The 62,252-nt window shown below is 36.1% G+C and overlaps 2 protein-coding genes across 9 annotated transcripts; one reads left to right on the top strand and one right to left on the bottom strand.

Moving 5' to 3' along the window:
* Window positions 1–3,168: 3,168 nt before the first annotated feature.
* LOC120103659 lies at window positions 3,169–25,883 on the bottom strand. 5 transcript variants are annotated; one of them, XM_026800955.2, is made up of 15 exons: window positions 25,614–25,876; window positions 25,313–25,477; window positions 25,036–25,165; window positions 22,911–22,958; window positions 22,753–22,801; window positions 22,555–22,603; window positions 20,536–20,606; window positions 19,997–20,055; window positions 19,341–19,439; window positions 9,277–9,337; window positions 8,302–8,438; window positions 8,154–8,210; window positions 5,594–5,691; window positions 3,930–4,129; window positions 3,169–3,824 (listed from the first exon to the last, which is right to left on the bottom strand). In XM_026800955.2, the coding sequence occupies exons 3-15, from the start codon at window positions 25,126–25,128 to the stop codon at window positions 3,754–3,756; spliced, it is 1,092 nt and encodes a 363-aa protein (XP_026656756.1). In that variant the 5' UTR covers window positions 25,129–25,165; window positions 25,313–25,477; window positions 25,614–25,876; the 3' UTR covers window positions 3,169–3,753. The 5 variants fall into 5 exon arrangements, with proteins under 5 accessions (XP_026656756.1, XP_038976954.1, XP_038976956.1 ...); XM_039121026.1 differs by lacking the exon at window positions 25,313–25,477 and having other exon boundaries at window positions 25,614–25,883; XM_039121028.1 differs by having other exon boundaries at window positions 22,911–22,955; window positions 25,313–25,877.
* Window positions 11,642–16,533, top strand: LOC120107659 (protein ALP1-like). 4 transcript variants are annotated; one of them, XM_039121025.1, is made up of 3 exons: window positions 11,642–12,446; window positions 15,008–15,772; window positions 15,910–16,533. In XM_039121025.1, exons 2-3 carry the CDS (start codon window positions 15,010–15,012, stop codon window positions 16,371–16,373), a joined length of 1,227 nt encoding a protein of 408 aa, XP_038976953.1. In that variant the 5' UTR covers window positions 11,642–12,446; window positions 15,008–15,009; the 3' UTR covers window positions 16,374–16,533. The 4 variants fall into 4 exon arrangements, with proteins under 4 accessions (XP_038976953.1, XP_038976952.1, XP_038976951.1 ...); XM_039121024.1 differs by having other exon boundaries at window positions 11,649–12,446; window positions 13,680–15,772; XM_039121023.1 differs by having other exon boundaries at window positions 11,649–12,446; window positions 13,677–15,772.
* Window positions 25,884–62,252: the final 36,369 nt, after the last annotated feature.

The raw sequence follows: 62,252 nt of genomic DNA, 5'->3' as shown, positions 1-62,252 counted from the left end.
ATTGGAAACATTTGAATGATATAGGGGGAGACTTCACTCTCATATTTGAAAAGCTGAAATTCAGCAACTTGAGCCCTTTTAAAACTGATTTTAAGATAAGTATCAATAGGCTCATACTCTATATTTTGTAATCATCAAAAAGGGGGAGATTGAGAATGATAGTGTTATTTTGATGATTAACAAGCAATAATCAAGAGTATGTTACAAGTTAATTCGATACTTCATTTATAAGTCTGTTACTCTCAGTATATTTGTATAAATGCATTTCATTGTTTATTTGGATGAATCTAACCTTGAGTTGCAGCAAAGTGTGGATTGAGTCGACCCCAAGGTTGATTGGGTCGACCCCGGCACATCAAGAAAGCATTTGGCACACTTCTGCAAAAATGGCACGGATGAACAGTAGTTGGGTCGACCCAAGGAAAGCATGAGTCGACCCAAACCTCAAGCCTCTCAAAGACTCAGGAAAATGGTTCTCTGGAAATACTGAGAGGGTCGACCCAAGATGAAGTTGAGTCGACCCAAGCTTGAGTCGACCCAAACAGTGAGAGGGTCGACCCAAAGACAATGACAGAATACATGACAGAAAAGGTTCTCTGGAAACCCTGAGAGGGTCGACCCAAGTAAAAGTTGAGTCAACCCAACTGAACCTTGAGTCGACCCAAAGAAATGTTGAGTCGACCCAAGTGAAGGAAGGCTGAAATGCAAGGTTCTGTGGTTCTGAGAGGGTCGACCAAAGAAGAAGTTGAGTCGACCCAACTGAACCTTGAGTCGACCCAAAGAAATGTTGGGTCGACCCAAGTGAAGGAAGGCTGAATTGCAAGTTTCTGTGATTCTGAGAGGGTCGACCCAAGGAAAGGTTGAGTTGACCCAAGTGAAAGTTGGGTCGACCCAAGGACAGGTTGAGCCGACCCAAGCACGGGCAGAAGCATAACGGCTAGTTGTGCAGAAGTGCTTTTTGGACTCCCAACGACTATAAACGGCTAGTTTCTTCAAACCAACGGTCAGAAAGGTCTATTTGGAGGTTGGAGAAGTATTTAAGAGGGGGTATTCATCAGAGGAAGTAAGCTTGGGAAAATACATCAAGTGCATTCAAGAGAAAACCCTAGCAAGGCAAGCTTCATCCAAGTGCTTCATTCAAGAGTAAAAAGAAAGTGGTTGAGCAGATTCCAAGAGTCATTAAGAGCTCCTTCCACCCTTGAAGAGTGAAGCATCCTTGACAAAGAAGAGAGAAGTCACATCAAGCGATAACTATTCTCTAAACTCTTCTTTGTAGATTATATTGTTATATTTGCTCATCTAGGAGCTTAAATCTTCTTACTTTGTTTATTAAACTTCTTGTTGTAAAGTTTGTTGGTAAGCCCGTAAAACCAACATTGAAGGTTTGTTGGTAAGCCCGTAAAACCAATATTGAAGGTTTGTTGGTAAACCCGGAAAACCAATTGTTTAGGTTCGTTGGTGAACCCGGAAAACCAATTGTTTAGGTTCGTTGGTGAGCCCGTAAAACCAACATAGGTTTTTGGTGAACCCGGAAAACCAAAGTGTAAAGGTTTTTGGATTGTGAGCCCGGAAAACAATCCAACTGTAATCCGCGGGATTATAGTGAATTCCCAAAGAGTCGCTTGGGGAGTGGACGTAGGTGATAAGGAGAGCACCGAACCACTATACTTTTTGTTGTTTGTATTGTGATTTGTTTAATTCCACTAACTCATCATTTAACATAAGTAAGATAGTTAAAATTGAGAGAAACCAATTCACCCCCCCTCTTGGCTTGTCACCTTGGGCAACAGGTGTGGCCCGACCCGGCCCACTTCCAGCCCTACTCTTGTTTTGTGTTCTCGTTTTCCAAAATAAACAAGCCCGGCCCACTTCCAGCCCTACTTTTGTTTTGTGTTCTCGTTTTCCAAAATAAACAAAAAAATCAATTAAATAAATAATATGTTTGATGAAATCCCTTATTCTTTTTTAACATGGTAGTAGATTTTTTTTTTTGTTGGAATATTTAGAAGAGCAACCATTTTATGATTTCATTAAAAAAAAAAAAAAAAAAGCAAAGGAGCACCAGGGTTCCATGCAAGTGCTATCACCAAATCAATCTTCTTCTATTTCATAATTTGTATGGAAAACAAGAATTAAAAAAAAAAAACAAACATGCTGTTAATAATTGATTTTCTCGTCAAGTTTCCCCTCTTAGAATGACTAGTTCACGTACTTCTATGGTGAGTTTCAACTAATCCGGGACGTGACCTGCCAAGCCTATTACATTTCTTTTAAAAATCTCTCACCACGAATTTCATTTAGTCCAGAGCTTCGCAATGTAATTATGATTATAACAGAGATTAGGGACTATTTAGTTGGGAAGACATCACCTCACGGTTGGCTTTACTTATCCCTTACAACTAGGGATTGGGGAATCCTAAAGTCGCCTCAATCCTGGAAATTCTGTGCGTTTGCCGCTAAGCTGAGGAGACAGAAAGCACTGTAGACAGATTATACACAATCTTGTGATTCCACCATCCACCCAGGCACTAAACAGTTCTTTCGAACAAGTCTTAAACAAGGTTGCAGATCTGCAATCCTCAAAGGTAAAACTACAGTTCAAATATGGAAAAAGTTGCTCTTAGAGATGCTACACGTAACTTTTCACCCATACGACAAAAAAAGTGTAGACAAACCTGGTGAAATGATGGCAGTGAAAGATCAATCATACCTGGATATCAGACTCAAAATACAGAAATATCCTCTCTATACCTAGGGATAAGGTAGCATACATATGATCCTTCAGAGACCCCGCAATCCCCGAAGGCTGATGCACTGAGGCACCCTCGTTGTAGCTTCCACCCTTCAACCATCCACAGTCCAATTTCCAACTTACAAAAATCAGCAAGATAAAATAATTAAAAGAACATCCAACATGCATTTTGATGTAGGACACACATTTGCCCAAAGCATAAAATGCATTCATCAAGAACATATTTTGGTCGTGAGTTCAACATGATATCATGGGAAAAAATCAGCTCTCAAGGGCCTACATTGCTTCAAATAAAATGTCAAGTGAAGACAACATACAAGAAACTCCTGTATACTTGCCCAGACTAATTCCATAAGTTAGTTTAGTTTGGATTATGTACAATCAAACGTTCAGTGCCAATGAAAACATAGAGGAAATTCCTGCACACTTGCAAACAAATTCAATTAGCTAGGTTCAAAAATTACACATAATCAAACTTTCTAAAATCCTTGATGATATTAGTCATCGGAACTATGCGATGGAAATACAATCAAAGCTGGATGGCAAAACTGCTGTCATTCTCTATCACAACACAACAAAAACAAGAAACTAGATTATCACCTACATGCATATCCTTAATGAAGGGAGCATCTCTGAAGGAGAAAATCATCAACACGGAACAACCAGAATGAGTTATGGGATCACCAAAATGTTCATTAATTTTGGATCAACAAGATTTTTATTAGAACTTTGAAGTATATTGCCATCAGCAATATCTTGACTTCTTGGCAAGTACATGTGCGAGTCAGTGACCAAAAAATGAAGCCAAGGAAAAACATCTTTCCAGTCTCCATGATCAGCACATTCAAGTTCCAGTGCAATGGGCTAATGCATGTTCTCTGACAATGCCTCAAATTATATCAATGATATTGGCCATCAAGAATAAGAACCATATCTCAGCAAAGATCGGCAAGCTTGAAGCTTTGTTTCAGTGGTCATTTTTGGAATGTGCTTGAATGACCCTATGCACCTCCCAGCTGCGGGAACATTTGTTGCAGAACTCGAGGCATGTTCAACACAATCTCAGCATATGCTGCAAGAGAGAAGGCCGAAAAGGAGAAGACTGGACAAAGGTTAGGAGGACAAGAAAAATGTCTTATGCTTGTTGAAAAAGATAAAGAATTGAAATACAACAAACCTTCTGGCAGGCTCATAGTTCTTAATGCATCCTCGGCATATGAAAGACGAGATGGAATAGATTGAGCTAATGCTGCCCCACTGCCTTTTCTATCTCCCACAAGAATTTTTTTTAAGGGATGGACAGGCCATGCCAGAACCCTTATTCGGCTTGGCAATACTGAAACAAGATCTGCATATCTTAGACTGACAGTCACCTTGCTACACAAGATAAAATGGAGTGATATTAATGAGGTGCCATTAGACAGCATATCATAAACTTCTTGTAAAAGAAGAAAAAGTAGCCTTGTAGCTGATAGGTTTCCATTTTATCAGCAGAATCAAAACAAGCACTCTAAAGTCTAGAGGATGCAAAATAAAACCCAGTTGAGCACCGGCCTTCCAACGGAGAGAACTCTATTTCAAACCCTGGCTTAAACAGTTTATGTTAGAAAATACTTTTACATCTATGCCCATACCAATATTCAGCATCTGTACCAACACTGACAACCACCATAATTCTTCGTTTCTGACTTATTGTGTGAAGAAGAATGATTCATTTCGAATGCATGGTAGAAGAAGATTTGATTTGGGTTCCACCCTATAATCTGTTATGAAATCAACTAGAGATTTGGTCTCACTATTTGCAAGCGAGATAATAAATTGCCACATTGTGGATCTGGTTTGTTGTCTGTATGGCTTGTTTTCCTTTGGTGGCAGATTATCATCACTGATACAGGACTTTTTCTTTTTTGTATTGAACAATTTACAGTTGTCATTCTACCTTTCGTGATCATCTACCTAGCTATTCCTCATCAACAATACATAAAAAATGACAGGATCCGTAGACCTTCCATGTCTAGACAAGGCGGTGGAAGAAGACTCCATAGATTCCATCACTTCGGATTGATGATGGGAGTCCATATTCGACATGATTGGAGCTTGATTAAGGTGTCTTGCAATTGTAATAAGCAGACACATGGCAACATTTTAGCTACTTTATGGAATAGTGCAATAACAATCAAGATTTGATCTCATCTAATGGCCAAGATCATTTTTTTTGAAAGGTAAGAAAGGTGAATAACTTAGTTGAGGAAGGGGGAAAAAATATTTTCCAGAATATGATCTGCAATATTTTCTCAAAGATCTCATCAAGATGCAAAAGAATCTTCAAGATCTTGGAATTTAGTAACATAGATCTCCAACACCCCTCGCCCCCCACCCCCCCCTCCCGCCCCGACCCTCCGCAAAACCCCCCGGCGCACTCTGTGTACATACACATATGTTGTGCACGGGACATGCATGGGTTCCTATTCCTTGCCTTTTCCAATCAAAGATATCTATGGTCATAAGACAAGCAACATACATAAGAGAAGTGAGTGCCCTGGGCTTGGCCGCTTGGAACATGTATCGGATAGGCAACAAATACAAATATGAACTTAAATGCTACATTAGCTGTAGGATCCGAACAAAATACTTCAGTACAAAACAACAAAACAGTTTTTTCCACAAAATGACTCCGTATAAGAATTATAGTGCTGACGACTATTAAATTATGATTGTTGAGGCTCCAACATGAAATCAACTATATTTATATTTAAAAACTTAAATTCATAAAGCTAATTGTACAAGTGGATCATAAAAGTAAACATGAATTCAGATTACACCATACAAATAGGCACTTACCAATCAAAGTCTTCCAATACAAATTCGATCCAATTGTAAGCAAGACTATGGAATAGCTCCCCAATTTGGTTTCCATACAGTTCCTTGATAAGGCGTACCTAAATGAACCCAAAAACAAGTAAAATTGTGCAAGAGCATTTCTTGAATGAAAGGAAGTTTGCAACAGATATGCAGGAAAAGAAAAAAAAATCATGCAGCCAAATTTGAAGACAAATTTAGCTGGAAAAAAATAATAGAAAAAAAAAGAAAAGGTACCATGAGCAGAATAAAAAGTCGCATTTGCATAGCTATAAGAAAACATGAAAAGGATCATAAACAATTAGTATAACATGATCTCCTCAACCTCCTTATTTGTTATTATCTTCCCAAGGAGTCAGTACAATTGCATATCATGCCAGCAAGCTAGCAAAAGAAATCGAATGTTATATTTTGATATACGTACAAGGAATGTGCATGTAATCATTTCATGTGTAACATAATTTAGTATGTAAATTCAAGTGATGAAATTCATCGTTCTTAAGACGCTAATCTCCAGTGAAGATATTGTAAAAACAAAAGGTGGAATAAAAAAGCATATATTACCTGCTTAATTTGCAGTAACAAGTGAACAAGAGAATCAGGATGGAATTCCACAAGCCTTCAAATAAAGATTGTAGTGCATAATTACAGTACAGATACATGAGCAGGCTTAATTAATCAACATCATAAGGAGATTTTGTCCCTCTTCTAGCTAGAGCTGATATAAATCATGTTATGTGCCTTTGTATTACATTCAGGCCGGCAACTCAGCTGGGTATTAAGGCTTTCTTGAAAACATAAATCACGTCAGATCCCGCTTATACACATAAACACGAACAAATTAACTAATTAAGGAAAACTAAGAAAACTCCCTCTTTCCAGATTCACTCCACCTAAATGTCTATATTTTTTTAATTTAACATGAACCTAAAGATTAACGTTAAGTACTTTGCTGACACATGTCCAATAAGACCAACAACTATGTCATGTAAAACCTTGTACAACCAAAAATTTGCAAAATAAATGCCTAGCAGTGAGCTATATGGAATAAACTTACAGGTGTAGTGGCCAGTTCATATGCATATTCAACATAATAACACCATATTTTCTGTCTGTCATACTTTAAGGCAAGCATTGAAAATGTCAAATGCATGAGGCAAGTGGCCAATGGCTGGCACTGCAGGTACTGTGCCTCCCCATGCTGAAAAGAAAAGATATATAGAAAAAAATAGAAAATCTTTTCTGAATTATAAAAGAATAAAAAGAAAAGATGCAAGAGGTGTCATGTATCGATGTGAGCCTGGTGGCTGCAGTAATAGCCTGGCATGCTATGTCCCAGCGGGCAACAACTGAGGGCTCCTTTCAGCACAAGAAAGAGAGATGTACTCTCGGATATGGTTATCCCTCTCATTTGGCAAGAGAGAGTCTCCTTCTTCTGAAAGTCAATTCTCTGTTCTTTCTCTGATTAAGTCTTCCAGTGAGGTAATTAAAAGCAAGTCCTCCTGGGAAGGAGGTTGCTCATGTTCGATCCCTGAAAAGCCCCATATGTCAGGCATTTTGCGCTCAAAAAAAGTTGTCAATTCGTCAGAGGGTGGTAAGAACATGAGGAAGAATTGGAGACATAGGAAAGAAATGAATAGATAGATGGTGTGAAAATGGGTCGTATTTTTATATGGGATTGGATTTTCATAAAAAGGACGTTCAAATCGAAACCAAAAATGACACAAAAAAAAAAAAAAAATAGTTGCAAGTAAAAGCAAAGAATATAGTTTCCTAAGGAAAATGGAAAACGCCGAAGTAAGCTGCGGCTTATAAATAGGAAAAATAATACGGGACTTACTGACTCTGACATCATCTGTGGACTCACAGTACCATATTTTCTGTCTGTCATACTTTAAGGCAAGCATTGAAATGTCAAATGCATGAGGCATGCGGCCAATGGCTGGCACTGCAGGTACTGTGCATCCCCATGCTGAAAAGAAAAGATATATAGAAAGAACATAGAAAATCTTTTCAGAATTATAAAAGAATAAAAAGAAAAGATGCAAGAGGTGTCATGTATCGATGTGAGCCAGGTGGCTGCCGTAATAGCCTGGCATGCTGTGTCCCAGCGGGCAACAACTAGCAAGGCGCCGACATTTAAAACCATTCTCTATGGCTAAAATCCAATTTCTTTCCTGCAAGTTCATGGGTTTGTAAACAAATTATTTTTTTTGCCGCTGCAGCTTCCGGGTCCTGATTTGAATTATTATATTTGACAATTGAGAGCTAGAACGAATAAAGACAACAAATACAGGATTTTGGAAGCAACAACAAATAAAATTTGCAAACTTGAAGCTAAGCAATATGTAGCCTCACTAAATCACCTCTTCACTGATATCCAATGCAGATAAACAACCTAAGCAAAATAGTGCCATCCTCGTAAAGCATCAATATAGACATGACAGCCAAAAAAGAAAGAAAGAAGAATAGATGAAGATATAAGACATAAACATCACATTCTTCAGGCCAGAGCGGAGGATGACAGTTACAAGCATGATACCTGCTCTCTCCTGTCCACATAAGATTGCAAAAGTTCTCCAACATGGTCGATAAATTTCTGAAGGCACATAATCAATGTCAGTAGGTAGGATTAAAATCCAAAACTTTAAAGAAAAATCTCAGATACAGTAGATGCTTAGAAAACCCACAATTGCACTAGAAGAGAGAAGGTCATTTTCTGCTTCACGAATTGGAAGAAAGAAAGGAACTGTATGTTCGATTACAGTCATTTTTTCAAGAAATGATTTGCTTTCAAGAACGCAATGATAAATCTCACAAGGTTCTCCTGCCAAACAGAACTAAATATGATTAACTTCTCTAATTACTCAGAGAACATTATTCAAGAAATAACAGCATAGATCACGGGATCATCATGTGGGACCTAAAATTAAAAAGATTTGAAAATAACTTCAAAATGTACATAACCATGTATTTCCCTTGTCAAATTAAGCTGACTCAGCCAGATGCAAGATCATAGCGATATATTTAACAGAGCTAAAGTAAATGTACATGCTTTACTCATTACAGTTTAATTGTAGTCACTGGTATTAAATTAAGTATGAGTAGTTGAGCAGTTTTGAAAAATTTATGCTCTTGATCCAAATCGTATAAAAATGTATACAACTGGAACACAGGAACAACCATTTATGGTGCAAAAGTCCGAGGGTTTCAGATTTTAGATTTTTGTAGACTTATTAAATTAAGCATGAGTGGTTGTGTAGTTTTGAAAAATTTCTGCTCTCGATCCAAAACATATAAAAATTTAGTATGAGTAGTTGTAGAGTTATTAAATTAAGTATGAGTAGTTGTGTAGTTTTGAAAAATTTCGGCTCTTGATCCAAATCATATAAAAAATTATACAACTGGAACAACCATTTTGGTGGCAAAAGTCTGAGGGTTTAGCTGTTCTATTTTTTGGAGAGTTTGTTTCTTTTCTTTTATAATCCCAATCCCACATAAGTTTCATGATCCTTGCAACGCCCAAAATATGCTTAACACTTCCACTTAATGAAATCTAAGAATTCGTGGCTTACCTAAAAGATAAAGCAAAAGGCCATTAGGTTGAATATATAAAAGTAAGTCATAACTATTTTTCCAGCCACAAAATAACTTTACACAATTACCAGCAAAAGATGTCTCATACTGTATGCCAATCCTTGCACCCTCCAGACAACAGATTACCTGCTAACAAGAACCGCAAACTGCAGACTCAGCAAGTTTCACCAATAGATCTTCCACATAAAAAGATAGAACTGATAAACTAAAGATTGATATAAAGTTTTGTTATTACCTTATCCAGCAGTCCGGTTTCTTTCAAGAAAAAAACTTTTGCAATGCAAAAATGATATTGAATCTCAAGGTGAACTTTGCATGTATATAAACCAAATTTATTTCAATCGCAAGTTAAAATTTAACATTGTGAATAGACCACGATCCAACATAAGTAAGACTAATCAGCTGCATGCCATTGATTGCCTTATAAAGTTTGAAGTTGAGTATTGTCAGCCTAGTCGAGCAAGAGCTTGTCCACTAACAAACTATTATACATGGGAAAAACAAATTATGTCAACAAATTCCTTTTTGACACGAATATGGTATTATTTCTATGATTCCATGTACTCATGCAAAGATATGGCAACATTTAAATTTATACAGGTTCTTAATAAATTGACCAACTGGTCCTACATCACAACCTTTAGTATTTCATACCTTAATCTGTAAAAAGGTTAGTTATAGAATTTCCTCTAGTTTAAGTGCATCGTATTATGGATGAAATTAGATGGCAACCTAAACCCAACACAATGGCAACCCTGGCCAGAAGAAAAACTTGGATTGCTGTTAAATGGAACAAATTTGGTGAGAAGTGTCCATGATTTGGATAAACTAATTGGCTTCAAATTTGGTTCAGGTCCAATTCTTTTTGGGTTTTTATACAGGTTAGTGATTCATAATCCTTAATGAGTTCAGATATTGGATTAAATACCGGTTGGATTTCAGTATATCCAATCCTTATTATTTTCATTAAGGGACGAAATTGCAAATACATATATTAAACCATAACCATAAGCATCCAGCCTTATCCAAACTATATGGGATCAGCGAGCCCATGAAATTTGGATCCATTTCAAGTTTGACATGCCTTTTTATGGCTGTCTGTCAACCCAATGTCAACCCTCTGCCTTTCTAATTCAGGCCCGAGATTAGCAATAACAGTGCTCTAAGCAAATGTGAGCAAGAAGCTAATATTTGTATTCAAATTTGTTTTAAACAGATATAGATATAGAATAAGCAGTAACAATATCCATATTATTCAAATCATAACAGATATAAATCGAATATGAGCAGTACCTCAACTTGTTTTAGATAAATGTAGATAATTTTTAATATTAATACGTATGAAATATTGTTTTTTTTTCAAACTTATTATTTAACTTTGTAGATCGAACACATTTCCACTTTATTCTTCATTAACTCAAGCAATGCATGCATGTTTTTCAACCTTTTTTCAAGATGAGAGGCCTGTAATTAGTAGTCCTAACAAGGATTTAAGTACTGCATGCTACCGGTATACCAACCTGGCACTATCACGACACATACTATGTTGTGTTGTATTATGTTGTGTTGTGTCAGCAATTCCAATGCTCAGCACACAATAGCAGGGAAACATCCAAGTATTGTCATGCATCACATACTATGCTAGTGTCTCATGCCAGGAAGCACTACTATGCAAGGTTCGTTGTCTCAGTACCGGGCCCCATAATACTAGTACCATAATGGCACAATGTTGGTACGCCCGGTATAGGGTCAGTTCGGCGTACCAAAACTCAGTATCCCCCCCTCGTGCCCCCAACCGAGTCTCAGTTCGGTACTGATATGATACGATACACCCGATACAGAACATTATGTATAAGTATGGCAAACCATGTTACTACATTATATATCATGTTTGTTGATAGGCACTTAAATCCATTAATCCTAATGACTCTAGTAAGAAACACACTTTGGATTAAGAGTCTCACTGTTATGGGTCCAATGATGGAACCACCAAGTTAAAGATATCATTCCTTGGAAAATTGAAGACATTGATGTTGACACTTATTAAACCCACAATAGAGTTTAAGAGCCATATATGAGACTAAGGCCCTGTTTGGGGGAGCTTTTGGAGAGCCAAAAAGCACTTTCTGGCCCTCCAAAAGTACTTTTGGGGAAAAAAGTGTGTTTGGTAAAATTTCCAAGAAGCTGTTTCAGCTTTTGCGGGAAGCTGAAAACAGCTTTTTGGCAGAAGCTCCAATTTGGAGCTTTTGGGAGGAAGCTGTTTCAGCTTTTTCGGAAAGCTCTATTTTTGACAAAAATGCCCCCATTAAAATCTAATAATTACATAGCTTGCCCCTTTATAAACCTAAAAAATCTGGTTGAGCCAAGAACCCTAGCCGTCAGAGTTCTTTCCGTAAGAGAAGGTATTTTTTTTTTTTAATTTTTGTATGCATTCCTTGAACAACATTTTAGAATAAAAAAAATTTAATCCTTCTCTGCACCTTTCAAAATCAATGTGTTGTTTTTTTTTTTTTTTAATCATCACCTCGCGGCCCGTCCTCCTCGATCATGGACCACGAAGAACCACCCCTGGACCACGGCATCGCGGTCCAGGCTGTAGCCGCGACACCGTGGACCGCAGCATTGCGGTCCACGATGCCTCCTCTCTCGCGGTCCACGGGTGAGACAGAGGGAGGATCTCTCTCTGTTACAGAGAGATCCTCGGTCCATGCTCAAGCCGCGACACCGTGGACCGCACCACCACGGTCCACGGTGCCTCCCCTTACAGAGAGAGAGGATCTCTCTCTGTTACAGAGAGAGAGGATCTCTCTGTAACAGAGAGAGAGGATCTCTCTCTATAACACAGAGAGATCCTCTCTCTGTACGCTTAATGATCTCGCGGTCCACGGTGGACCGCGAGATCCTCCCTCTGTTGCAGGGAGGGAGTTCTGGTGGATGGCGAGCTCTTTTCCCTCTCTGTTACAGAGGGAGAGAGAGAGAGAACAGAGAGAAATCTCTGTTACAGAGAGAGATTTCCCTCTATGGTTCGGGTGGACCAAATTTTTCCTCTCTCTTCGGGTGGACCAAGTTTTTCCTCTCTCTGTTACAGAGAGAAAGATAGATTTGTATTTAGAATTTTAATGGAGTTTAGTAATATTATTGTTGCCTTCTAACTTATGATTGGATCATTTTCTGTCAGGTACTATCACCTAGTGGCTCAGAAATTTGCAATCTCCATTGCACTTTGAAGCTTTAAGAAGTAAGAATACTCCTTTTATTCTTAATTAGCCAAAATATTTTATGCTTATACTTTTGACTTAAAGTCCAAATTACTACTTAGATTGTCATTCTTCAACAAAATTCACTGCTAGTGATTCCAAGAATGGACATTTGATGAATATTGAAGCATGTTTTAATTAAAAGATCTTACACCTTATTGTCATTTTAGTGGTGCATACTATTGTTACTAATACTTCCAATATTGCCAAGAAGATATTGGGTACTCAACATCGTATTTGGCTAATATTGGGAACTTGACAATGTAATATGTTTTGGCCTGAGCGTAGTTAGTGCAAGCAACAAAGTGCAGTTAGGCACAGGTTTATAGTGCAGTTAGGCACAGGTTTTCTAATTTAGTGAAATAGTTTACTGATGCCATCCCTCTCATTCATCTCGATCGTAATTATGAGACATGCCCCCTGGACCTTATTAATCTGACAAATAATGTGCATACAACGTAACCATTACATGATTCAAACTTTAGTCTTCATGATCCGAGCATCGGGAATTTCCAAACAATCTCACAATTTTTTTAAGAGAAATCTCGGTGCGCTATTACTTTTATTCCTTCAGAAATAATCAATTTTCATATTTATTACAGAATCATATGAGCATGTTCTGAGAGCTAAAAGGAAAGAACCTGTAGGTGCTAATGGATTTACAATATAAAATCGAGATACTGGAGATAAATAAGGTAATAAATGTTCCTATTAATCTGATCTTATTTCCAATAGAAAGAGAGTCCTACAAGATCTGGAAGTTGAAATTTAAAAAGAAAGGAGATCATGGTACGTAGGCAAAATTTTCCTGAGATCATGGAAAAAATGCTGCTACCTAGTTAGGAATGGGAAGAGTAAGTTTATACATGGTAATGGCAATTTCTTTATTTAGTATCATAATAGCCATCCATCAAATCCTTGATTCTATCAAATAATTGACATTCATTAGACATAGAGTTCTATTAAGAAGACTAGCTTGACCAAAAATGGTCAAGAACATAGACGAAACCAGTAAAGCCTGAGATCCATTTAAGAACTGTGCAAGCTGGTGAAAATGCTTATAGTTCTATCAAATAATTGCCTCTTATTGCATGCCTTGTCTAATATCTCATTGTTTTTCTAATATGCTTTACAAGGTGTTTTATTCATATGGATGAAATCATGACTTATGATTGACAAAATGTTTCATGTCTTTGTTGTTGCATTGTAAGAAGAACAAATGTCTAAGAAGAGCCAACATACCCTTGCTGGTCCATCAACCCAAGATGAGAAGAAGAGGAAGGCCATTTGGAATGAAAAATTGATAGAGGAGTTTATCGATATATGTATTGGTGAAGTTGAAGCTGGTAATCGCCCAGGAACACATTTCAATAGGTTAGGGTGGGCCAATATAATTAAGAAATTCAATGAGAAGACTGGAAATCAATATGACTACAAAAAATTTAAAAATAAGTGGGATAACCTGAAAGCAAATTGGAGCATTTGGATGAAATTGGTGGGAAAGGAAACAGGACTTGGATGGGATCCTGTTAGAAATACAATAGATGCACCAGATGCATGGTGGGAAAAAAATTGCAGGTACACGTGCCACTAGTTTAATATTTGTAAGATTTTTTATACTAACCTATAAACTACTATTGACAACTATATATTGTTAACTTGCAGGAGATTCCTGATGCAGCTAAGTTTCGAGAACGTGGTCTACAACATGCCATAAAATTGGATAGGTTATTTAGAGGTACTAGTGCCACTGGGGAGGGGGCCTGGGCACCAGCTTTACTGGTGCAGGAGGATGTTGAGGACACAATTGAAGTATATGAGAGGTTGGATGGGGTTAATAATGATACATTTGAGGGCTTAGGTGACTCAGATGAGGACCATCATATGATTGAGTATAAAATTGATGATGTTCCTACTGATAATTTTAATGTTAACCTTACTCTTGCATCTGATGCTATCCAAGAGAGAGGAAAGAAAAGAGTTAGCTCTACTTTGCATGATAAGAAATGCAAGAAGGTTGGGGGTGCTGCACAACTATCTCAGCAATTGAGTCGTCTTATTGATGCAGTGGAGAAGAAAAGTACAGTGCCATCCAAGATGATTGATAAACCTGGACGTAGTATCGATGAGGTGATGGACGTAGTGCATATGATGCCTGAGATGGTAGCACAACCTGAACTGCTTTTGATTGCTGCTGAGGTGCTCCTTAAAAGAGAACATCGAGAGATGTTTATGGCACTCCGAGATACCAATCTTCGAATTGAATGGCTCAAGCGAATGTCAAACTTACATAAGTAGTTGTTGACGTACTATTATGGCAATATGTTTTGTAGTTTTAATTATGAACTTCTATTATAGAATGATGATGGACTATATGTATTTGTGGTATCTCTTGGATAATGAATCGTGGATGCTATTGATTTTATGGATATTATAGATGTTATGATTTTGTGATATTATATGTATTTGCATTATATGTTTATATATCATTTGTTTTATTTGCTACAGATGTTTTATTTTTTGCATAATATGTTTTCTACAGGTATGGGCAGCATTGACAATAGTTCTGAGGAGAATTATTCCAGTGAAGATGAGATAGTTGATGATGATAATTATAATATTCTACTAACTGCAACTGTTGGTATGGTTACTGAATATTACACAAAATATATTGAAAAGGAGCCTTGTAGGACCTCTTATCAAACCGGATATAAGTTTGTATCAGAAATTTTACATGGCAATCCATATAGATGCCAACAACAATTTCGAATGGAAAAACATGTATTTATTAATCTGTGCATGGAATTGAAAATCAAATATGGTTTAAAGGCTTCTAGATATATTCCTGTTGAGGAGCTGGTGTCTATGTTTTTGATGATTCTAGGACATGGGTTTGGGAATAGGATGGTTCAAGAAAGATTTCAACATTCCGGAGAAACAGTTAGTAGATATTTCACCCATGTTTTAAATGCTGTTTTAAGGATGTCCAAGGATATTATTAGCCCGCTGGATAAAGAGTTCAAAAATATTCCAAGTAAAATCCGCGATGATCATCGTTGGTGGCCTTATTTTAAGGACTGCATTGGAGCAATTGATGGCACCCATATACCAGTGAAAATTTCTCCATCCAAACAAGTACCATATATTGGCCGAAAAGGGATTCCTACACAAAATGTTATGGCTTGTTGTGATTTTGATATGCGTTTCACTTTTGTTTGTGCTGGATGGGAAGGTACTGCTCATGATACTCGTATTTTTTTAGATGCTATACACAGAAAAGAGCTCCAATTTCCACACCCACCTAGAGGTATGCATTTTAATTAAATATATTATAATATAGACGTATGCATATTAATTAAATATATTATGATCGCAAGTATACTTTTTTAACTTTCATTAAATATATTAAAATACTAACTCATATATATATATATATATATGCAGGTAAATATTATTTGGTGGATGCAGGATATCCTCACATGTTGGGATATATGGGGCCTTACAAAGGGGAGAGGTATCATTTACCAGATTTTCGACGTGGAAGTCAACCAAAGGGTATGCATGAAATCTTTAATCATGCACATTCCTCCCTGAGATGCACTATTGAGAGGACATTCGGATGCTGGAAAAGTAGATGGAGAATGTTGAGTACCATGCCCAACTTTTCTTATCATAAACAAGTCCAAATTGTGGTGGCTTCCATGGCTATTCATAATTTTATTAGAAATCATGCAATCAAAGATTTGGAGTTTCAGCCTTATGATGATAATGAGGATCTACTCTCTTCTGATTGTTTAGAGATTAATGAACCACAGGAAGAACTGAGTGCAGAGCAAAGCCAAATATTGGGTAACCGTGAGATGGATATTCTGCGTGATCATATTGCTTCTCAACTTATAGCTCGTTGACTTCTGAGTGCAGTGCAATTCCACATGTTGTTTTATTTTGTATTTGACCAAACATGAATGTTCGTTGTATTTTTGTTGCTACTACGTCAACAATGTAAAAAAGTATGAACAAGGTAAAGTTAGAGAGGATGGATATTAACTATGTGCAATCCTTGATTAACTATGTGCTAAGATATATGTATACCATGCTAGATTAATTGTGTCCAATCCTTAATTGTGTGTTAAAAAGGCTAAACTGTGTGCCAGGCTATATGAAGTATATTCCAAGCCTTATTAAAGTATGCACGTAGAATATGCTAAATAATTTTTCATCTATGTGATTCTCGTCTAAACATCTAGTAATCATTTAATCAATTTTATCACCTAACTAGAAAAATTGTTAGAGAGATACCATAATACGTTATCACCTACTATAAATATAATATTATAATACGTTATATCATAATACATTAATATGTTATGTTATGAAAATTAATTATACTAATAATTATAATATTTTATACCTTTATTATTGTATTATACTATAAATATTATATTATATTATATTACATTATAATACATTAATATGTTATTTTAAATAATTTAATATTATGTTATATTATGAAAAATTAATTTATACTAATAATTATAATATTTTATACCTTTATTATTGTATTATACTATAAATATTATATTATATTACATTACATTATAATACATTAATATGTTATTTTAAATAATTTAATATTATGTTATATTATGAGAAATTAATTTATACTAATAATTATAATATTTTATACCTTTATTATTGTATTATACTATAAATATTATATTATATTACATTACATTATAATACATTAATATGTTATTTTAAATAATTTAATATTATGTTATATTATGAGAAATTAATTAATACTAATAATTATAATATTTTATACCTTTATTATTGTATTATACTATAAATATTATATTATATTACATTACATTATAATACATTAATATATTATTTTAAATAATTTAATATTATGTTATATTATGGAAAATTAATTAATACTAATAATTATAATATTTTATACTTTTATTATTGTATTATACTATAAATATTATATTATATTACATTACATTATAATACATTAATATATTATTTTAAATAATTTAATATTATGTTATATTATGAAAAATTAATTAATACTAATAATTATAATATTTTATACCTTTATTATTGTATTATACTATAAATATTATATTATATTATCTTACATTACATTATAATACATTAATATGTTATTTTAAATAATTTAATATTATGTTATATTATGAGAAATTAATTTATACTAATAATTATAATATTTTATACTTTTATTATTGTATTATACTATAAATATAATATATATTACATTATATCATAATACATTAATATGTTATGTTAAATAATTTAATATTATGTTATATTACCAAATATTAATTTACTCTAATAATTATATTACTATTATGCTATATTAACATAACATTATTTATATTACAATAATATTATACTATATCGTATATTTATGTATTAATTTATGTTATGTTTTATTATGTTCTGTTGTATAATACTATGCAATGTCCTTTATGGTAATTTTGTCATACAAAAGTACTTTCTCAGTTTGTTTACCAAACACAAAACAAAGTACCACAGCACTTTACGAATGTAGTTACCAAACAGCAAACAGCTTTTTATAACAGCTCTACTTCAGACAGCTCTACTTCCAACAGCTCTACTTCCAACAGCTCTACTGCCAACAGCTCCCCCAAACAGGGCCTAAGAAGTAGGCTAAACTAGATTAGATACATGTCCATGCATCATGGACTGGCGTGCCGCCTTGTACAGCCCAATACAGGGCATACCATACCTTACCAGATAAGAACCAGTACGAAACTTGAGTTTGGATCGATACAAATCCTATACCACACTGTACCAGCCCATACCGAGGCCAACTGAGACATACCAAAGTGCGTACGAACCTGTACCAAGATGTACCGATCCATACCAAGATGTGCTGAGATGAAAAATGAGAAAAATGGTTGGAGGCCTATCTCACTATAAAGTGCATACCGTACCAACCCATCCTATACCGAATCAGTAAAGTACTGGCATGATACCTGATACCAAAATTGCGGACCTTGCAATGCATACATATTTGTATCCACTTTTGTTTAATGGATATAATTATAAATGTAGATATTAATCAGATGCTAAAACTTGTTGTCATCCAGATAAACTAGGCTATGGGAATGAATCTAGAAAGATATTACCTAATCTGTTTTCCCCCTAAGTTCAAATCCATTATTGGATTTAAAATAACCCCTCAAGCATATCAAAGTAACTATTTGTTTTTTGCCATTTTCCAAAACAAATTCCAATATTTACCTTAAGCAATACTTCAAACAAGCTTGTAATGCTAAAACTATCAAATCCACAATTGACAATGATGATTTTTCTCGAAGTTGACTAGACCTCATCTAGTCACAAGTTAATGACCATGTTCTTTTGCAGAAATGTCAAATTCTAATAGCACCCATAAGTAATCTGACAACAAGCACGTACTTGAAACATTGCAAGCAGTATAACAATAAGTACATGTACTTAAAATATGTTCATTATGCATGTGCGTATATCCATACTAAACATTATAAGAAGTTATTGGGCTATAGTGTTTGAAAGAAATTATATCTACTCACAAAAGAAGTAAAATCCAAGATGTAAAATATATTTGGAACCAATTACTGGTTACACTATTAGAACCAAATGTATACATGTGAACACACCAAAAAAAATGATCAATCTTTCCAAAACAAAAACTTCTAAGGTTCTAGTTTTTACATGTAACTCATAATCTAAGCTATGGATGTTAAATGGAGATGTGCTTTAGTTTACTGCAAATGCACATTTAAAAGAAATCAGCTGACAATAATAAGAATCATGAGATAGTTGGAAATACAAGTCACCTTATTTTTTATTCTGTAAGTAGTTTTTGCATGAAAGTGGGTATCAGGAGGAATGCTTGTTTGGCTTGACATTGCCTTTCTATCAGCTTCCATGTGAACCTGTCTACGAGATTACGCATACATCAGTTCACCAGCAGAAGGAAATTGAGATTTGAGATGGATATCATCCAATACTTTAATAATGATGATGATGATGATAATAATCAGAAAAGTGGGTAATGTTAGGGTGAAGCCGAATCTAAGTTTGGGTTGGGTAAGCCTTCTATCGTAAGAGAAAAATTTATGAACCCGGTGGACCATCCCCATTGGAGCAGTGAAGGGAATTATTTTAAAAAAAAGAAGTTAAAGGGCATCCCAGTGCATGAGGGTTCAGCCACTATGGGTCTAGGGAGGATCAAGATGTACACAACCCTACCCCTATGTACGGAGAGGGTATTTATGTATTTCAAACATTTGACACCCAGGTTACAATTGAGCAACCTTACCGGTGAAGAGAATGATGGTAATAATATTATTATTATTAACCACCTTGGTTTTACTTTCCCATACAAGCAGTAAATCTTAACAGGAAAAAACAAAAAAAAACAGAAAAATAATATGAATCTATAAGGTAAACTATAAAGTGTTGTAGGAAAATAATTGAAAAAGAGTAGTACCCTCTCACGGATTGTCGCTAGTAATCCTTCATTCCATTGCTCACCATCCAAAGATATCTCTGCAGAATGAGGAAAATTTACTTCAGAAAGGTATAAAAATACCAAATGCATAGCAGATGAGAAAGTGCATTTTAATTTATGAAGTTCATTGTTTCCCAGTTGCCAAGCAAGCAGTGTTTGCTTCATTTCTTGGAGTTTAACCATTCAGCCATTGTAAATGCTACTAAGATCATTTGAAATGCAGCATCATATTGATGAGATGTGCACTACAGGCTGAAACCGACTCCAGTTGATCAATATGATTGATCCTCTGGACTCTCCTATACCACAAACCATCATGCAGAGGGCAAACATTGTGCAAAAATATATACTCATACAACATGAAGACCCGTAACTGGGTGTTCATAAAAACCAATAAATAAATAAAGATGTAGTATGGACCATGAAAATTGATAGTTAAGATAACTTAGACCACTATTCCAATATAAAACATTAAGAAACAATTCTACAAAATTGTTGGAACCACTATGTAAAGGAACCTTCAGTTTGAGCAGCTCGTGCAGCTTCAAATTCTTTTTGCAAACGCTCAAAAATCATCTTATCAGAGTCCCTGCAGCAGAAGAGGAAGCCTTAGAAACAGAACAGCAGCTAGAAAAGCAAAGCCTTCCTTACTAACAAATAATGTCTTTATTTAATAATAAATAGAAAAATAACATGCATGTTATATAAATTACAGTTAGGGGTGTTTGGAGCCAAGAGATTAGCAGAACTAACAAAATTCCAAAGAAAAAAATCTTGAAGGCCATTATTTAATGCCCATGCAGCCATAGTTTTATATGGACTCGCCCATAATCTCACACACACCCCTCTTGCATCACTTTTCTCCATGGGAAAAGCTCAATCCAAGGGATACACACCCATGCATACTTGGACTTCACATGATAGTCGCCCAACTCATAGCACCCCACATCCCTGTCCCATTGGCTCTCTCACTCTTGCATTAAGGAAAAGAATAGGAGGGAAGGAGTACAAGGAGAAGAAGCACAAAAGTTGATCCCCATCCACCACCACTGCCCCCCCCCCCCCCCCTCCTCCACCTTTTCCTTTAGCTCCATCCATTAGCTGCTTGTGAGTCTACTACTACTACATAGTTTGGTCCAATCAGATGTCTCTTTTCATGCTTTTGATTGAGGAACATTCAAGTGGTTGGATTTAATATCTACATTTTTATAGTGGATATCTTCATTCTATTCTTATCACATGCACCATGCAGCACAAAGGTCAAAAGTAGTAGGTAAATTCGGGAGATAAGAATGTCCATTTAAACTATAAACAAACCCTCCGTCCACCCATATAAAAAAAAGACAAACAGGGATATTAGAGGGGGGAAAAACAAACGATAATGTATAATAACCAAAAAAATAGGGCCGATTTGATGATGATTGTTTGGAAAAGAGTGGTCAAGCAGGAGGTGTGAGCTTAATCAAATGCATTTCAATGGTCACACAAGTATAGGTAAGAATCCAGGAACCAATTCAATTCTTTCAAATTGAAGATCCATTTGTCACAGCGGTCTGGAAGTGCTCTTCTACTTATATACAACAACAGAATCACTATCATAATTATTTAAAATGGGACCACAATTTGAGAGCTGAGATATATACTATTCAAACTGAACTTTATGGTTTCCATTTTGTAAAATACATGATTCAAAACTAGGATATTCTTGGCTTCCAAAAAATTTTCCTCTCAGTTATTAGATTCTAATATGTTTATTAAAAAGTTCCTTGATCCCTAATAAAAGCACTACTAACATGAGGTTTTGGTGTATGGTGGATTGGGTGGGAGATAGCTTCACTAATAGTTTATCATTTATCATAAGGGATATAAAAGTTAGATTTACATGCGATGTAAGGCATTTCAAACCATGACTGATCCTCATGAGAAGGAGGATGTGAGAAGGATTCTGAAAGCATCAGTTCCTCATGAGAAGTGAGAATGTGAGATGATGAGATATAACCATAAGTGATTTGTGGTTGTACATATGTTCAACTTCCCTTTCTTAGCTTGCCTAGTCATTCTCTTTATGGAAATGTTCATATTTAGTTATTAACATTAAAAAAATCAACATTTTTATTTTTCATATATTTGCAAGCTAAGACTCATAAAACCAGCCATGAGAGAATTAGATAATGAGGATTTTTGGTAACAAAATCATAGCAAATGAAGCCAAAAAATATGAGCAGCTCTATCAACAAGTGTAAGAACTTTTCATTGTTCGTTGCCAGTTCTAGTTGCTGGTAAGGAAAAAGGCCAATCTGCTCACTGTCTATACTCATTCAACAGTCTCTTGCTTTTGTAATAAAAACTTTGCTGCTAATTACAAAAAGCATCTAGAAATTGATTTTTCCATAATGTGCAAAAAGCATGCAATCAATGACAAATCAGGGAATGGTGCAAAAAAAAAAAAAAAAAAAAAAAACACCCAAACGAATTGGCCATCCGTTCCAGTGAGCGCACAATGTTAGTTTATCAGTAGTTTTCCACAAACAGCTTACCTTGAGAGACGCTCCTTTAACTCCTCATGCCTTCTAAGAACATTTGCTACTGTGAGAAGCCAAGATAAGTTTCAAGTGTCAAAAACATCTCACGACATAAAGTAAGTTCAGGTACTTCTATATTTTGTTTTCTTCTTTTTTTTTCAACGAAATGTGCACGTAGTAAATCAAATATAGCAGCAAAGAATATGACTGTACATCTTGCACGTGTGGTTTCCAATCGAGTATCCTCTTCCTGAATGAAATTCTACAAAACATAAATATAATGCATTAGAAACTCCAAAATCTCGCTTAAGTGATTTCATCTCCCCGCCAATAAGAAAAGAAAAGGATCAAAAGAGATGAGAGTTGCTTGCCACTTCTCCAGTTAGCGCATATGGGCGCCTCCTCAGTTGCTCTAGCTGCTATAGAATTTGAAACAATGTGTCATTAGTGTATCATGCTACAATTACTAAGAATTTTTTTCTTCAGCATATATGAAATAAAGTTTTTAAATAAAATAAAAAACTGCAGATTGTCACTAACAATGTGGTAGGCTGACTGGAAGTCCAAGAAAAATCAACACAAAAGTAACATGGAAAAGTTCATGCTCTTATAATGAAACACTTTCTAGATGGATGCTTGATCCAGTGTTGCCTGACATCTCTCCATATGCAAAGCTCGTGTCAAAAAGAAATTGCTTCTAGACTTGCAAAACAGTGTACTTTGGTGGTGGCAGGCTAAGTGGGAGTCCAAGAAAAATCAACACATTAAAATGGAAAATTTCATTTTCCTGTAATGAAAACACTTTCAAAATGGACATTTGATTTCATGTTGCTCAACATCTCTCCATATCCAATGCTAGTTTTCAACAAAAAAAAAAAGCTTCCAGACTTGCAAAACAGTGTACATTGGCAGTGGCCAACCACCAATCTTCTTGATGTTGGGTATAGGAGGGAAAGATGAAGCAAGAAGACAACTATGCATCACAACAGGGACAGAAAAGTAGGGAACTAAATCTCACTGACTGCTTCCAGGGGAGAAGAGCATGGATTCTATGGTCATTCTGGCAAAGACATTCACTGTATAGCTCCTCCTTATGAAGGCCACCTAGACAGAGTTTCATCGTTTTAGAACCATTTGGTTCAAATGCTACATTCAACTTTATTCAGTCAAACATTACATAAATACATTTATGAGCTTGACAAGTGTGTTGAATACCAGCACCATCGAGCCACAAGATTGCTTTATAAATATTTCTCAGTTGTACTGTCATTTGTTTGGTTTAATCCTCCTCCTCTTTATCTTTGCGACAGGAGAAAGATCTTAAGATGATGTAACAATGTAATGTTTGTGATCACATGAAGCAAACTCGCGGCAGAACTTTTGGCAATCAACAGATATGAGGATATCATGTCTCAGAGATCTTTCAACTATATCTTTATAACCAGCCATCTTCAAGATTGATTACATTCTAAGACATGCTGCTCCAAATCTTTGCCTGAATGTCAAATAATGGTTTGACACACTACATAATTTGCTTGAACATGTACGATTAAGTTTCAATCTCTGTCCACAAATTATCCACTTTCTACAAGCTAATTCAATGGCTCCTAGATATCAATTACAGCAGTGGTCGACTTCCAGCGTACTCTGCCAAAACCTTGAAATTTTTTTTCATGAATTCCAACAACCATAGCATCACACTCAGTTTCTTGTGTTTATTCTTTTTTTCCTGACAACTCCCTTGCAAAATATTCCTAATGCTTAAGCATCTAACACACATTAACTAGAATTTTAAAATTATGATCTCAATCCTTCATGGACAGATTTTATCCAATATAAAGCCAAATTTCCTGCCATGTAAGTCAAATATTTTACCTGTTTTTCATTACTATTGCTCCAAAAGAAAAGACTGGATTATATTGTTGAACTTAACTTCATGCTAATGTACTGACAATGACTTTAAATACCACAGACTTGATCAAATAACAAAGGCTCAGGCGAGGCATGAGATGGGCAAAAGACCAATAGGTGACCAGGAGGGTAAATTGAGAATAAAGAATCTCTGACTTCTTTAAAACTGAGAAACCCTAAAGTACGAACAGGACCTAAATGTAGCAGGAAGGGGAGAAAAATCAACCCGACTAAACCAATTAGCCTCGAGTTTGAAAGGCCGGGAAGTGCCAAGAAGAGTATTTTGCGATCTTTAAGAAATTTTTACCTACCTTTCCTGACGAGTTTCTTGCAATTCTTGATAATTTTTATAGTCATCAAATCTTACTTACCTTTTCTTTTCACGTTCTTGATGTGCAAAGCAGCATAAATCACCCAATGTAAATGAATGAATGGATAAATAGAAGAAATTCTTGGACCACACAAAAAAAGGAAAGAAAAGAAAAGAAAGATCAAATCACTTCAGTGAGAAATTCGAACCCCAGATTTAAAGAGAAGTGGGAACGAGGACAAAATAACTCGGTGTTCAAAGGAGGGGAGGCGTACCTCGTAAGAAGTAGCTCTGACGTCTAGGAAGCCGGCCTTGTCGAGATTGACGGCGCCCTTGCCGAGTTCCATGGGAGGCTTCTCGGCCGACATTGACCAAGAAACCCTAGTCCGGCTCACAGCGGGGAAGCTGACAACGAACACGATAATAAAAAGAAAGAAACAGAGGACTATGACAGTGCTCCGGAGACCGGAGACGTACAAATAAAAGGGACAGAAGGAGAGGATGGGGAGGGGAGGGGAAGGGGAATGTATGTGTGATTGTGTGTCTTGATACCGGAGCGGCGCTTGGAAGAAGGCGGAGCAGCGGCGGTCCAGGAAGCCCGGCGGCGGCAAGAAGAAGGTGATGCTGCCACCGGTGCCGCCCAAGGAGGTGGTGGCAGCGACGGGGCAGGCGGTGGAGGTGGCGTTCAGCCGCTACAGAGAAGGGCTTAGCGGGAGGCTGGCCGGAATGGGCCAATCACGGTGATGGAACCGCACTCAGCCATTAGACATCACAGTGATGGAGCAATAGAAAAACAGCAATAGGCCCAAACGACAACGAAGAGATGAGAGAGGGGGGAGAGAGATCGTTGTACCTCGATCGAACCGCAGTCGGCCGACGAGAGGAGGCTCGCCTCCGCCTTGTTTGGACCAGCAACCAGCGACCGGCGACCGGCGACCCGCGACCGGCGACCGGCGACCGGCGACCGGCGACCGGCGATGAGGGACGAGCCTGGGACGCGGTGGAGGCGGAGAGACGAGAGAATCGAGAAACCTAGCGGATGACCGATGATTTTGATTGGGGTTCGGGACTCTTCGAAGGAAGAACAGCTCAGCGAACTCAGCGGCACCATATCGACCGAACCAGTGAATCAAATCGGCTCCTGCATCGGTTGGTCTGGCCATACCAGTAATCAAATCGACTCCTGAATCCGGCCTCGATTTTAAGGCCAAAGTTCGGGCTCAGGCTCGGCTTTAATTTTAAGATCACTAATCAGGCTCGAGCGGTCCCGGTTCGAAAGGTATTCAGGCCCTAATTTTAAGTCCAACCCCGATCCAAAACTACTCGGGCCTGGTACGTAGTTCGACCTGAAGTTAGCCTAGCCTGATGGGCCTGAGGCCGGCCTGAGCCCATTTCCAGCCTTAGACAGGGGAATGGATGTGCGTTGTGGGGGTTGGCAGTTTAACCTGGAATTCAATATAAAGTCAGCAAATAATGAACCGATTTTAAATAAAACAGAGACGAGTGGCCAATTTGCCGGCTTTATATGCTATCTAACGACATTTCCTACTTAATATAAACTGCCGACTTATGCTATAAAGTCGGCAAGAACCTCACCAGCCTAATATGAAATAGCTAGACTTTGCCATCGCCCAACCCAATAGAGATTAACCAACAATTTCTTTGATTCCCGACCTCAATTTTAGAAAATTTCTCCTTTCTGTGGCTGTAAGAGAAAGAGGAGTGCAATTTCTTTGAGCTTCTAACCCCATGCATGATGCTATGCTTGTCATCACTGACTTGAAAACATAAGTGTGAGTCATTGGTTGCATGTGCAAAACCATATAATTGAGAGTGTAACTTTTTAAAAAATGCACTTGAATAAGTTGAATGTTCAATCTTACTTTATAAATTTTCCCCAATCAAAGTCTTAATTATCAATTAACATGCCCCCGGAATGAGTTAATCCATTAAAGGTTTTTATCCTTTAATGTGACCTTGACCTTGTCTTAAATCCATTCATATATCGATAATCTAATCCTATTATCCCATGAAACATCTAGCATAAAACAGAGAGAGATAAAGTGAGTTAAGCAAGGAATAAAAAGATGGAAGAGGGGAAGAAAGAAGGAAAAGTACTTACCAATAAGTAGTAGTAATAGTAGTAGTTATTGCTGCTGTTGTTTGTTTGTTTTTCTTTTTCTCCGAAAAATATATTTGTTTGTTTTCTCTTTCTTTGGAAAAGGTTAAAAAAACAACAAGAAGAAGAAGGATAAGTACTTACTGAAACAGTGTGCTGTTTCTATTTTGTTACTCTTTTCAAATAGGGACCTTCTTCACATAAAAGTTTATTTTTTCATTTGAATACTTCTCCTACCTTGTCTTTTCTTAATTATGTTTTTGGAAGTACGCTATTTGTCTGTTTTTACGCTCTTTGTATGTTTTTCTTAATTATGTTTTTTCTCACAATTTGCATCTATAATTACCTAGCTTTAGAAACTATAAAAATCACACCATAGAGAAAGAATGTGATGACCCAAAGATTGATTCATAGATTGATTTTGATGATCACAACACCTTGAAGTATAGATACTAATGTTTATGTTGCAAGGAGAAAGATATTTATTTTGCAAGGAACATAGCAAGTTGGAAGAACACAAGAAGGCCTCCAAAAGCACTCAAGAAAAGTTAGAAGAAAGCTACAATTCATTGGCCCAACTTTAAAGTTCAAAAGATTCAAATTGGAGGAGCAAATTCAAAGGAAAATTCAAAAGAATAGTCTTCGAGTCGACTCCTAAGGAATTCGAGTCGACTCCAATGGTTGCCGAGTCGACTCCAAAGAAAGCGAGAGTCGACTCTCAGTGGTACACAAGGGAAAACTCAGAGAAGCAGTTTTTGGACACTGAGATTCGAGTCGACTCCCACAAAGTCCGAGTCGACTCCAAAGACAGAACAACCCCAAGACAGAAGACGGTATTTTCGTCTCTGAGAGGGGAGTCGACTCCAAGACAAGTCGAGTCGACTCCAAGGCAGCGCGGCTCCAAAATACAGAGGATCAGTTTTCCGACTCTGAGATTCGAGTCGACTCCCAGACAGCTCGAGTCGACTCCAAGGCAGCGCTACACTAAGATGGCAGAAGACCAACTTTCGGAAACTGAGAGCCGAGTCGACTCCAAGGAAGTTCGAGTCGACTCCAAGACTGGATGAGCCAAAAGACAGAGAATCGGGAGTTCGGGCTCTGAGATTCGAGTCGACTCCCAGGACAGTCGAGTCGACTCGAGTGGATCAAATTCAAAATTGGATCCACGGACTTCAGTGGATGAGCCGACTCCGAAATTGCCAAGTCAGCTCCAGAAGTTGGCGAGTCGACTCCAGGTTAAGACGAGTCGACTCCCAGTCGAGGCAAGCACATTAATTCAAATTTGAAACAGTGGCCGAGTCGTCTCCGGTAAAACACGAGCCGACTCCTGCAACAGGCGAGTCGACTCCTGATCGCGCGAGTCGACTCCGATCCCAACGGTCATATTGTCAGGAGGTGCAGACTGGTTCCAACGGCTCTATTTTTGTCTCTAACGGCTATATTCTTGTTTCCACGCCATCTAAAGCTATAAAAAGCAAGAAGAGAGCTTGGGGAGAACTTATGGAAGTGGGAGAGATCATCTAGGAAAGAGATCTCAAAGAGATTACAAAGGAAATCTCCCATAAGCACACAAGGGCCATCCAAAGCGAAATAGAGAGAAGAAGAGCATCCAAGAGAATCCCAAAGCTTCCTCTCCATCCGTGTGCTGCCTCAGTGATCCTCTACCTCGTGCCAAATCAGAAGAGGGTCAAGTAAAGAAGAAGCCGAGCTCCTCCATCTTCAAAACTCGTTTGAGGGCTTCTCTTTACTCTATTTGTTTATATTGTTATATTTGCTTGCTTAAGAAGCTTTGATTTGTTTTTATTCTTTGTTTTAATATCTTGTAACTTGATTCAATCAAGGGATTGAATCAAGGGGTTAAAGGTTTGTTGGTGAGCCAAAGGGAAAACCAACGGTGTAAGGTTTGTTGGTGAGCCAAAGGGAAAACCAACGGGGTTTAGGTTTGTTGGTGAGCCGAGGGTAAAACCAACGTGTAAGGGTTCGATTGTGATCCCGGGAAAACAATCGGAGTGGTTCTAGTCGGTGAGCCTGGGAAAACCGACCGAGTTCGTTGTGCGCTCGTAAAACAACAAGTTGGGTTGTGAGCTTGTAAAACAACCGGCTGTAATCGGTAGGATTATAGTGAAATTCCCAAGAGGTCTTGGGGAGTGGATGTAGGTGCTGGGGTGCACCGAACCACTATATGTCCTTTGTGTTTGTAATGCCTCTAGTTATTGTCTAACTAACACACTTACTTACTTAGATAAATTGCTTGCTTAATTCTTATCCGCACATCCTTTAGTTGCAAGCATATTTAATCAAGTCGAAGTCTATACATCAAACCCTTGCTAAGTTTAACTTTCACTGTGCATCTAGACAACTTAGCATAGTTAATCAAAAAGTTTTAGAAGTAGTTTAAAAGTTTTAAAAGACCCAATTCACCCCCCCTCTTGGGTTGTCACCTTGGGCAACAAGTGGTATCAGAGCAGGTGCTCAAGATTAATTGTTGATCTCACGATCAAGAGCCAAAGATCATGACAACTCAAATAGATAGTTTTCTAGGAGAAGGACAGTTAATTGATAGGCCTCCACTGTTTAATGGCATAGACTACACATATTGGAAAGCACGCATGCGCATTTTTATTCAATCACAAAACTATTATTTATGGAAAATCATAATAAATGATCTTCACACACTCTCTCAAACTTTTAATGAAAAGGATTTAGCACAATTGAATGCTGATGCCATGAACCTTTTATATTGTGCATTAGATAGGAATGAGTTTAATTGCATATCTTCTTGCATGACTGCTAAAGGAATATGGAATATGCTTGAAGACAAATATGAATGCACTAACAAATCTGAAACATCATGTGTAGAAGGAGAGCAGTATCATATTGAAAATCCATGCTTGGTGGCACATGAGGTACATGCTGGAACTGAAAGCAATTTTACATTTGATGAACTCCACGATGCCTTTTCTGATTTGTATTTAGAATATAAGAAACTTGTTTGTAAGAACAAGAACTTGAAGAATGAAAATCAAATTCTAATAGATGAAAAACTGAAACTAACTAGTAAAACTGAAATCTTAATTAAAGAAAATCAAGAACTAAATCAGAAAAACCAACTTCTCACTGAAAGCCATGATAAACTTAAGAAAAATAATGAATTGCTTTCAGAAGATAACAAAAGATTAACTAAAGAAGTTGACAAATTAAAACCTGTTGTTGAAAGATTTACTTTGAGCTCTGAAAAGTTGAATCTAATGATAAATAATCAAAGAGCTGAATTTGATAATATTGGATTGGGATGTCAACCTTGGTACACCCAAAAATCTTTCAAGAATATGTTTGTTAAAACAGTTTCTAATCATTTTAAAATAGATTCTTATAATGCTGATAAACAGGAACAAAGGTTATGCAAAATCTCTTCTGTTCCTAAATCTGTACATTACAAATTTGATAAACCTAAAAGGCAAAAACAGAAAACTGAAGGATTATCTACCACTCATGTTAAATCCATGTTTGTTAAATTTAATAAGAAGATGCAGAAATACACTTCTTGTAGTCCAAAAATCTGCAAGCCTATGGACAAAATAGCTATTAAGAAAATATGGGTTCCAAAAGGAACAATAATAGCTAACCTGCAAGGACCCAAAAGAGCTTGGGTTCCTAAGTTGAAAATCTAAATATTTTCTGCAGGTGTGTCTAGCACTCAAGGCTCCAACAAAAGATGTTAAATTGGACATTGGGTGCTCTAGACATATATTAAAGAATAAAACTTAAATGTAATCAAGAAAAATAATTAAAATAGAAGAAATAACTTCAAATTTCTCCATCTTTCTATATTATACTTTACTTATTGTTGGATAAGTTGCTAGATGATTAATCAATTTATTAAGATTAACTCTATGAATTCTCTATATGCTTGATTGAGAGCTTTTATCCATGGCATTATTGTTTATTGATCATAGATATGAAAATGTGTACTTGGTATGCCTTTGAATATTGCACTATAAATACCAAGATTAAAGAAACCATCTTTGGCATATAATATCAACTCATGCGAGTATGGATTTAATTTCAAAAGACTTTGGCATTGGCTTACTTAGAGTATCTTCTGAAAGGTCAAAGTTTGCTATGCATGTTAACTAAGGAAACAAACAAGAATCAATTTCTAAATCTAAAGATGTTGTTTCTATCACTGAGTTTTCAAAAGCTTACATTGGATTTGTTCTTGGCAAATAAAACTGAAGTATTTTCTGTATTTGCTAAATCCTGTAAAAGTGTTTCAAATGAAAAAGGTTTCCAAACTGTGAAGATTCATGACACAGTGTTGAAAACCAAAATCCTGATAAAAGTTATACAGAAAATAATATTAAATCCAATGATTTCAGCACCAAGGACACCATAAGTAAAATAGAATTAATAGAATTCTTGAAGAAATGAAAAAGACAATTATGTATGATAGTCATCTACTCAAACAATTTTTAAAAGACTATCATCACTGCTTGTCATACATATGACTTCTATTAAATCTATTTTTGATGAAAATTTTGATCTTCTGAAAAATGGAAAATGAACCATTGCATATCCTTTTCAGTCGTACATGTTATGCTTGATATGCTCTTATGAAAATAATGCCAAATCTGATAAAGATATTTCTATTCTTGGATATCATTCATCAAGCAATGCATATAGAGCATTCATGAAAAGATTCTAGTTGTAGAAGTATCAATTCATTTTGATTCTTTATGAGACTAGTGATTTATTATCAAGATACTAAAATTATATGGTTAATCTTTTACATATAACAATCTGAAAAACTTGTTAATAATTAGAACCAAATTGGATTTTTCAGATATGCTCTTAATAAAAAAAATTTTTGACTATTAAAAGACTAAATTAAGAAAAGATAAAATAGATCTTGATAAGATTCTTGCATAATTAGAAGTAAAAATCACCTTTATCATTTATTTGCTTTACGAGCGTTATTTTCTATCAAATGAATGTGTAGAACACACTCTTGTGTGGTTATTTCATTAAAAAGGAGATCTATGTAAAATAACCACCATACTTAAAAATACACATTACATATATGATAAAGCAATATGAGATTTGATACAAGCATCAAAAACTTAATATATAAAAGCTTAAGTAAACTTTTTGATAGAAAGCAATAGTGATAAATCTATGGATCAAAAAGAAGAATTTGTAATATTTTATTTGCTCAAAGAATGCATTGATGACATCAGTTTTGGTTCTACTAATGAAGAGTTATATGAAGATTTTACTTAGCTCATGTAAGGTGAGTTTGAAATATGTGTGATGAATGAATTAACATCTTCTCTCAAACTCCAAATTAAGACAAACAAGAAAGGGGATCTTCATTGACCAATGTTAGTCCACAAGAACACTCTTATAGAAGATTGGCATGAAGAAGGTACATCTAAGACCCCATCTTGTAGAATTTGAATAGGATGAGCAAAGTAGATCTATTGTTTAAAGTTGTATTGAAGATTGATAGAATAATTATTTCATCATACAGCTAATAGACCAGAATGTATGCTCATTATGTGCACTTGGGCAAGACTTCAATCTAACTTTAATGAATCTTATTTTATTGATAACAAATAAATCATAATCTGAATTTCTGATAGAAACAACTGTTTAAGATAAAATTGATTAAAACTTAGCTAAAATATCTTATTGATAATTATCTTAAACAAATAGAATCTAAACTAAATTATTTTTGAAAATAAGAAATTGAATTGACCTTGATAAATCTTCTATTGCCTCACATGCTTGTCCTTGAACTATCTTGGTTAATGAAACTATCTCTTTAGTTCAAGTGAAATGTGCTTGCTTATATTTAGGCAATCTCTTGAGTAAAGTGATTCAACATTTGATTATTGTCATATCTTATGATTGAGTCATCTAGTTTAAATAAAAATATGTTGGTTGAATGTTTTGTATCTTGAAGAAACTAATGACCTTCTTTCAAGAAAGAAAAGGAGTTTGTTAATAATGCAGGATCCTTGAGCAAGAAAATGAGAGATCTCAACTTGAAGGATATCTCCATGTAAGATACAATAAACATTCACATGCAAACAAGAGAGAGGACCTTCTTCAGCCAAAAGTTCATACATAAGAAATCTAGTAGGTATTTGACTGAAGAATGCAGAATGAAATGGTAATTCTAGATACTTCTCTCATAAATTAATTGAGCAAAGTCAATAACTTAAGTCTTATTACGACATGATTAAAGTCTTTAATTATTAATTTTTGATATCATGTCTATAATTGATTGAATTGTACTTTTAGAGAGTGTTTCATGGTTTGCCAAAACTAGAATATATCTTTGCATATGTCATAACCATGAAATACACAAGTATATGCTTAAAATTTTGATGTAAAATAACTTATGAGAAGTTATGAATCCATGAGCATAATGAAAATGTTGTTTGCATGATACACATATAAATGATACACAAGATAAATTCTTTATTCTGCTCTTTCGTGTAAATTACTTGAGAATAACAAAAAGAGAGAGAGATAAAGAAAAGAAAATGGATATTATTCAAGAGAAGTAAAATCCAAGTAGAGGCAAATACCCCAATCTTAAGGAAAAGCAAAACAAGCATAATATATTCGGCACATTTGGAAGGGATAAAATTCGTAATTAATTACACTTAAACAGGAATAGTTTGAAGTGAACTTTATAAATTTTCTATATTGCTCATCATAGGGATGGTGCCAATGGGGAGGCTAGTGGTAGTACCCGGCACTATTTGACCCAACTATTCGGTGTAGGGCATATTAGGGACGGCACAAGAGGGAGGCTAGTGGTAGTACCTCGTGCCCCTTCCAACTCCACCGGATAGGGAGCAAATAGAGTATAGAGCATAAGAAAGTTATAAATGAAAGACAAAGTTAATGAAAGTAGAATTAAGTCAATTTTTTTTAATCACTTGAAAACACACTTTAAGGATAAAATCATTGCAAGATTATATTTAAATAGGGGGAGTTTATTTGAAAAATATTGATTTGGATCCTTGACATGCTTGTTCTTAATATTTTAATGCATGATTTAACACATGATTTATTTTGCATATGGTATGATGTCTTGATTTATTGGTTCTCAATGTTTTGTAATGCTTCATCCTTGGACAATTTGTTTGAATGTTTGAATTGCTACATAACATCTTTTGTTTGGTTCTATTGAAAAGAAATTTCAGATTTGTCGTTCACAATCATCTTTAAAATCTGAAAGTTAAATAAATTTGTAAAAAGGAGAAGAGAAAGATATCTCTATTTAGGCAGAATGAATTAATCTTGATCTATCCTTCAACTTGCCTAAATTTGGTATATAATGTTCAAATTCGTACCAAAACTCAACATTTAATACAAAGATTCTGAATATGCTCTTATATGTTTGAAATATGTATTTTCAATCGTAATGATTTAAGATGAGCTATAATGTGGAAGATACATATCTCAAATTATGATTTTGAAAGCCTCAATTGAAAATCCTATGTAATTCAGAATCTGATTTTGTATACAAGCTTAAACTCAATATGATTTCTAAATAAAATCTTAATGTAAGAAAAACAGAATTAATTCTGATGCCTTTGGTTGATTGCTCCGATACGCATCCGAAACATATCATTTCTTATCTTCAAAGTGTACTAATATTGGTCCAAATGATGTGTTTTTCGATGATCTTGATTGCAAACAAAAATTTCTAAATATATGATTTTATTTTGATATTAAAAAGATTTATTGTGTTTCATGAATACATTGGTGAAAAACTATGATTAAGAAATTGAGTTCTAAAAATATATATATTTCAATAATCATCTATATGTTTTTTCTCCCCTACATTATTAAACACTTCTATCAATAGAGTGAATGATCTTAAAGCTAGAAATATTTCAGCTCACTCAAATGATTCTAAAAGAAAGAAAATGTAAATGCGGTTGAAAGAAACTAAGCTTCAAATGAATCATTTTCTGATTAATATTTCTACACATTTTCTCTAAGATTATGAGAAAGCATAACTTGTTCGTAAAGGATTAGAAAGAGTAATTACTACAAATTTTGAAATAATACTAGATTACTCTACATTCTTGATATTACAGAATTTTAGTGTTATTCACGTTTATCACTAAAGTCTGAAATTCAACAATTAAGAATGATTAAAGAAGTACGCATCTTTTGAGGGGGAGCTTTAGATATTCAGTATCTTATCCTAAAGAAACTTTAATTTTATGGATTGATTTTGATGAACCTCCTTATATTGCAAGACATGCTTTATTCTATAAAGGCTGTCTTATCTCAAACCTTGAGTCTTATGAAAATGAGCTGAAACTTATAGAAAATATATTTTTGAGATTGACAATTTTATTGAACATTATCTTCAAATTCTAAACTCTTAAATGGAATGATCAATAGAGGGGGAGAAAGAAAATTTCAGAAGGAGAGGTCTCACGGAACTTAATTACATAAATCTATAGGAGAGGGAAAGAATACTAAATGAAAAGTGATCCTAATACTCTCCAATATGTATCATCTGAAATTTAAATCTGAAAATCTTTATGATACACCTTGAGGCATGTTATTTGGTTAATATATCTTCTGCACAAATCATGAACCAAATTGCAATTCAAATAGTTGATCTTAAGAGCCTCTAATTTAATGAAAAAAGGGGAGAATAACGTGTTAAATTTTCTTGAGTATCTCGTAGAAAATCTATTTTGGAATTCACTAATGAGTCCTAATTGGCTTGCTCTTTAGAACTTCAATATTGTGCCAATTCATATTTTTATATATGTATCAAATCGTGCTTATTTTCTAAAGGAATAAAAGAAAGTCCTTAAAAGAGCTCTAAGATATATCATAAATTGCATGAATTCATATTTTGGTATTTGTGCCCCAATGCTCTTATTATCATAAAAAGAACTTTGAAGTCATGATCCAACATGATGATATGTTTTTCAAGTATATAAGTTTTGATCTTTTACTCTGAAAATCAATTAAATTGCTCTCATGTTGATAAAATACTTAATAGATTGGGCAAAAGTTCTTCAATGAACAAGCTTTCATACTTATTATTAAAGAGAGGTTAGATTTCCACTCATGTTTTTGGTTATTAATTGTGGTACTTCTTGAATTAACCTAAGGAAGATTCCACCTACACTTGATTAGAAAACTATCTGTGGTATCAAATTAGAAAATCTCTTGAATTCACACTCGATGTGTTCTGCTCTGATCTTTGTACTTAATGTTTCACTATCTTTTTGATGTTGTCAAAAAGGGGGAGAAATATCTAAGTATATGCTTATAATGCTTTGTGATAATCAGCTTGAACTGAAATATATTGATTGTGTTAAGCTGATTAAATCTAAAGCATTATCATGAAGTATGTTTTGTTTTAAATATACATGTTGTCTACTTCATGCAACTTTGCTATGTATTACTTCTAGAAAACAATATCTTTTATATTGCATATACTCCAAGTTTTGTCATCATCAAAAAGGGGGAGATTGATGACCCAAAGATTGATTCATAGATTGATTTTGATGATCACAACACCTTGAAGTATAGATACTAATGTTTATGTTGCAAGGAGAAAGATATTTATTTTGCAAGGAACATAGCAAGTTGGAAGAACACAAGAAGGCCTCCAAAAGCACTCAAGAAAAGTTAGAAGAAAGCTACAATTCATTGGCCCAACTTTAAAGTTCAAAAGATTCAAATTGGAGGAGCAAATTCAAAGGAAAATTCAAAAGAATAGTCTTCGAGTCGACTCCTAAGGAATTCGAGTCGACTCCAATGGTTGCCGAGTCGACTCCAAAGAAAGCGAGAGTCGACTCTCAGTGGTACACAAGGGAAAACTCAGAGAAGCAGTTTTTGGACACTGAGATTCGAGTCGACTCCCACAAAGTCCGAGTCGACTCCAAAGACAGAACAACCCCAAGACAGAAGACGGTATTTTCGTCTCTGAGAGGGGAGTCGACTCCAAGACAAGTCGAGTCGACTCCAAGGCAGCGCGGCTCCAAAATACAGAGGATCAGTTTTCCGACTCTGAGATTCGAGTCGACTCCCAGACAGCTCGAGTCGACTCCAAGGCAGCGCTACACTAAGATGGCAGAAGACCAACTTTCGGAAACTGAGAGCCGAGTCGACTCCAAGGAAGTTCGAGTCGACTCCAAGACTGGATGAGCCAAAAGACAGAGAATCGGGAGTTCGGGCTCTGAGATTCGAGTCGACTCCCAGGACAGTCGAGTCGACTCGAGTGGATCAAATTCAAAATTGGATCCACGGACTTCAGTGGATGAGCCGACTCCGAAATTGCCAAGTCAGCTCCAGAAGTTGGCGAGTCGACTCCAGGTTAAGACGAGTCGACTCCCAGTCGAGGCAAGCACATTAATTCAAATTTGGAACAGTGGCCGAGTCGTCTCCGGTAAAACACGAGCCGACTCCTGCAACAGGCGAGTCGACTCCTGATCGCGCGAGTCGACTCCGATCCCAACGGTCATATTGTCAGGAGGTGCAGACTGGTTCCAACGGCTCTATTTTTGTCTCTAACGGCTATATTCTTGTTTCCACGCCATCTAAAGCTATAAAAAGCAAGAAGAGAGCTTGGGGAGAACTTATGGAAGTGGGAGAGATCATCTAGGAAAGAGATCTCAAAGAGATTACAAAGGAAATCTCCCATAAGCACACAAGGGCCATCCAAAGCGAAATAGAGAGAAGAAGAGCATCCAAGAGAATCCCAAAGCTTCCTCTCCATCCGTGTGCTGCCTCAGTGATCCTCTACCTCGTGCCAAATCAGAAGAGGGTCAAGTAAAGAAGAAGCCGAGCTCCTCCATCTTCAAAACTCGTTTGAGGGCTTCTCTTTACTCTATTTGTTTATATTGTTATATTTGCTTGCTTAAGAAGCTTTGATTTGTTTTTATTCTTTGTTTTAATATCTTGTAACTTGATTCAATCAAGGGATTGAATCAAGGGGTTAAAGGTTTGTTGGTGAGCCAAAGGGAAAACCAACGGTGTAAGGTTTGTTGGTGAGCCAAAGGGAAAACCAACGGGGTTTAGGTTTGTTGGTGAGCCGAGGGTAAAACCAACGTGTAAGGGTTCGATTGTGATCCCGGGAAAACAATCGGAGTGGTTCTAGTCGGTGAGCCTGGGAAAACCGACCGAGTTCGTTGTGCGCTCGTAAAACAACAAGTTGGGTTGTGAGCTTGTAAAACAACCGGCTGTAATCGGTAGGATTATAGTGAAATTCCCAAGAGGTCTTGGGGAGTGGATGTAGGTGCTGGGGTGCACCGAACCACTATATGTCCTTTGTGTTTGTAATGCCTCTAGTTATTGTCTAACTAACACACTTACTTACTTAGATAAATTGCTTGCTTAATTCTTATCCGCACATCCTTTAGTTGCAAGCATATTTAATCAAGTCGAAGTCTATACATCAAACCCTTGCTAAGTTTAACTTTCACTGTGCATCTAGACAACTTAGCATAGTTAATCAAAAAGTTTTAGAAGTAGTTTAAAAGTTTTAAAAGACCCAATTCACCCCCCCTCTTGGGTTGTCACCTTGGGCAACAGAATGCCATTAAATTGTTGAATCATGGTTGGAAGACACCTCTTTTTCAAAAGAGAAAAAAATTAAAAACTTATTCATACATACATACATACATACATATATATATATATATATATATATATATATATATATATATATATATATATATATGCATATAATATATATATATATATATATATATATATATATATATATATATATGCATATATAATATAAAGGTTAGTCTTTTCGATAGGGATTACATATAACATTACTAAGTGTGTATAACAAATATTGTCATGTGTACATAGTAAAAACCTATCACCTATTCAGCAAAAAATTCTTAAGATAAGCTGTCTATTTTTTTCTTAGAAAATTCCACATGTGAGTGCTTCAAAAAAATTAAGAAGCTTCAAATACTTTCGTCTCTTATGCCACATAGATTGAAAAGACATCTATTTATTTAAAAAAATAAAAGTCTATCATCTATTTTTTAAAAAATTCTTAAGATAAAAATATTTATTAATTTTTCTTTAAAAAGAACCATATATGAATGTTTCAAAAAAATTAAGAAGCTCAAAATTTCTAAGTCTCTTATGTCGTATAAATTGAAGATATATCTATTTAGAGTAATAAATAGAACTTTAAATAAAAGACTTTTATAAATTTTTAAAACAAGAAAGAATTGGGAGAGATGCAGGAATATTGACAATACATACCACACATGATCCTTTCAGCAGGGATTGTCTATAGCATTGCCATCTATTAATAAATAGAACTTTAATTAAAAGACTTCTAAAAATATTTAAAAGTCTATCATCTATTCTATGAAAAAATCTTTAATATAAAAGCATCTATTAATTCTTAGAAAAATCCACATATGAGTATTTTAGAAAAAATTAAAAAGCTCCAATTTCTTCATCTTTTGTGCCAAATAGATTATAGAGATATCTATTTAAAGTAATAAATAAAACTTTAATTGAAAGACTTCTAAAATATTTTAAAATAAGAAATAAACTAAGAGAGATAGGGGAATACTGACAATAAATAAAAGGTGAGTAATTAAACCAAGAAGAATATAAGAGTATTGAGGACGGTATGCAAGAAGAACTACCTCAAAATGCTCATACAATTTGCCGCTGCTTCATCAAGCACTAGGTCATCATAAAAAAAAGAAAAAAATCTTATTTGTTAGTATTTCGAAAAAAATTAAGAAACTCCAAATACCTTCATCTTTTATACCGTATAGATTGAAGAGATATCTATTTTGAGTAATAAATAGAACTTTATTTGAAAGTCTCCTAAAACTTTCTAACTTTAGAGAGAACTCAGAGAGATGGAAATATTGCCCAACAAAAGAAATTAGAACATCACTCAAACTACAAATTTTTATCAAAAAGCTAAATGAAGGACTAACCATTTTTCTCTGAGTATTTATATGAAAAGGGCTTTAATCCTGATGAAATAATTAGACAGAAGTCAGATTGTGAATTGTCTTATATTGTGCCTCTATCACACCCAAGAAACCTTGGATTTACTAGAATGATCATCATGTTTTGAAAAGAGCTTTGATCTTTATTATGGAACAGCCTTTGATACCATCAAAATTCCCTAGGTACTTTTCATCTTTGATGCATTATTTTCCATCAAAAGCTCATGGTCACCATATGCTTCCAAACTTATGAAAATGATCAATGTGTAGTCCACCATATGCAAGGTTCCTACTTCTATAATCCCCAAACATGGCATGTGGCTCCACATCATATACCATATTTCCAAATGTTTAATGCCTTAGTTTAAGTGTTATTATGCCAATAATGAGGTATCCAACTAAAAATGATGAGGCTAATGACATACTTCTATAGCTACAACCAATTTTATAATTAAAAAAAACCACAAATATTAAATATACAAATATATGTAGTTAAAAGTTGCCATACAGCTACCAAATTATCACTACTTGCTTCACTGTAACCCTATATCATCCATGAGCTCCGTAAATGAACGATGCAACGAAGACTTATTTGTTGTAAAAGTTTTCACTTTGAGTCACATACTTTGGATGGGATGAACAGATCTTTAAGGTACTTAATAGAAATGGCAGACACAATAACAAGTAAGATGATGGTTGAGAGAAAACGGACTATCTGTAAAGTAGAGAAAGGTTATCTAAAATGGGTAAGTAACGTAACCTGATGTATGTATGATACATGCTCTCATTATTAATATATGGAACTAAGTGATATGGATAAAATGGCATGCAACACAGTAGTGATCATCGCATTTTCATTTGGTGGTGTACTTGAGTAAATTTTTAGTCACGAATTTATTTATGGTTCTCACAACTTATTTCTAGAAAAAATATAAAAAAGACTCTTTTTTGGCATTCACTTTTATCATTTTCGTCTATTTTCTTTGTGGGATGAATTATATTGGAGCCTAAAATCTATTTGATCTATTGGACATAGATGCAAATGGAGAATTGCCGATATATGTATGTCTACATCTATCATCTTGACCACATGGATTTGATGCAGAGCTAGAATTTATGTTTACATACTATTCTTGCTATTGGAGGAGAGTTCAGATCTATAATTGTGCTGCACCCATATATATGAGTTTGTATTTGAAACTACAGTTACTCCTATCCCTGATTATGCAAGCATTAGTTAATGACACGTGTAATGTTTAACAAATCATAAAAATATCATCACTATTTATTATTTCTAATAAAAAAGTCATTTTTTACACTTATTAATATTGACAAACTTTTCATATGCATACCAAATCCCATGCAATGCACAGGTACATGGCTACTGTCTATTTAAGTGCCAGTGGCTTTTTATTTTTCCAAAGATATTTTAGTTTTGTGGACTTATAGCATGTTATCTAATAACATATGGTCTAATAGCCGATCGTTCTATGGCGGAGTTGAGAGCGGCATAGTCTGCATTGTGCTATGTACGGCGTGCCTTGCAGGAGAGAGAGGTACTTCTAGAGAGTGACTCTGCAATGATTATTGGGTGGATCCTGCAGGCTTCAGGGGGGTCAGCGATTAGCCGATTACCCCCCACTGCTGAGAGATATGCGAGCCATGGGCCGTGATGGGTTGTTGATTCAGGCGAGGCATGTATTCAGAGAGGCCAATGGGGCTGCAGATTAGGTGACTTTTTTTGTTGCCAACCATTCGGAGGACCACCTATAGGTGGAAGAGGCGGAGTTGCCTAGTGCTCTCCGGGATGTATTGTTTTTTGATTTTCTTGGTTGTATCCGTATACGTTATGTATGATACTTCCGTTTCAACAAAATATATATATATATATATAGCTTGTAGATGCAACATAGTTATTGACTAACAAAAAATACTCCCTCGTTGCAACATAGTTATGATTATTATTATTATTATTATTAGAGCCAATCTCAATTAGTTTGGTATTAAGGTCTAGTTAATTTGAATTAAGATTTAGTATTGCTATTATCATTTTTCTTTCAATCTGTTTGAAAGTCTCTTGCCTGGTGAGTTCATGACTTCAAGTTTGGGCAAGGATAATGTTATGGTGATATCATTAGATCAACAAAATCACACCGTCGTACACCGATCAATGATTCAAGGTGTCAAGTTTTCAACAAAAGTGCTCGATGTGTAAGTACATAAGCATAGAAATCGTTGTAGGTGCAGGGAATGGCGCTAGAGTGAAGAGAGGGAACCGAGTATTTCAATTCTCTAACGAAGCACCCAACACGATTTCACAAGGACTAGGTCACAGGAGAGTAATCCGAGAATGTCCACTAAACGCCGGTTAGAGAGCCCTGGCTAATATTTCATTCAGATTAGATAAGAGATTAAGAATATAATGGTATGTTCACATCGGATGAATGTATCTTTTTTGGCATACTCGATCGGATGATCTGAATCATAGGATTAAGAAACATATCTGCACATCACAAAGTTTTTATGCTATATACATTTGAAATGACTTATTTAACTTTCCGGATTTATGCCAATAAGCATGTGGATGATATTGAAAGAATGTTAGTATGTTTTGGGTGCAAACCTGACTTTTTAGCTCTGAAGTTCCAATTTACGTTTAATGTCCAGGACACAGCTGAGTTGAACATGTACCAGGGAGGTTTTTGGAAATATTGAGGACTCGTTTGGTTCCCAAAAAAAATTGCTCTTACTGAATTTTTTTTCTCTAAAAAGCTGATTTCTGAAAAAAATAGTTTTTACATATTTGATTGATTATAAAAAAAGTGATATATTTTAGAGTGGCTTATGTTTAGATGAGCATTTACTTTTCTAGAATAAAGAAAAAGATTTTATCTCATTATGTCTAAAAGTTTAAAGGCATATTTGAAAAAAATTCTTCCAATTCATAGCCAGTATGAATTAGATGTTTCTATATCCAAATAGGTTTTTCTTTTCCATAAGAAAGTTACTTTTCCATCTCTCTCTTTTGAAAACTTCAACCAAATATGAGGGGGAAAAGTAGTCTACGGAAAAATAAAGGGGGGAAAGTGTGATCAATGAGAAAATAAAAAACAAGGCCTTTTGTTTGGTTGGAGTTTCAAAAAAGAGAGATGAAAAAGTAGCATTCCCATAAAAATTGTTATTAAAAAGAACAGATGGAAAGAAGAAAGAACTTATCGGTTGAGGTATGATTTCACTATCCTTAAGAATAGATTGCGCCCCTCTAAGAATGAATCTCGGTGTAGCAGGTAATGGCGGCCTATCCTCCAATATATAACAATCGGATCACTCCAAGCGTACACTCGCAAATGCAGTGACACTATTGAACAACCCAGAACCACTAAGGAACACAAAAAACAGAGGAAAATAGAGAGAGTATGAAGAGGAGGAAGATAAGATTTTTTTCATATTAATTCTTGGATCTAATATTGGGGTCCCCCCTGTGCGCAATGATCGAGCGCAACGCGCTCGTTAACACGTTTTTAGATCGGATTCGCCAATTTTGCCTTGGACCTCCATTGGGCTCGTGCGTGCGTGAGCTACTTACTTTTTTTGTTTCACCAAGTTAAAAGGTTGTACATAAAGATCTTTTGAGTTTTATCTCTTTCCAATGTGAGACTAAAGAAAGTACACTAGACAAAAGACAAAGAATGGCAGACTTGGAATTTTGAAATATTCCAATAGGAATAAGGTTTCCATATTTTATAGAAAAGAAAAATCCATAAGGAACATGAAAAAGCTATTTTCCCATCAGTTGAAAATTTAGATACTTTTTTTTTTGTCAGAACTATCTTTAAGCCATCAAAATCTATAGATAAGATCTTTTCTTTTTATTAAGAGTATAACATATATTATATACAATTTTTTTAGAAAAGTAGATGCTCAACCAAACATAAGCCACTCTAAAATAACTATTTTTTCATAGTCAACTAAATATGCCAAAATTATTTTTTCAAGCATCATATTCCTAGAAAAAAAATATTCTATTAGAAAAAAACTCTTCCTGCGAACCAAACTAGTCCTTAGTATTTTTTTTAGATGGAATTCATCTTTACCTAGTGGCAACTATCTAAATATAGGTCATAAACATTTAATGCCTACAGGAGCTGTTACCACCTTATCTAGATTACTTTTTCTATTATGTTTTAGGATCAAAAGTCCAAGGGTAGGTGGCCTACTACAATAGAAAAGTTTACTTTACTTTAACAATAGATGAGAAAGAAGGGATCAAAGGGTTGTAGATTTTGACAAATCGTGCAGTACTTCAAAAGCATTTATTGAACATGTGATGGTTAATTGCATCAAAGAGGCGCTGATATAGCTGCATATATATAACCCTAGTTTGGTAAATGCAATATACTCCGAAGAGTTTTACACCTTTATACATGTGATTATCTTTGGCCGCTCAATTCAGCATAAATAGCTCTGATTCACTCACTGATAACTGATTGTAGCCAATGATGTGCATGGCTAGCATGGTAGTTATGTTGAATTTTAGTGGTTATAGTTGATACACACTCTCTCCATCCCAACCTCCTTTTGATTTCTGTTGCAATACTTATTGTTGGATTGCGCCTACGCAACTCTCAGAGCATTCTGAGCTCCTACACAGATCTTGAAATGATTATCGCATAATCCAATGGTGCATTCATGCAAAAAAAGATGAATCATTCTTTCACTAAAAGATACAACTTGAATTGTTTATGCAAAAAAAATGATTGATGTTCTTTCACAATTGGATTGCAGTCGGTGAGTACTCAAAATATTTTGAACCCCATCATTCATCCATCTGCATATATGTCAAAGCAACCATTGCACGATCTAATAATGATTCGTACGAAGGAAGGTGAATCCTTCTTTTGCGCGAAAGATACAACACCCATCCCCTCCCTTTTCTCCTCGCCTCCCTTTTCTTCACCCTTGTCTCTACTGTCTCTGCCAACCACGATTTTTTTTTTTTGTGCATGGAGATTTTTTTTTTGACGACTCCCTAAAATTATATTGAAGAGTATAACTAAAATTCAAACTTTTTTCCTTTTATGCAACTTCCTTTTTTATACAACTTTCTAAAATATTTTTTTCCTTTTTGGAGCAAAATACTTTTTTGATTTCCTTTGAATGAAATATATTTTATGCTTGGAAGAAAATATCTTTTAGGAACAAAATATTTTTCTTTTTTTACTTAACTTTGGAATGCCAAATTCTTTCTTTTATTATGAATGAATTACTTTTTTTTGAATTTTATTTCAAATTTTTTGATTTTTTTTGTGCGCTTGGACTTCCAGAAATAAATAAGAAACAATCTTTTTTAGTGTGGAGGATTTTCCTTTTTTACAAGGCTTTCTATAATTATTGTGAAATTTTTTGTGCGCATGATATTTTTTTTCCTTTTTGAATGTTCTTTTTTTGAACAAAATATATTTTTCTTTTTTGAAGTTACTCATTTAAAATGTAATTATTTCTTTTTGAAGAGTCCTACTAAAAATCTAATTTATCTCAAATTTTTTGTGCTCATGATATGATATTTTTTGAATGAAATATTTCTTTTCTTTATGCAACTTAGGGTTTTCCTTCTTTTTGCGTGTGTAAAGGACTTTCTAAATTTATTAAGAAGACAATTTTTTTTTTTTTTTTTGAGTAGATGAAAACATGAGCAAATTTCCAAAAGTAATTAATAAGAGTAAATTTTTCTATGATATTCTTTCTATTTTTGATCAGATGAAAATAAGAGCAATTTTTTTTTTGCATGACTTTCGGATTTGATTTTTCTTCTAATTTTTTTGAATTTTGGAGAGTTGTCGAATTTTCTCCTTTCCATTTAATAGGTATGGAGATGATTTACTCTACCTAGAAATTTCGAGTCAATCTTTTATAGGAAATAAGTCAAAGTCAAAAAATTTTGTCGATTCATTTGGTTTATCCTACCATATTTGGCACAATCTTGAATACTTACAACGGACTAAAGGATCCAAAATATTCTTTCTAGATAGCCCTTTTAGATGAGGCCCTAAATTGATGCAAATTATATATTAAATTACAGAAAGATTTAAGTATTAAATTTAGACAAATGTATTGGCTAGCTATTTTGAACGAGGTTCTAAGTTTATAGATTACGGATCAATTCAAAGAAGGCCTTAAAGAATTAAATTGATGCTAGTCATGGTTAAGTCAAGCTAAGTTATTATTTTGCTTTCGCTCTATTTGAGAGCCATTGATTCCTTCATAAAAGCCATACCACATCAAAGAATAAAACAATTTTTCATTTAATTTACTAACAAGGAGGACAAGCCTCAATAATGCTAAAATCTACCAAAGATACGTCCGTACCTAAAGCCATAATCAATGACATTAATTGAGGTGGGAATCCTTTGTTTGTGGACCATATGGTCATAGTTGTCCTCCTAGCATCCTAGCAATAATGGTAAACCAAATATTTTTGTCTACAATAAAACAAAGTAGGCATGTACATCTATTGATTTAAAATCAAGGTAGATCACCAAAATAAAACTATACACTTAAGAGCATAAGTTAATTTTTTCTGAAATTAAAAAGGCCAAAGAAAGTCCTCCACTCGTCCTTGCAAAATAAATAAATAAATAAAGTCCCCAGCTTGCTGGCTCCAGCCTCCTCTCTCGCTTCTTCTATTCCCCTCTTAGTCGGAGGCCGGCCAGCAACCCTTGCCACCCCTGTCCACGCTTTTCTCCCTATTTTTCTTCGAGACTAAGGTATACCCATCCCACCCATCTCTCTCTTTATCTCCATCACTTTTGCTAGTTCACTATGGCTGAGATCTTTTTATCCACATTCCCGTTTCTCTATCTCATGTTTTTGACTCATTTAATCTCTTACTAAATCCGTAGCTTTTGTTTAAACAAACTGGCCTAGAAAATTGAAGCTTTTTCTTATTATTTCTCTATATTATATAATAATATGCCTCAGATTTTCCACTTACCAAAATGTGTCTGCCATCTTAGCCGACCAATAGGAGGGTGGCACAAGTTATTGCGGAGTTAATAACCGATCAAATCTCCCAAACAATTACCACAAGTGATTGCAGCTCGGTGCGATCTCGATTTACCAAATAAAGAAGGCATAACCGCCCAAACTGGCAAATAAGGAAAGAGCATACTAGCTCGTTCGAAGATCGCGTGATCCGAATCACGATAAATCAACACCTTCTTCTCTAAATAAAGCAAGCCAAGGACCTCACGTAAGAGACTTTCACCTTGTCCTTCTGCTCAGATCCTCTACCATTTCTTGCCAAAACTTGTCCAACTTAAGCATCGATGGATCCTCATTGGACACGTTCTGACAGCTTTTGATTGCCTCCTTTTGCTTGCAGGTCAAATCTCATATGGTGCAGCCCATCTCCAGCCAAGCCGAGTAGACTTACCTTTGTTTACTAAGACCGTCAACTCCGTTAGGTCGGATTTTGGGCGGCAACATATAATATTAACAGTAGCCTCTGTAAGTTCCTCCTTTTTCAAAAATGAATAAATAGAAACATCGCTCAATGGCTTCGATGGCCAAATTTTATTTATCAATTGCTTGCATGTTTCAAAGCGCACATGTCAAAGCACTCCAACACCTTCATTCATCCATTTGCAGAGATCTCAAGGCACCTTTAGTATTAGCCTATAGTTAAGGATCACTTATTGGATAGATCTCAAAGCACTCCGAATCTCTTCATTCATCTATCGATACAGATCTCAAAGCACTCATAGTATATGGCCTATAGTTAAGGATCAACCACCATGCACATTTTCAAAGCACTCCGATCTCCTTTAGTCATCCACTTGCATGAATCTCAAAGCTCGCTTAGTATATAACCACTAGTTTTGGATCATCCATCCCACCAGATCTTAAGTGCTCCAAACTCCCTTATTCATGCCATCTGATAGATCTCAATGAACCCTTAGTATATGACCTATAATTCAGGATCACCTTCTGCACATATTATTAAAGCACTCTGGACATCTCATTCTTTGTCTTCACATCTCCGAAGCATCTTTAGTATATGACCCACAGTTAGGTATCACTCATCATGCAGAACTCAAAACACTTCAAATCCCTTCACTCATTTGTCTGCATATATTCAAAACACCTTTAGTATATGGCCTCTACTTAAGGATCACCACCGCACAACTCTTAAAGTACTTCGACAATTTCATTCATCGAACAATTTTCTTGGAAGCAAGGTTTCGTAGATTACAAGATCAGCCTGTTGTGTCTCACTCCTTGATCGAGGTTGAAGATTCCAGCTGCATTTTTATGACACACATCCTCTACTCTTATGTCAAAAGAGAATAAATTAATAAAATAACAGAAGATCACATGTGGAGTAAACTAGATGGTTTGTTCTCAAGTTACACCTCCATGGTGGCGTTTTCTTCCGAACTTTTTGACTGGCTCTGACAGCACCAGTAACATGTAATAATATAGTTCTTATAGTTTACGCTACTTGAAAATCTTGAGTCAATCATTTATAAAAGATAAGTTAAGTCAAAATCTTATATGGATTCTTTTGATTGACCTTACTATATTTAGCATATGCTTAATTCCACAACAACTGTGCATCAATAGGTCCTGGAGTACTTTTATAGGGCTAAAGGATTCCAAAACATGCATTATAGATAGCTTTCTTGGATGGGGTCTTGAGTTGATTGCAAATTATGGATCAATTTATAGAAAAAATTTAACCATCAAATTTAGACAAGTGTAATGGCTAGCCATTTTGAATGAGACTCTGAGTCCGAGTACTAAAAATTATGGATCAATTCGTAGAAAGCCTTAAGAACAAAATTGAGGCTAGTGTCATAACTAAGTCAAGCTGAGTTATTATTTTACTTTCACTCAATTTGAGGGCCCATTTGATTGATTAATTCTTCCATAAAAGCCATATCAATAAATAAAGATAAAACAAAATTTTGTTTAATTTGCTAACATGGAGGACAACCCTCAATAGTTTTAAAATCTATGGAAGATATATTTGTCCCTAAAAGACATAATCAGCGACGTCAAATGGAGAAGCTGAGGTGGACATCCTGTGTTTTTGTTTTTTTGTTTTTTTTTGCTACAATGGATGACTCATACACTTTTAGTATGAATACATCTAAAAAAGTCAAAAAATAATAAGTCTCGGAGCGCTCTAGATAGCTCCTTCTCACCAACCTAGAGAGCTTCCCCAGAGTAGTCGGCCACATACAAGGCCACCCAATCCGCAGCTCTATTAGCCTCCTTATAGACGTGCTTGGCTTGGAAGGCAACGTGTCACCTACCATGGCTCGAATATCCTAAAGGAATGGGTGGCAACTCCCCATGCCGATATACTTTTGGATCCAGCCAATCACCGTAGCTGAGTCACCCTCGAGAAGGTCTGTGTTGGCCCGCATAACACGTTGGGAATGACAAAGACTAGCCCATGCTGCCGCTCAGCTTCACCCCCAGAAATAGAAATGGTCAAAGATCTGACACCGCGCCTCTGATCACGAAGCACGCACGCCTCCTCCCACCACCATCCAACACGCATCCGTCGAAGTTGGACCTTGAAGTGGACATCCTTTGTTTATAGACGCACACGGTTGGCCCTCCTAATACCCTAGCGATAAGTGTAAGCCAAGTATTTATCTACACTAAAACAAAGTACTTTGAAACAGTTTGGAATGATTTGGAACATGATAAATGATCGGTATGAAATTTTTAAAAGTTAAGGAGTGCCCCTCGAAAATGCCCAATGTTGAGGGGTGTCACTTTTATTTTAATTTTTTTGTGAAATTTCTATGACTCCTTTTACAAATTGAACAAGAAACTATTTATGACACAACATCCTCTACTCTTATATCAAGAGAATAAATATAATCAGATATAAGAGATCATATATAGAGTCGAAATTGGAATACGGTTGATTGCTCAAGTTAGACCTCCAGCGGGGCCTATTTTCTTTTGAACTTTTTGATGGCTCTGAAGCATCAATAGCATGTAATAATAAAGTTCTCATGGTTTTAGCTACTTGAAATCTTGGGTCAATCTTTTATAGAAAAAAAAGTTAAGTCAAAATCTTATATGGATCATTTGATTTACCTATTATACTTTAGCATATGCTCAGTTCCACAACAACTATGCATCAATAGGTTGGATACTTTTACAAGGCTGAAGGATTTAGAACATGCATTAAGGTGGCTTTCTTGGATGGGGTCTTGAGTTTTGATGCAAATTATCGATCAATTAATTGAAAAAAATTTAACCATTAAATTAGACGAGTGTAATGGCTAGCCATTTTGAATGAGGCTCTGAGTCCGAGTTACTAACAATTATGGATCAATTTCGTAGAAAGATTTTTTTAAGAATAAATTGAGACTAGTGTCCATGATTGAGGTCAAGTTGAGTTATTATTTTAACCTTCACTCCAATTTGAGGGCCCATTTGATAGACTAATTCTTTCATAAAAACCAAATCAAAACAATGATAAAACAAATTTTTGTTCAATTTGCAAATGGAGAGGACAAGCCTCAATAATTTAAAAATCTACGGAAGATATATCTATCCCTTAAAGTCATGACCAGTGACATCAACCGGGAAGTTGAGGGGGGACATCCTTTTTTGTTTTTGTTTTTTTTTTTTTTTGGCTCCAACGGATGACTCATACTTCTAATGTGAATACATCAAAAAAAGATGAAAAATAATAAGTCTCAGAGTGCTTTAGACAACTCCCTCTCACCAACTCAGACATCTCCCTCTCACCCACCAAAGTGGGAATGGAGACAACAATTTTCTTGAAAGCTGGATTCACAGATTACAAGATCAGCCTGTGCGTATCACTCTTATATTAAAAGAGAATAAATTATTAAATAAGATCACATGTAGAGTAAACTGGACGGTTGTTCTCAGTTGCACCTCCACGGGGGCTATTTTCTTCTGAACATTTTGATGGCTCTGAAGCACTAGTAGCATGTAATAATAAAGTTCTTATAGTTTACGCTACTTGAAATCATGAGTCAATCTTTTATAGGAAATAAGTTTAGTCAAAATCTATATGGATTCTTTTGATTTACCTACTATATTTAGCATATGCTTAATTCGACAACAACTGTGCATCGACAAGTCCTGGATACTTCTAGAGCACTGAAGGATCCAGAACATGCATTGTAGATAGCTTTCTTGGATGGGGTCTTGAGTTGATGCAAATTATGGATCAATTATGGAAAAAAATTTAACCATCAAATTTAGACAAATGTAATGACTAGCCATTTTGGATGAAGCTCTGAGTTATTACAGATATAGATCAATTCATAGAAAGCCCTTAAGAATCAAACTGAGGCTAGTGCCATGACTGAATGAAGCTGAAGTTATTATTTTGCTTTCACTCTATTTCAGAGCCCATTTGATAGATTGATTCCTCCACAAAAGCATTCCAAAACAAAGCAAAGTTTTGTTTCATTTGCTAGCAAAAGGGACAAGCCTCAAGCTCAATAGTTTTAAAATCTATGGAGATATATCCGTACATAATCAGTGACATCAAAGAAAAAAAACTAAGGTGGACATCCTTAATTTATGGACCACACGGTTACCCTCCTGATATCCTAGGTGATGAGGGGTGCCCCTCAGAAATGTCCAATGTTGAGGAGTGTCACTTTATTTTTTTTATTTTTTTTGTGAAATTTCTATGATCCTTTACGAATTGAAACGAGAACTATTTATGACACAACATCCTCTACTCTTATATCAAAAGAGAATAAATTAATAAATAAAGAAGATCATATGTAGAGTAAACTGGATGGTTGTTCTCAAATTACACCTCCAGGGGGGCTATTTTCTTCTGAACTTTTTGATGGCTCCGAAGCACCAGTAACATGTAATAATAAATCTTATAGTTTACGCTATTTGAAATCTTGAGTCAATCTTTTATAGAAATAAGCTAAGTCAAATCTTATTGGATTCTTTTGATTTACCCTACTATATTTAGCATATCTTTAATTCTACAACAACTGTGCATCAATAGGTCCTAGATACCTTTACGGGGCTAAAGGATCTAGAACATGCCTTCTAGATAGCTTTTTTGGATGAGGTCTTGAGTTGATGCAAATTATGGATCAATTTATAGAAAAACTTAACCATTAAATTTAGACAAGTGTAATGGCTAGACATTCTGGATGAGTCTCTGAATTATTACAAATTATGGATCAATTCATAGAAAGTGTTAAGAATCAGACTGAGGCTAGTGCCATGACTGAATCAAGCTGAGTTATTATTTTGCTTTCGCTCTATTTTAGAGCCCATTTGATAGATTGATTCTTCCACAAAAGCATTCCACAACAAAGCAAAGTTTTGTTTCATTGGCTAGCAGAGGGGACAAGCGTCAAGCTCAGTAGTTTTAAAAAGGGGATAAGCCTCAAGCTCAATAGTTTTAAAACTTGCGGAAGATGTATCCGTACATAATCGGTGATGCAATGTGCACCATGATTTTTGGTCCATACTGCTTGCACTGGATCTCAAACGCCCTTGCAAAACTTACTGTTTCAATTAATTCAATCAAAGTAATGTAAAAGTCTTCATTTCTTTTCGTATTGCATTAAATGTCCAACAATCATGAAACATGTTGTGGAGAAGCTTTGTACTCTTTACGCATAAGTCTTCAAGAAGCTCCTGAATTTGTAATATAGAAATATTTAATTAACTTAGATCTCCAAAACCCCCGGGCGGTGCCGTGCCTTGCTTTTTCCTGTCAAAGATCTCTATGGTCATAACAAAAGTAACATATGAGTGCCCCGGGCTTAGGGCATGTATCAGATAGGCAACAAATGCAAATATGAACTTAAATGCTACATTAGCTGTACCATCCAAATAAAAGACTGCAATATGAAATACAAAACAAGTTTGCCACAAAATGACTGATCAATATAAGAATTATAGGACTGATGAATATTAAATTATGATTGATGAGGCTCCAAGATGAAATCGATTAAATTTATATGTAAAAAACCTAAATTCATAAAACTAATTGTACAAGTGGACCATAAAAGTAACCATGCATCCAAAACTACACCCTACAAATAGGCACTTACCAAACAAAGTCTTCTGATACAAATTCGATCAAAATGTCAGCAAGGCTATGGAATATGTAAGAATAATGGGCTAAAGCCGCCTGGAAGGAGCTGGGGCAGAGGAGCGCAATCGCGATCCGCTTCGGCTTCTTCGAGAACAATGGGAGCAGAGGCACTGCGGGTGTTCCGCGGCCGCTCCGTGGTCGCTCCGCTGCAGCACGAGCGGCCGTTGATTACACTCAACCGCTGCGAGAATCGCGGCGGTGAGCCGTTCAAAGTAATTCTATATAAAAAAGAATTCCTCCTCCTCCTAGAGATCAAGCCACCCTAATCCACCCTCGAGTCTTCTCCTCGTCCCTTTCCTCCTCCTCCTTCCTCACCTCCGGCCACCGCCTTGAGCTCCACCAAGCTCTCTTTCCCTTCTCCCCCTCTATTTCTTTCGAATACTATGTTCCAAGATCCACCCTCTCGGCTTCGAGCACCGTCGCTGCCACCTCAGGACTGCCGGATTGAGCAGCTGCAACCGAGATCTCCCTATTTGCCACTCGCCAGTGAGTTCTCCTTCTCCATGCCTTCGTTCTGTTGCCAACATAGCCTTGACTTCTTCCTCTGTTTTGGCCCCAAAACCGAGACCACTCTCGGTCTCTTCTTTATGTCGATCGCCGCCGCCGTCACTGCGGTCGGCTGGCCGTCGATCGGGCGACGGCTTCCGGCCACCTAGGCTAGCTACCCCGCTGGCTCCTTCCTTCTCCCAGTTTCCTTCTTCCTTGTTCGTGAAGTGTTAGGAAGAAGAGGCCCATCGTGGGCTGAACTGGGCCAACCTTGGGCCCTGTTCAATGTTGGGCCCAATTCAGCCATGTTGGGCCTAGTTGGGCCATACTCATTGTGGGCGCACCCTGGGCCCAGTTCAGCTGTGTTGGCCCAGTTGGATCGTATCCAATGTGGGCCTAACTTGGGGCCAGTTCAGCTATGGTGGGCCCTCTTGGGGCCGTACCCAGTGTGGGCCCTACTTGGGCCCAGTTCAGCCACTTGGGCCCTATGGGCCGTGCCCATTGTGAGCTAAACTTAGGCCCAATTCAGCCACATTGGGCCCCATTGGGCCAAGCTCATTGTGGGCCAAACTTGGGCCCAGTTCAGCCATGTTGGACCCCATTGGGCCTAGTTTAACCATTGTGGGAGCCTTCCTCTTCCATTTAAGGAAAATTTAAAATGTTGTCTTAGTTGTGATCAAAGCTGCATTTTGTACTATGCCATGTTTTGGTGTTTCAAAATCATTAAATTTGAATGATTATGTGAGAAGTGTTGCATATTATTACAGAATTTTTGGATCTATAATTGTGCCACAACCATATTTATGAGTTTGTATTTGATACCGCAATTACTATTATCCATGATTATGCAAGTATTAGTTAAAGACATGTGCAATATTTAGCAAATCATAAAAATATCATCACTATTTATTATTTCTAATAAAAACACTACAAAAAAGAAAGGCTTTTTCGATGCTTTTTAGAGCCTTTACCGATGCTTTTAAGCATTGGTAATTTTCACCCCGATGCTTTCTGTGGAGTGATTGATTATACCCCTATTTGATTTTGATGAGCTCAAAGCATTTGAGTATATTTTATGTTGTACTAATGAATTCAATCTAGTGTTTCAGACAAATTTATGTGAATTTCTTTATAAGTGCCTCGAGCTTTGGTTTAAAGTAATTTGGCTAAGTGTTGAACTCAGTTTGAACCAAAGTCTGAAGCTCGAGTCGACTCCGAAAGATTACGAGTCGACTCCAAGTGTTTTAGAGGTTCTGGCACAAGCTCGAGTCGACTCTGGTACACTACGAGTCGACTCCGACTGAGAACAGACAGAAGACAGAAAGAAAATTTCAGACCCTGTCAGCGAGTCGACTCCAAAAGGTTTCGAGTCGACTCTGATGCTTGCCGAGTCGACTCTCGACGGTTCCGAGTCGACTCCAAAGGGTAACAGACAGAAAGATAGAACGATGGATTTTAGACCCTGTTACCGAGTCGACTCCAGAAGGTTATGAGTCGACTCCGACGTTTGGCGAGTCGACTCCAGTTATGTCCGAGTCGACTCCCAGAGGAAAGCAGTCTGAAAGGCAGAGAACCAATTCGGAATCCTGTGAACGAGTCGACTCCAAGTGTCCAGAGTCGACCCCAAGTCAGCCGAGTCGACTCCAACAAGGCGAGTCGACTCCGAGGCAGTCAGTTCAAAAGACAGAGAATCATTTTTCGGCTCTGAGAACGAGTCGTCTCCTGAAGATCTCGAGTCGCCTCTCAAGACAGCCGAGTCGACTCCAAGAAATCCGAGTCGACTCGAGGAAGAAAAACAGAAAGATGGTTTCTGAACCCTGAGAACGCTGACTCCTAAGTGCCCGAGTCATCTCCAGATGTTGGCGAGTCGACTCCAGTTTGGTCCGAGTCGACTCCAGGACGGGACAAGCACTTTAATTCAAATCCTGAACAGTGGCGAGTCGTCTCCAGTAAAGCGAGTCGACTCCAGCAACAGCCGAGTCGACTCCAGATCGCACGAGTCGACTCCGATCCCAACGGATACATTGTCAGGATGTGCAGACGGGACAGAACGGCTCCAAATCATTCTAACGGCTAGTTTTCGAAAGGAACCACTTAAATAGCCAGAGTGAACAAGTAGCATACAAGAGAGCTATTCCATTAAGTTAAAGCATTTCAACCTACCAGAGCTTCTCGAGTAATACAAGAAAAGAAGAAAGAAGTGCATTCAACTCAAATCCGAAAGTGCTTCCTTCGCATTCAAGGCTCTACTACTGTCCTCCATCTTCAGCTTCAAGAGAGACTCAGAAATCGAGAAGCCCCTACTTTCCCATCTAAAATCTGTTTGAGGGCTTCTAACTTTACTTTGCTATTTATTGTTTCACATTGCTTTTTAGAAGCTTTTTTGTGAAATCCCAAACTTTTTTTCTTACTTGATTCAATCAGGGGATTGAATCAAGGGTTGTAAGGTTTGTTGGTGAGCCAAATAAAACCAACGGTGTAAGGTTGTGGTTGGTGAACCGGAAAAAACCAACTGGTTTGATTGTGAACCCGAAAAAAAATCGGGTGGTTCTAGTCGGTGAGCCTGTGAAAACCGACCGAGTTCGTTGTGATCTCGTGAAAACAACAAGTTGGGTTGTGAGCTTGTAAAACAACCGGCTGTAATCCTAGGGATTATAGTGAACTCCAAGTGCGCTTGGGGAGTGGACGTAGGAGCAAGAGTTGGCTCCGAACCACTATAAACTTCTGTGTTTGTATTGGTGTGTCTCTTTCTCTCTTTCATCACTTCATCTAGTAAATAATTTGCTTGCAATAGATTTAGTTAATTACTATCATAGTTTTTAATTGGTCATATTTAATTAAAACCCAATTCACCCCCCCTCTTGGGTTGTCTCCTTGGGCAACAAGTGGTATCAGAGCAGGTGCTCTTATATTGATTGGTGTTCCAATCCAAAAGAGTAAAAGATTAAAATGACAACCCCTTTTGGATCTTTCTTAGTGAGGGGCAATCCACCAATAGGCCTCCATTGTTCAATGGAACTAACTACACCTATTGGAAGGCTAGAATGAGGATATTTATCCAAGCCCAAGACTATGATGTTTGGAGCATCATAATTAATGGACCATATATTCCTTCTATCTATGTAGATAACATTGCTATACCCAAGCTTGAAAAAGATTGGGATGATAATGATAGAAGGAAGGCACAACTAAATGCCAAAGCAATGAATGTTCTTTATTGTGCCTTGGACCATAATGAATTCAATAGAATCTCTACTTGCAATTCTGCAAAAGAGATATGGGATAGACTTGAAGTGACGAGGGCACAAATCAAGTCAAGGAATCTAAAATAAACATGCTAGTTCATAAATATGAACTATTTAAAATGGAATCTAATGAAACCATCTCTTGCATGTTCACTAGATTTACTGATATTGTCAACGGCTTAAAAAGCCTTGGCAAAAGTTATACTAACAGTGACCTTGTCAGAAAAATTCTTCGCTCTTTACCAAGGTCATGGAAGCCAAGGTCACGGCAATCCAAGAAGCAAAAGACTTGAACAAGCTGCCACTCGAGGAGCTTCTTGGATCTCTAATGACACATGAGCTCACAATGAAACAACACAGTGAAGAAAGAATCCTCCATAAGAAAAAGGTAATTGCCTCAAGTCTACTTCTTCTAACAAGGATCTTCTTGCAGTAGCAGCAGTGAAGAAGAAGACAATGAGGAAGATGAAGAAGAGGCTCTTCTTGTGCAAAATTCAGAAGATTCATCAATCGAAGAAGCCCTTCATAGAAGAAGAGAGTTCCTCGAGTTCCTTCAACAAGGATAAAGGTAAGGAAAAGGAAAGTGAGGGAACGGATGCTATGAATGCAAGAAGCCGGCATTTCAGAGTCGACTGTCCCTTGCTGAAGAAGGCAACAAACACAAGAAGAAGAAAGCTCTTGTCACCACTGGACTGACTCCGATAAATCATCATCATCATCGAAGAGGAACAAGAGGAAAAGCCAATTTTGCTTTATGGCAAACGAAAATGAGGTAATATCTGAAAACATTTAGATTTTACTTTGATGAATTGTATGATGCCTTTAATGAACTAATGGATGAATATAAGACAATAAACCTTAAAAACAAAGAATTGAAGCTAACTAATCAATCTTACATTCATAAAAGATAAATTAATTAAGGATAAGGACTCTATCATCAAAGAAAACTTAGAACTTAAAACAAGCAAATTGCTAACTCAAAAAAATACTTTAATTAAAGATAAAGAAAGACTAACTAAGAAATTTCAGAACTTAAAAACAGTAATCAACTCTAAAAGATAACTTTACAAAAGATCTTAAACTTACTAAAAACAGAAAAACTGAACTTAACAAAAGAACTTGAAAAATATAAACCTATTGTTGAGAAGTTTACCTTAGTTCTGAAAAACTAGAAATGATTCTTAATAGTCAAAGAGCTGTATTTAATAGAGTCGGTTTAGAGTATAAGCCTAAGAACAAGCAAAAATTTCTTAAAAACTTCTTTGTAAAAGCCGTTGAAAGTAAAACTAAAAATGTAACATGTTTTTGTTGTGGTGGAGTAGGACATAAAGCTAATGTATGTAACCATAGAAAAACTGAAGCTAAAAGAAAGATTAAAAAGATTTGGGTTCCAAAAGGAACCAACATAACTAACCTTAAAGGATCCAAGAAAACTTGGGTACCTAAAATTGTATGATTTCCTTTGTGTAGAAGTATCTTGCAGCCAAGCTCAATAAAAACTATTGGTACTTGGATAGTGGCTGCTCAAGACACATGATGGGTGACAAGGAGAAATTCTTCACCTTAGAGTCAAAAAAAGGAGGTGCGGTGACTTTTGGAGACAATAACCAAGGTCACATCATTGGTATCGGTAAAATACAAATCACACCTTCAACCTTTGTTGATAATGATCGGTTTGTAAATGGTCTTAAGCATAACTTATTTAGCGTTAGTCAATTATGTGATAGAGTTTTTGATGTTCTGTTTAAGCCATCTTTATGCATCATAACCAACTCAATTGACAATAGCTTAGTGTTCAAAGGACTAAGACGTGACAATGTGTATATAGTAGATCTTGAAGATCTTGCCAAAAATAGCCGCTGCTTAGTAGCTAGTGATACTAAGGTCAATGATGCAAGTTGGTTATGGCACCGTAAATTAGGTCATGCAAGTATGGATACAATATCTAAATTAGTTAAAACAGATTCTGTGATTGGTTTGCCAAAGCTAAAATTTGAAAAAAATAAAATTTGTGAAGCGTGTCAATTTAGCAAACAATTTAGAAGTTCTTTTAAATCTATAAATTGTATATCTACTACTAGACCCCTTGAGCTACTTCACATGGATCTTTTTTGGACCAACTAGGACCACAAGCCTTGGTGGAAACAAGTATGGTCTTGTCATTATAGATGATTTTTCTCGATACACATGGGTCATATTTTTAGCTCATAAAGATGAAGCATTCTTAGTATTTAAGAAATTTCATAAGGAAGTGACTAATGCAAGAAATGCTTCAGTTATAGCTATTAGGAGTGATCATGGAACAGAATTTGAAAATCATCTATTTAAAAAATTCTGAAGCAAAAAAGGGATAACTCATAATTTTTCTGCACCTAGGACTCCACAACAAAATGGAGTGATGGAAAGAAAGAATAGACCCTAGAGAAAATGACTAGGACCATGCTATGTGAAAGTGATCTTCCAAAGTATTTTTGGGGTGAAGCTATTAACACATCATGCTATGTACTAAATAGAGTTTTATTGAGACCAATTATAAAGAAAACACCTTATAAACTTTGGAGAGATAGAAAGCCCAAAGTAAACTATTTTCATGTTTTTGGTTGTAGGTGTTTTATTCATAATAATGGCAAAAATAATTTAAAAAAATTTGATTCTAAATCTGATGAAGGTATCTTTTTGGGATACTCTACATTAAGTAGGGCATATAGAATCTTCAACAAAACAACTCTTGTTATTGAAGAATCTATTCATGTTATTTTTGATGAGACTAATGATGCTTCTTCTAGCAAGAGAGTAGCTTTTGATGATGATACAGGGATACTTGAGGAAAAGATGGATGACATGACCTTACAAGAGGATGAACCGAAGTAAATTGAAGAGACTTCAACAAGCCAAGAGGTAATTGCTGAACATGGGCTTACAAAGGCTTGGAGGTATGCTCACGGTCACCCTAAAGAGTTAATCTTAGATGATCCATCTCAACCTGTTAGAACTAGAGCCTCTCTTAGAAACTTAAATAATCATCTTGCATTTGTTTCACATTTAGAACCTAAAAACATTGAAGAAGCTGAGAATGATGTAAATTGGATAAATGCTATGCAAGAAGAACTAAACCAATTTACAAGAAACAAAGTATGGAACTTAGTAGAAAGATCCACTGAATATTCAATAATTGGAACTAAATGGATATACAAAAATAAACTTGATGAAAATGGAGTTGTGGTTAGGAACAAGGCTAGACTAGTAGCAAAGGGTTATAATCAAGAAGAAGGTATAGATTTTGATGATACCTTTGCTCCTGTGGCTAGACTTGAAGCAATTAGACTGTTACTAGCATTTGCATGTTTTAAAGATTTTAAATTATTTCCAATGGATGTAAAAAGTGCTTTCTTGAATGGGTATATTAATGAGGAGGTTTATGTAGAACAACCTCCTGATTTTAAAAATCATCAATACCCCAATCATGTTTATAAACTAAATAAAGCACTTTATGGTCTAAAACAAGCCCCTAGAGCATGGTATGAAAGACTTAGCAAATTTCTATTAGACCATAAATTTTCTAGAGAAAATGTTGATACAACCCTATTTTTGAAAAAGAAAAACAAAGATATGTTAGTAGTGCAGATTTATGTAGATGATATTATTTTCGGTGCTACTAACAATCGTCTTTGCGAAGAGTTTACTGAATTAATGCAGAGTGAATTTGAGATGAACATGATGGGAGAGCTGAATTACTTCCTCGGACTTCAAATCAAACAATCTAAGGAAGGAATTTTCATCAATCAAGCTAAATACATCAAGAAAATGCTAAAGAACTTTGATATGGATGGAAACAAGTCAATTGGCACTCCCATGAGCTCATCATGCAAACTAGACAAAGATGAATCAGGTATGATAGGATCATTATTATGTCTTACAGCAAGTAGACCTGAGATCATGTTTAGTGTATGCATGTGTGCTAGATATCAATCTAATCCTAAGGAATCACACCTAATTGCAGTTAAGAAAATTTTTAAATATCTAATAGGAACAAAAAATATAAGTCTATGGTACTCTAAAGAATCAAGCATAAACTTAATAGGGTACACTGATTCCGACTTCGCTGGTTGTAAACTTGATAGAAAAAGCACCAGCGGGTCATGTCAACTTTTAGGGAAGAATTTAATCTCATGGTTTAGTAAGAAACAAAACTCGGTTGCACTATCTACGGCGGAAGTCGAATATGTTGCTGCCGAGAGTTGTTGTGCTCAAGTTTTGTAGATCAAGCAATAACTTGAAGATTATGGCATTAAACAAGATAAGATTCCTATAAATTGTGATAATACAAGTGCCATAAATCTAACTAAAAATTCAATTCAGCACTCAAGAACTAAACATATTGAGATAAGACATCACTTCATAAGAGATCATGTATTAAATGGTGATGTGATACTTGAATTTGTTTGTACTGATGATCAACTTGCTGATATCTTCACAAAACCCTTGAGTGAAGATCGATTTTGTATTCTTAGAAGAGGGTTAGGAGTGATTGATCCATTCTTGTGATACTCTCCTCTAATTCATTGATTTTGATGATTAGCTTATGTTGGATATAGGATTTCTTGTCTATGGTCATCAAATCATTCCTTAAGTTCTAAAGATTTCCATATCTCTCTCTATTGGCACGGATTTAACTGAGATTTTGGCTATGTGCCAGAGTTCGAGTCGACTCGCGCATATTCAGGAGTCGACTCGCGCTTTACTGGAGTCGACTCGAGGTCGGGAACCCGTCTTTTAACCCTAATCGAAACGTTTTTTCCAAACTTTCTTTTCGGCTGCCACTATTCCAAATACCCTAGAGTCGTCTCCGACAACGTCTCCGACCTTTTTCTTCGTCCTTTCTCCATTATTTCTTCCCTTTTTCCCATGTTTCCACTCGTATTAGGTCGAAAATGCCTAGGAAAGCTGTCGTTCCTTGCCGGAAGAGACCCTTTGCAGCGAGCGGCGCCGAGAGATAGTCCAAGGTGCGGAATGAACCCGTGAGGCCACCACCTCCGGTTCCCTCTCCGCCTAGGCCGACTCCCTCGCGTTCGTGCGCCGGGATGGTTGTCTCCACTGGGAGGAAGGTCAACTTCGACTTCCTCTTCCAGGAAGGGTTCACCTTAGGGCATCACCTTAGGGCCCAAGGTCTAGATTATTTTTGTTCCCTTGACCTCCCTACTTACCCAGGGCTAGTTAAGAAATTTTATGGGACCGTCACACGGGGTGGCGGTGGTATCCAAGGGACTGTAGCAAATGTCCTATTTCTGTTTCGGAGGATTCATTGCTCGAGTCCTCCACCTCTCCCGAGAGGAGATTGCTCCCACACATCCTACTGATAGGATAGAGGCCCTTACGGCCATCCTAGGGAGACCACCACAATCCCCCATAGAGGAGGTGTTTGCAAATCAGCTTTCAGCTGAAATGCGACTCCTCCTAAACATCATATCTAGGACTCTCTTCCCTAAAACCGGCAGGT

The sequence above is a fragment of the Phoenix dactylifera genome, unplaced genomic scaffold (assembly GCF_009389715.1).
Source record: "Phoenix dactylifera cultivar Barhee BC4 unplaced genomic scaffold, palm_55x_up_171113_PBpolish2nd_filt_p 000948F, whole genome shotgun sequence".
NCBI lineage: Eukaryota > Viridiplantae > Streptophyta > Magnoliopsida > Arecales > Arecaceae > Phoenix > Phoenix dactylifera.
This window is presented reverse-complemented; position numbering and strand designations above follow the sequence as displayed.

What these genes read in the sequence shown, in the direction of transcription:
- LOC120107659 (XM_039121024.1), top strand. Translation starts at nt 14,926, where the DNA reads ATGTATTTGCATTATATGTTTATATATCATTTGTTTTATTTGCTACAG. An exon ending in ATTTCCACACCCACCTAGAG is followed by an intron (nt 15,773 to 15,909) that starts GTATGCATTTTA and finishes ATATATATGCAG; the next exon opens with GTAAATATTATTTGGTGGAT.
- LOC120103659 (XM_039121026.1), bottom strand. Translation starts at nt 25,128, where the DNA reads ATGTCGGCCGAGAAGCCTCCCATGGAACTCGGCAAGGGCGCCGTCAAT. An exon ending in ATGCGCTAACTGGAGAAGTG is followed by an intron (nt 22,802 to 22,910) that starts GCAAGCAACTCT and finishes TATGTTTTGTAG; the next exon opens with AATTTCATTCAGGAAGAGGA. An exon ending in AACTATGAGCCTGCCAGAAG is followed by an intron (nt 3,825 to 3,929) that starts GTTTGTTGTATT and finishes TCTCTCTTGCAG; the next exon opens with CATATGCTGAGATTGTGTTG.